Source organism: Meriones unguiculatus, chromosome X (genome assembly GCF_030254825.1).
Source record: "Meriones unguiculatus strain TT.TT164.6M chromosome X, Bangor_MerUng_6.1, whole genome shotgun sequence".
Taxonomy (NCBI): domain Eukaryota; kingdom Metazoa; phylum Chordata; class Mammalia; order Rodentia; family Muridae; genus Meriones; species Meriones unguiculatus.
The window spans coordinates 17,120,373-17,192,136 of NC_083369.1; the positions used below are offsets into that span (position 1 = coordinate 17,120,373).

Sequence of the window (71,764 nt, forward strand, 5' to 3'; positions counted from 1 at the left end):
ACTGATTTTATATATTAGCTCTTTAAGACCGTACTTACTCAGGCTTTGTTATTTACATGGAAAGAAAGTCAGGTTTGTTAGGAGTTTGCAGAGAAGTTACATGGCGGGTTCACAAATCACGGCAGGCGACTGTTTCCATGTGGGAGGTTTATTAAGAGAAGAGGAAAGGGGTCACGGAGACCTTCTCTGGGTAGGGCAAGAGAGGGGGTGGGTGGTGGGAGTTCTGTTATAAGGTGACCCAGAGCATGTGCAGGTGAGATCAGGTGGTCCGCAGGTGGTCCATACATGGAGTCACAGATGCCTCATGTCTGGTTTACCAGGTTCCCTTGGTGCTGGCTGTAGAGATGCCTGCTTATGGATGCCAACAAAGTTCCTCTTGAATTGTTCGTGATACATTTTATCATGAAAGCTTTATTTTAGGGGAACGGACAGAAAAAGTTTTCTTTTTAACTTATATATTTAAATATATTTTAAAAGACTATAGTACTGAAAAATTACTGCAGCCAGGCATGGTGCTACAAGCCTTTAATCACAGTACTCTGGAGGCAGAGGCAGGCAGATCTCTGAGTCTGAGGCCAGCCTGGTCTACAAAATGAGTCCAGGATATCCAGGACTAAACAGAGAAAACTTGTCTCCTAAAAGATAACAACGAAACAATAAAATGAATACAATCAATTTCATAGTCTGAATAAAATTATTAACAATCATTTCATCCTCAATTATTCTTTAAGTTTTCTTCTGTTCCTCCTTTTGCAGGTTAAAGCATAGTTTAGACAAAATAGTATTATCACAAAGACCAGTCATAAAAATGAAGAAGTTCAGAAAGACAAGGTTAAAATGTCTACAGTGTGGGCTGAAGAGATGGCTCAGTGATTAAGAGCACTGGCTGCTCTTCCTAGAGGTCCTGAGTTCAATTCCCAGTAACCACATCATAACCATTTTTAATGGAATCTGATTGCCTCTTTCGGTGTTCATGGAAACAGAACACTCATATACCTAAAACAAATAAATAATTTTTAAAATGTCTGTTCAGGAACCACTGAGATGTTCAGTGGGTAAAAGTGCCTGCCATGCAAGCCTGACCATCAGAGCTGTATCTGTGCATCCAAGAGCAATCAAGATGATATTCCGTGAGACTGATATTTTTATACCACCTCATAGCCCAGTATCCATTGCTCAGCCCATGCTTCTTTTTTTAATTTTTAAATTTTATTTATTGTTATTTTATGTGCATTGGTGTTTTCCTTGCATGTATGTCTATGTGAGGGTGTTAGATCCACTGAAACTGGAGTTACAGACGCTGTGAGCTGCCATGTGGGTGTTGGCAATTGAAATCTGGTCCTTTGGAAGAGCACACAGTGCTGTTAACCACTGAGCCATCTCTCCAGCTGTCCCAGCCCATGTTTGAAGGAAGGAGTAATTTTGACTGTCAGATTTAATTATGAATTATGCTTCTTTTTTCTTCTTTTGCAGCTACTGGGGATTGAAGGTAAGACCAGAGTCATGCTGGTGAAGCACTGTGCCAGTGAATTACAAACAACAACAGTATTTATTACATTTCCTTCCTGATTCATGGGAGAGGTGATTGAAATAGCAACATTGGGGCTTTAGGGAAGGAGTGTAATGATAGAGTTTTCATATACTGTGTTCCATGAACCTTTGTACACACACATAAACATACACTCTAAAAAAATAAATAGATATTTATTTATTCATATATATTATATATTTATATAACATATTATATAAATATAGAATAAATATATAAATATATTTATATAAATATAAATGTATAAAAACATTCTATATTTATATATTATATAATATATAATATACAATATATAAATATAACATATTCTTATAAATAAATATATTTATTTATATAAATATGTATAAATAAATATAAATAAATATTTATATATAAACAAATATATATATATAAATTATCAGGAGTTTGGAAGAAGTTGATTCCAACCCTGATGGGTGATCTTGGGAATGGTTCAAGATTTTAGCAGAGGCAGTAACCTAGGATATAGTGAGAATATCAGAAGTATAGTTAGGAACAGAACCTAAAGATGCCACTGAATTGTTGGCATCTGAGGAATGACTCAGGGGTGAGAGCACTGGTTACTCTAGAAGAGGACCCAGGTTAGCTTCCCAGCACCCATGAGGGAGCTAAAATTCTAGCTCTAGGTGATCTGACACCTTTTTCCAGCTTCTGCAACCATATGCACACACACACATACACACACACACTGAGAGAGAGAGACAGAGAGAGATCAAAAACTTTTCTAAAAAGATGTAACTGAATTTCTGCAGTCTTATGAACAAAACTTAATGCATGAGGAGTTTGCTTTCCTATAAGAAAAAGAAGTTATCTCAAGATGGCTTCTGTAACTTGTGAAGATGCTGTAAACGTTGTATATATCACAAAGAATTTAAGACATTATATTCAGTTGGTTGCTAGCACAGTAGAAGATCATAAAAGCACTAACTGCCGTTGAAATTCAATCATAACATACTAGAGAGGCATCAACTCATGAAGAGTCAATGGATACAGCAAACTATAGTGTTTTATCTCTGGAAATCTGCTCGACTACCCCATCACTGTGGGTCAAAGGTTGCACCAAGAAAAAACTCAAAACACACTTCAGGCAAAAGGTATATTCAAGCCAATGGTACAGTATGCATACCCAGAGGTGACACTTTAGGCCACACACAGAGACTGTTCTTTTAAGGTCCAGTCAGGAGGAAGTGGGGGAAGAGTGCAGCAAGAAAGCCCCAGGTTGGTTGACATTACCAAAGTGAATTAACAGGCACTGTAAAATCAGTAGTTTGGACTGGGGTAGGTGCTTAAAAAGTGCCAAACACGTCTTGGGATAAAGGAGTGACTGGAAAATGTTGCAAGATAATGAGCCTAGTGAGTATATGATTTATGTGTTGTGCCACTGCTCAGCAGCTTCTACTCCTGCGTGCCAGGGAAGCTGAGCATCTCCTTGCCAGCAGCTCTGTTTACGGCTTTGCTACCTGGAACGCCTGTTTCTGAGAAAGACACACTCCTCTATTATGTGACATAAGATTTTCAGCCTCTTTGTTTATGTAAAATGAACAAAGGGACAATTTTCTAGAAAAGGTGGTGGTAGTGGGAGAGGTGATAATGAGATCATTCTGACTCCTTCCTGCCGAATTGAGACATTCAGGCAGTCTCTGAATCAGGGGCTGGTATCTGAATTCACACATCAGGGGGAGAGTGCTTGTGTGCTAGCTGGTGGTTAGATTAAATTTGGATAGCAGATGGAGTAGAAATGGACCTACTGGCCCTGGAGAGATGGCTCAGTGATTAAGAAGACTGGCTGCTCTTCCAGAGGACCTGGGTTCAATTTTCAGCACTCATGGATCAACTTACGACCAACCGTCTTTAACTGACACCCTCACACATTTTGCCTCATGAAAATAAATAAATCAGAAAAAAAATTTACAAAAAAAAAAAAAAGAATAGAACCTACATATGTAAAAATCAAAATGGCTGTTAAAATGGTGACTGCTGCTATGTGCCTGTCAATTCAAGATGAGTTCTTCCAGAATTTTGATACTCTTTCCAGTTTTTGGAATATGGTGAGCTTTGTTGCAACCTGACCCAGCTAGAATGACTTACAAAAAGCAAAGTCCCCTTGCAACGAGATTTAGTCCTCTTCTATTTTGGAGAATGAGTCTTGTCAGGAAATCTACCTGATACTATACCCTTTTAAAAAGATTTTTACGTACACACACGCACACTGTATGTGTGTGTATGCGTTTGTGTTTCAAGACAGTGCTTCCCTGTGTAGCCTTGGCTGTCCTAGAACTCCCAGAGATTTGCCTGCCTCTGCCTTCCAAATGCTAGGATTAAAGGCTTAAACATTTATTTTATGTGCATGAGTGTTTTGTCTGCATGCATGTATGTGTACCACCTGAGTGTCTGGTGCCTGCAGAGGCCAGAAGACTGTGAGTCTGATCCCCTAGAATTTCTTGAGTTGAAGTTACAGGCAACTGCAGGTGCCAGAAACCAAGATTCTCTGCAAGAGCAGCGAGTGATCTTGTGCTCTGAGCTAATTCTCCAGACTCAATCCAAGATTCTTGTTAGAAAGTGAGAAATTTCATCAAGGATTTCTTGTGTCTTGGGATAAGGAATGCTAGCCCACAAAGGATAGAGTTAGACCTCCTATTCCTGTGCCAACTCCTGTCATTAACCCTAGGATTATAAGAAAAGGGTAAGAATGAGTTATGTGTCTTTTATTCCACATGCAACCAGTCAAAGGAGCTGGGAAGCTTTGGTTATTTGGGGCAACACGTATGTCAGGGGCATGGTACATCAGGGTGAAAGTTCCAGTCCAATTGATGAAGAGAGGCAGGTCAAGGTCTCACTGAAGAAGCAACCCTGTTCAAACATACATATGGCAAGGTGAAGGGAGAGGAAATGGAGTCATTGAGAGCATCCTAACGTTTTGCGTTTGAGATCATTCTCCCAGACTGAAAGGGAGGGAGGCCCCATCACGTGTTGAAGTGTGATGCCATGTCGTGTGTGAGGGAGTCAGACTACAACATTCAGGAATCAGTTCTGTCTGCCATTGTGTTGCTCTCTCTAGCTAGCTGGCTGATTCTTCCATCTGTTTTCTACCTCACTGCAGGAGAACTGGAGTTATACATGTGTACCACCAAATGCAGGTTTTTGGTTTTTTTTTTTGTTGTTGTTGTTGTTTCCAGGGACCAAACTCAGTCAGACTAGCACTGCCACTGTGAGTACTGCTACCCAGTGATCCACCTCTCTGGCCTGGCCCTGAGATCTTGAACTAGGAAGCATGAGCTCTGTGCTTTTCAACAAACCAGACTAGGTGTACTTTAGGAGGAGTCCACTGTCTGGAGGTCCTGCATCAGAATAAGATGAACGATGAAACAGAATCCTAAAAGCCTCTGTTCTCATCTGTGCTCACAGTTACACACACAACATGGAGAATCACACAAACTAAAACCAACCAACCAACCAAAACAGCACCCACAAATTCAACCCATGAAAATCTGTTTCCTCTCTCTCCCTCATCTCTCTTTCCTGACACAGGGCACCCTGTACTTCATGATGTCCTTGAACTCCAAGCTCCATAGTATGTGAGTATGAACTTGAACTTCTGATCCTCATGCCCCTACCTCCTTCTCGATTACAGGCAAGTGTCACAAAGCACAGCTTGAGAATTTATTTTCACAGCGATGCAATCATCATACAATCGGGGAAGGGTGATCTTTAACAAAAGATGGCGAAACTGACCAAATTTTATTTTTTAAATCTCACTCATTATACAAATGTTCATTGAAATGAATCTTAGAATTAAAAGTAAGAAAGAAAATGTATACAGCATCTACTAGGAAAGTAAGGAAAAACTTGTGCATTGTTTAGAAATGGCATTGAAGGATCAGTTCTAATGCTGGCTTGTAAATCTGGACTTCTCTGGTCCACCTGAAGCCTGCAAACCACTTATACACAGAGTCAAACACAATTAAAGGAAACTGGTTGTTTTTCTTTCACCTTTTCTTCTGATACCAAACTCAGAGAAAGCGGACTTTGACTTTTAAGTCAGATCTTCATTCTTCTGGGCTGAAATGCCTTTGAAAGATCCCAGCTGCCATCTCCTTCTTCAGTCAGGCTGTGTTTACCATTTATTTATTATTTTCTTTTTCTTTTGTTGAGACAGAGTTTCTTCATTTCGTAGCAGAGATTTTCCATCTCTATGTGAACCACTGATAATAGTCAGATTAGTGAATTGTGGATACTTGGATGGTCCCTTAGCTGGACAGTTTCATACAATTATTCAATTGATGCCTAAAGGTAAGTTAGGATAGGATGTGAGTCATTTTGTCTAATTTGGGGCTTGCAATCTCTTTCAGGTGGGTGTTCACAGTTTCTCAAGTAACAAAATTTGAGACTTTTCTAAGTAAAAGGTTTCTCTACTGCAAGTACAGTAAAGGTTTCTCTACTGTAAGTACAATAGCACTGAGCTCTCGCCTCAACCGTTGTTTATTTTCCATTATTGCTAGTGAGTAAACTTCTTTCCTCCATATTCGGTCCAAGGTTTGGAGTTATCAGTACAAAAATGGTAAAGACCCGTTAAGGTGGGGGCCAAGGAGAATTACGACTCTCTTTGCTCATTAATTTATTCGTAAGAACTTTTAGTCTCCAAGATGAGGCGCTATACCATGTGGACATCCCACATTTTCAATTTCGAGAATTTTCAACAAATCGCGAAGATGTGTTGAGAATTTGCATATACCTGGTGTACGACCTCCTGTGCATTATTTAACACTTATGTAACCTTTTCCAGAAGCTGTAAAATGGGAAGCTAGCCCTTTACTATCAACCACATAATGGGAATTTGCTCGTTCAGTCAATGACTGTTTCTACCGCCATTTTTATTGTTCATTTGAATTTTTACGAATATAGATGGTGGGGCTGGAGAGATGCCTGAGCCATAAATATAATAATACAGATTGCAAAGAGGCTCTAGCGTGGGACTTTCCAACCTTTGTAGCCCCTCCTCTTCTGGTGTCTCCTCCTTCCGCGCCCTTGATCATTTAAAGGCGCGAACTTCTTGGTGCAGCCATATTACCTCGCCTCCCATGGAGCTCAGATGCGTGAGGGGTCTCTCTCCATCCTAAGGGGGCTTGAAGGGACATTTTTTGTTCCCTGACCATCTTGCCTTCCAGTGCATTTGAGAAAATATGGCAAAATTCCATAAAATATTTTTGAAGTTTGGATAGGTTCTTGGAAGGTTTTCTTGACCCGACTTCCATTTTTTTTTTGATAAATGGAATATTTTTATGCAATTTTTCGTTTTTAAGGACTATTTCTTCGTCATGCGTTTTGGTTGACACCTCTGTTTGGTGGATTTACCTTTCTTTTATTCTATTTCTATATTTTTGCCCATCGGGGCCATGGATAACTTTTGTGTCCTCACAACTCCATGCCCAGCGGAGGCAGTGGATACTTACTTTCTTTTTCAAAATAATAATAATAATTTTTTCTCTTCTTCTTTTTCTTCTTCTTCATCTTCTTCTTCTAAAATTTGCCCATCTGGGCTGTGGATACCTGCTGTTCGAAAGAACAAAAACTAAAACGTATTTCTTGGTCCATCGGGACCTCGGATACCCGCGTTTAGTCTTTTTCCTTGCCCATCGGGGCCTCGGATACCTGCTTTAATTTTTTTTTTCTTTTACTTTTGCCCATCGGGGCTGTGGATACCTGCTTTAATTTTTTTTTTTTCCTCTTGCCCATCGGGGCTTTTGGTGGATGGAAATATGTTGGTTCTGTGAGTTACTGCACTCCGTGGAATATCTGTATCTGTTCTTTTCCCGCTTGCTGCTCAGGCTGATCGTTTGGTGCTGTGTGAATGAACCTATGGCTTAGGAGAAACCCAACTCTGCGCTTAAGCCGAGTGGGTGTAAAGGTGTGGAGCAACCGGTGGCCACCATCTTACCAGTTGCTGCGTGACATGGCCGTTTGCTAGCCAGTTGTGTCAAGAATTGGGGAGCCGAGGAAGGACGGGACTGGACAGATGCAACCGTGCGCCCCGCAGTAGCCACTAAAGACTTTGGTTTTCTGTGTGCGGGTTTGGGTTTGAGGTTGCGAGTTTTTGGGGGATCGCGGTGACCGGAAGTAGCATGGCCAAGAGCTCTCGTGTCTGTGTGTGGCGTTGGGTGAAAACAGCGGAGGGCCGAGGGACGGGGCTTGGCAGCACGGGCGGTTCGAGGCTGGCTACGGATGGATGTGCGTGGAGGGGTGGCTCTGCCCGGCTCTTACGGGTGTGTGTGTGTGTGTGGGGGGTCCGGTGGTGTCTGTAAGATGGCGGCTCGGTTAGCCAACGAAGCCCCACAGCCCAACCCCTGGTGGTTCCAGCACATAAGCGTGGAGCGAGCATCACTTTGAGCCTTCCAGAAAAGATGGCGGCCCTAAGCCCTCGCCGCGCCCTTAACGGAGCGAGCTTGGCCGGCACATGTCACTTGCCCGGTTGGGTGAGCCTGGGGACAACGTGCCACATGCCCTCGGGTGTCTAAGATGGCGCCCTGGCTAACCCCCGGCGGGCCCCCTCCCGAGGCGAACTGTGCAGCGTTTAAAGATGGCGTGTGCTCGCCTCCAACGCCTCGTGCCCCTCCGCGGAGAGCCAGAGGCTAGTTGGGAGGGTTAGTGGCCACTTTGACCTAACCAGAAGTAGGCGCTGTTTGGGAGACGTTCTTGCCGCCTTCTCTAACCGCTCAGAGATGGGCAAGGCTGCTTGGTGGAGAGGATGGAATTAGATTGTGATGGCTCCGCTGTCCTGTTAAGGACCTGAGTTGGCTTGATAACCTCACACCTGCCTTTGGTCGTGGGTAGGTCGAAGTGCCTACGCAGCTGTGAGCGCACATGCTTAATTACACCACTTTGAGATGTTGCTTGACCATCCCATCCGAGACACGGAGGCCGGAGTTGGCTGAGGTCGATGTGGGTTGTACATTGGAGACCTCACCTAGTGAAAGAGAGGAAAGAACATTTGATTTATTCCTTGCTCGTGTTTGTCGAAGATGCTCTCTTACAGTGCTATATAGCGGTGGTGCAAGCGAAATCTCACCCCTGTTCGTTTCTATTGGTTCAATGGCCTGAGACTAACTAGTCTACGCATTCTGGCCTCTGATTAGGGAGCACTATGATCTCAAGCAGTTGGCCATTTCTGCTGTGCGTATAGGGGCCAGAGTCCTAATGGATCACAAACTACTGGCCAAGAGGTAGAATCCTACCTTCCTCCAGAGGATCATCTACCCAACTGCTAAGGCTGGGTATGGATTTTTATTTACACAAATGTTTTGATGTCAATGATAAGTCTGATAGTAATATTTGCTAGTGCTTGAATTGAAGGCTGAAGTGATTATTATTCAAATAAATTTAGGAGCTTTGTTTACTTGTAGAATTCGTTTTAATTACCTTTAATGAGTTTTCACTTTGGAGTCTTTCAAGTTTTTCTTCTCTTTTACATTTGTTAACTTTCTTGGCAGATGATACTTAAATTATTTGGCACTTAGATTTACTTTCTTCCAAATTGATCTATTGAACTACACTTAAAATTCGAGTATTATGACACAGATACTGTTAATGTAAAGTTAACTTTGTGACTGGCTATCAAAAGGAGTATTTGAATATCTACACTAGTAAGGCTTTGCTTTTTGTTGCCCTCCTTGATGCTACAATGACTAATGACTTTACTCATTAGGCAGGAGCCTTGAATTGGAGTGGTCTGTGATCTCTTATCAGATTTACTATTGGAATGTTAATGCCCACGTTTCAGCTTTCTATATTTTCCTGCAAGTTGTAGCATCCAGTTTCTCCTCAGGGCCAGCAAACACTGCTACAACTGCCCCAGCCCCAGCCCCAGCCCCAGCCCCAGCCCCACCCAGCCCCAGCCCCAGCCCCTGCCCCAGCCCCTGCCCCTGCCCCAGCCCCTGCCCCAGCCCCAGCCCCTGCCCCAGCCCAACCAAACCTCAGCCCAGCCCTTGTCCCAGATTCTCTCAACCTTAGTGTCATTCCCAAAACTCCAGTCCCCTTCTCCTTAAAGATAGCCCAATCTTCACTGATTGAGTGCTAAAAATGCAGTACCCATTCCTTCTCTGGTAAAACTGAGGTATCCTCTCTGTAGCCCCTCCATGATGACTGCCTGAGTCAAAATTTTCACTTAATGCATAGAGTTCTACTTTATCTGTCCGTGCACTCTTGTCCTTCATGTTAACAAAGAAACACGGATGGAACAAGAGTTTTATATCAGAGAATTGCCATCAAGGCACCATGTCCTAAGTCTCCTTTCCTTGAGGAAGGAAAAACCATTCTGTCACTGTTGCAGTAGCCACAGTCCCAAGTGTAGTGCTCAGCTGTCTTTTCTTACATGTTATTTTGAGCACTCTTGCACCGAATAATTCAAACTGCCCAGAATTTATCCATTGGATCAGACGGTACCTCTTTGAGCACCATGTGCATTCAGCAAAGGACCAAACGAGTCTCCTATCAGACAATTAAGGTGCTCAGTCCCAATTCTCAAAGCCTTGGCCATTAAAGGGGGCCCTACATATTGCTTGCATGCTGGCCTGGGTGCTCTCACCTTAGGTCACAGCTTTTAAGTTGATAACAGACATAAATTTATTTGTCGATGATGCTGTATACTAGTCCCATCGGTTACCCTTACTTACTTCAGCTGAAAACTGCACTGGGACAGCTTATGTGGATAATTCTAAGAACTGAAACCTTTGCTAAAGGTTCACGCTTTACTTGTACTTTTAGTAAAGAGGGTGCTGATTACCTAAAGCCTCATACCGCTGTGCAAAGCTGAAATTGCTCAAGTTTCCTTCTGTTACTAACCAAGATCCCATACTCTCTCACCCTAATGGGTGACAACAAAGGGGATCGAGGTGCCAAACGATAAAGTTACTTCATTGTTCTGGCCTTTTGCCTATGCTGGAGTTCAAACCTAGAATCTGTGTACATTAGTAAAGCACTGTCACACAGGTACAGCCCCACCTTGTGGTGGTTTTGAGAATAAAGTCTATGCAGCCTGAGCTGTGCTGGCACTCAGTCCTGCTTCTCAGTCCCAGTGACTGGAATTACAAGCATTGCCACCCATGTCTGCCTGTTTTCATGTGCACAGCTGCATTTATCCCTCATACTAAGCACTGGATAAAGAAACCAAATTCAAGTCGTTTCTTTTGTATTCAGCAAGACCTTTGAACTCAGATTCAATCTGTTCTGTTTTTAATTTCCAGGCTGGCCTAGAACTTACTGTATAGCCCTGGCTGGCCTTGAGCTCAGGATCTAGCCGTTGCTTCACAAGTGCTGGCATAACTGGTGTCTAACTCTGTGATCGCTGATGTGCATACTTCATTTCACTGTGGAAGTATGCATCTGGCCACACCCTTACCCACTCGTTTATATTGCAGCAGGAGGTGCCTAGTCCTTAACATAAAAGTGCACAGTGTTAACTGTCTCGTCCATATTCGCATGATGTCCACAGTTGTGCCTTTCAGATCAGGACCCCTGTATACATCAAAGCGAAGGGGCTCATTGACATAAAGTATCTTTCTTGACTACAGATTGAAATACCAATACTGTCAGTGGTCCTTCAGGTGAGACTCCTGTCTCTGATAGTTCATATCCACTTAAAGCCCCTTTCTCAAACTAATGTACGTAATGGCGACTTGAGGGTCAGAATGACCCTCACTTTGAAGTACAGCAATGGCGTCAACCTGTAAGGTCCCGTTTTGTGGCTTGCTAATAATGTCTGATTGTATTTGTCCTTTTCTGTTCACTACAAAAGGACGTCGCTGACCACTCTTATTTATGCCCTTCCCTTTCAGCAGGGAATGCACATTGCCACACTTTAACTGTATGAACAGTAAAACTGTAATGGCCACCACCACATACCTTGAGTATTAGTGGTCATTAACTGCACGGGTCTCATTCCATTTGAATAAGATCCTACTCTCAGACCCTTTTCAGTACAGCAAGGGTCACTCATCTCTTGGTTTCTCCATCTTCCTGAACAATGGATAAGGATATTCCCTCCTTTTCACTATATTTAATTTCTAGGAGCGGCAATACTTTAATGTTTTAATATTTGCATAAAGAGTGGTTTTCATTGACTATACTATGTCTCTTTAACATTAATGTAAATAATAGGGACACAATTGATTAATTTTTTAATAAAAATATTTGGGTGGTTATCCATAACCTTATTACTTTTAGGACCATTGTATCTCTTTCGCTACTGCAAAGGATACTGTTTATTAATATATACAGTGAAAATTTTCCTTTGTCAAAGGTCATACCCCTTCACCTTTCATTTGCAGTACATCAGGGAATTCTGATCAACCAAGGCTGTCTTCTTTGGACTGTTACTATGTAGTATGTATTTCCTCCTGCTCTGTGCACTAGAAAAGGATCCCACTCACTTCCTTATCTTCATCAGGAAGTGTCACTACTGAAGACTTTGATTTGGAAAGTTCACAGGAACATAATGTCTAAGCAAGCACTTCTCCCAGAACCCCTGTACCTTTTCCTCAGCTTTAAAGCAGAAAGGTTTTTATTAAGTGTCCTTCATTTGGACCTAAGTGTGCATTTATGTATGCAGTTGGCCATCATTACCTTTGGAGTAGGATTTTACATCCTTGTACTCCTTAGACATCAGAGGCGCGTTAACAATTTTTGAGCACTTCTCTTGTGAATATTAATATATACGCTTATATGTGGACCTGTATAGCAGAAAAGGTTATGAAGTTTTACCTTTTTACTGGGGCTGCTGAGGAAGAGTAGCTATTCATAATCTCAGCATCTGGATAACTACTATGCAAACATGTCAAGGATCTCTGTACTGTCTTGGTCAGTAAGCCCCAGAATTGTTAGTGTGAATATTTATAATTATGAATGCCTACAGTACTATGTCTTCATACCCCCTTTGCATTACTGCAGAGACTGCCGAGCAACTTTAAATATCCAGGACTGTTTAATGAGCACAGTGACTATGACCAATGGCTTGGTTTTTTCCTGAAACTTATTTTTGGGATTATTAATAGGCACAATGGCAATTCTCCATAGTTTATTTTCTACTCTTGACGTATTGAACAAATCCCCTCCTGGTTTCCCTTTGGCATGATAAAGTAAAATACTGCAGTATGTCTATGCCTTGTACACCCAACAGTAACCCAATTTCCATCCTTTTGCATTGCTCTAGTATATAAAAAATCCTAAAGAGCCACAGTCTCATTCTTTATATAGTCTTCCTTTTTGCCCAGCCCCTAGAGTGTCCAAGGTCCACTCCTCTTTCTGGACTACTAATTCTCACAGTCCAGTCGTTAAAGAAGACTGTGTACCCTTTCCCCATCCCATCACTGTCCCTTTTGCTTCTTGGTTGGATATGATTGACTGGGCAAGGCCCTTCTCTTGACTTAAAGTCAACGATCACAGAAGCCATCAGTTTACCCCCTTCATATTGCTGTAACGCATCAGTTGCACTTTCTTTGGTCCTAACCCATTGAAGAGGCACAGACCTCCACTTCCTTCATTATTCTGAGTAATGTCAATTACCCAAATCTCCCTGTGTGTCATTAATGAGCACAGTAATGTTTGATTATCCAACTTTTCAGTACATCTGTCCAAGAGTTCCCTACTACTTTGATGTATTTATACACACTAAACATCAAAAGTAGGCCAAAACTTAAGTGGATGAGCCTTCACCATTTAACTTGCATTTCTTAATTACTCCAATTCAAACTGCTGGCACAGTCTTAAGTCCAGGAACCATTCCTGCCTACATTTATTAATGCTTTACTGTGCAAAATTTTCCAGGCAAGTCGCTCAGGGAGCTGGATTGCCACCTTTTATATGGGGCTTTCCTTATACAGTATCGACTGAAAATTGTCTCCCTGAGAAGGAAGCTTAGCACATTTCTCTACATATCCTCCAGGAGCCAACTGCCGGCTGAAGAGACTTAAACCCAGTTCTGTGTATTGCTACTGTACAGTACCACCTGCCAGAAAGGTTATTGATGCTTCTGCTCCTTAAGAAAGGTATCTGGATTGTCAGGTAGACTTGCTTATGCTGTCACTAACTTTTCTAAAATAAAAATAGCCGTTTGTGTTATGTAGCTGATGACCAAGCACTCTCGTTTTACTGAGGGTGGTGTGTTTGTGGCTAGATCACTTCAACTGTTGTTATTCCAATACCATCAAAGCAGTTGGAGAGCGGAATGCTTAAGAGCAGTATCTTTGGTCTGCACTCAAGTTTGAAGAACAAAAATCAATCTTTGTGTGGCCTTTAAAATCATTAACTTCTAGGAAGGCTATGTAGCCTTTCTAATCATTACATCTTGTGTGCAGACTGAGCACCAGCCCCTAACTTATTTTTAAAAGGTGACTGCGAAACGATTAAACAAGAGAACATATCAAGTTGTCTTTGAAAATTATTGGCCATCGCATTTAATTAATTCACTCTATTTGCCATTAAAATCTGGCCCAGATTTGAAGTACCTTGAAAAGAACCACTCTAAAGTGGGAACTTAGCATTGAGATGATGGAACCTGTTTTCCCGCATTATGTTTTAAAACAAGATCTAATCATTCATTCATTTGAGCATACACTTCAAAGAGAGATCTGTCTAGAAAGAAATGATTTTTCTCTATCGTAAGGGTATTTTGAGGCCGCCGAGTATTTTTTTTAAGCTAGTGTGTGTGTGTGTGTGTGTGTGTGTGTGTGTGTGTATGTGTATGTATGTATATGTGTGTGCGTGCAAGTACGCTCCTTGAGTATCTACATACACACAGCGATCAGACAACAGTTGAAGCTGGTTCTTCTATCTTGTGGCTCCTGGAGATCAAACTCAGATCATCAGGCTTGGCAGCAAGTGCCTTTTACCCTCTGAGCCATCTTGCCAGACTGCTGCTGAGTATTTAATGTGATGTTGCTGATGAAAATAGTCAACACAACAGCAGTTCTTCAAAGGTATTGAAAAATGATGCCATTTTTCTGAGAAGGATATCAAGAAACTCACCCAGCTCAAGATCCAGGTTGAACTACATACAGCTCTTCAGACAGTTACAGAAGAATCTCCGGCTGTTAAGAATATAGTAAGTGCTACTTGGTAACACTAAGCAATCTCTTTCCCGTTTGATTCTTTCTCTTATGTGCCACCAACTGAAAAGTCAAAGTGACTGAGAAGTTGCTAGCTTATGCACGATGTGTATGTATGCCAATGAAACTGAAGAATTAATATTGCACCCAGACTGATGCCAGGGTACGTTGAAATGAGAAGCAGTGATATCTAATTTATTCCCTGAGATGACTGTAATATAATCACACTTGTTAATGTAATTCAACACACTTGAAATCATTTTAGGAAATGATCGATCGTGAAGTACTGTCTTGTGAATTGCGTTTTAGGAACTCTTATTGAGGTTGGAAGTTCATGACTTCTTAAAGAAGTGTGCTTACTTTGCCCCCTTGTTCCAGACTATTTATTACTAGTGCCATCTGGGTAGTCCAGTTGGTTTATTTGAATGCCATCTGTTTTTACCTCTTGGAGGCATAGAAAGATACTAAGAGTAAAGGACCCAGCCATTATACTTGGCTATATGCCAAGGGGTGGTAAGGTAAGCTTGGGAATCAAGTTTAGAAAATGGGCGACATAAATTTGATAATTTGGTTCTTTGAACCATTTTTACTGCATTTGCGCCCAAAAATGATGATCATGGGTCATAGCTCAGAGATAGCTTTGGTTTACAATCATTTTACAGAAGGGCAATGAAGAAGTCTAAGTTTTTATGAGCAAACTTTCCTATGCTCTCTATGCTGTAGTTTATGTATCCTCTTGCCCTACTTTTTTTTTCCTTTTTTTGGTGCAACAAGGTTTCTCCATGTAGCCTTGCCTGTCTTGGAACCCACTCTGTAGACCAGATTGGTTTCAAACTCAAGAGATCTGCAATGCATGTCTTTGTTTTCGCCCATGGAGTGCTGGAATTACAGCCACGCACCACCCCACTGGGCCCCTTTCCGCTTTTTTTCAACAGGTACTCTAAGTTAAAACAACAAACAATGACTCCTGAAGTAGGACAAGCTCTAGCTGAAGAAAAAAAGAAAAACATTCCATAACACTTACACTTTTTGCATTTGTTTGCTTTTGCCACTGTGCTTGCAAATGATCCCTAGTACTTTAACCACCCATTTTAATTCCTGTGTAAATTCCCTCACAGTTTGCCTCCCACAGTCCAAACGCTTAACTGGTCTGGTTCTGGTTCGCTTGGGGACAATGCCTATAGAAGTACTGGGATTTTTTTGGAAAACAAAGACCGTCCCATTTCCCACAGTCCAAACGCTTAACGTCGCCTGGCTGACTTGGGGACAAAGACGTGCCATTGTTTGGCTAACTCGAGTACTCGAGTACAAGTAATGCTTCAGAATGAAAGTTCCGAGATTCTAAAGAATGTGTTTGGAAGCTGGGTGGTGACGGCACACACCTTTAATCCCATTGCTTGGGAGGTAAAGGTAGGTGGATCTCCATGAGTTCAAGGCCAGCCTGGTCTACGGAATGAGCTCCAGGACAGCCAAGGCTACACGGAGACCCTGTCTTGAAAAATCAAAAGCCAACCAAGCAAACAAAAAACCCAGTATGTTTGGAGCACTGACTCAAAGCTGGAGCTTCTGTCTCAACCTTAGCACCCTTGGCCACCCCAGGACGAGCAGACCGAACCCGTCATCTACACTCAGGTTTGCCTAGGCACCCAGAGCTTTCAGCCTGCCTCTTATAGACCTATGTGGAGGTTAGGACTCAAGAGTTCACACACTGGTCCAGTGCTGCTGGCATTCACAATCAAACTGACTATCACCGATGGCCAGTCCCCTATTCAGATGAGAGATCAGGTTGTGTAGCAGGCAGCTCATTGATCAGGACCAATTAATTCCATCATGGCAACCTGGTCCTACATGACCCCAAGGGCACCATAAGCTACCCCTGTAGTAGAACATCTGGAGCATGAGCTTGTCCATGCTAGAGATGTCCATTAGGAGGTGCCCCCCCCAAAAAAAACCTAAGGATCTGGAGTCTATTTTTTGTTCCAATGATGAGTCCCACAAAATTGTGCCCTGACCCAGCCCTCACTGTCAGCAGTCATGGAATGGAAAGCCAGCACTACCTGGACTACGTAAAAAATGAGCTTCTGGGGCTGGGGAGATGGCTTAGAGGTTAAGAGAACTGGCTGTTCTCCCAAAGTTTCAATTCCCAGCTATTACATGGTGGCTCATAACCATCTATAATGAGATCTGGTACCCTCTTCTGGTGTGCAGGTATAAATGTAGGCAGAACACCATTTAAATAAGTGAAAGCAGTGATTTTCGCCAGCTGACTGTGCAAAACCCTGTGGCAGAACCAGACCAGCTCTCTGCATGTGCACTGCCGTTTAACCTAGCCACTGCTCGGCCTGTGTCCTGCCCTCCCAGTCTAGTAAAAACCCTTCTGCCTGTCCCTTACTGTTTGTCCACTGGCTTACCCCAGGAGAAGATGGCTATATTTGTATAGTCGTCAAGGGACTTTGTTACTTAAGGTTAAACAAAGCTTGGAAAGAAAAAAATTCATTAACCAAAAAAATAAGGGAGTTTGAGAGATGGCTCAGTGGTTAAGAGCTCTGGGGTGAGTTCTATTCCCGGCAACCATGTGGTGGCTCATAACCGTCTATAGTGAAGTCTAGTGCCCTCTTTTGGCCTGTAGGTCTATATACGGACAGAATACTGTATAAATAGTCAGAGAGAGAGAAATGAAAGGTCTTTGGAAGGTAGACATGTTTTTCAATTTCAAAGTCTTTTCACGATTCTTAACAACTCGGATCCATAAGAACATACCCACGCCTCGAGTTCTTACCACCAGTTAAGAGATATAATTTTGTGCATGTGAATATTGTGCTGTTAACAATGAAATCATCACTCGATATCACGGTATGTCTAATTTGAAATTTGTTTTCCAGGGCTGAATTTGGACGGACTTGGTTTTGTGCCCCTGAATCGAGAAGAAGGATTGCCCAATTTTAGAAGAGTGATGGCTGTGAGACGGCATCTAAAGGTACTCCTCAGGGTTGATTGCTTGGCTCACGAGCATAAGCTCTGCTCTTAAGGGACTAATGTGTCAGGTTATTCTTCCTAGATACTTTGTTGTGTTCTTTTACCATCTAGGTTTTTGTAATCTAAGGAGAGCCTTATCTTTCTTTACAGGATCGGTCTGTGCATGAAACTCAAGGACGGCCAGCCGCTGAAACAGGCTTCATTCAAATTCAACAGATCTTTCCTTTGGAGACTCTGGACAAGCTCCAGTCAATCTGAACAAATAACTTGGAGGCCATATGGAGAAAGGGTACTTAGGAGAACCTCCTATTCTTGGGGTTTGGTCTGGTTTTAAGGGCTTAAATTTTCGGCAGCTTTTTTTTTGGCGGGGGAGAGTAAAAGCAGAACCAGCATTCCCACACCATTTTCTTCTTGGCATGTAAACATGCATTTTAATCCACTAAATATTTGGACTATTTCCTTTACCATCAGGAAGGGTTTCGCTGAGGTGGGAAGGATAATAAGTATATTTGATTTCCAGTTCTCAGAGAAACACAAGAGAGGCAAATCAGTAAAGCATCCCCCCTTCTCACTGCATCGTCAGTTAGCCAATGAGACACTTGCCTTCTGATTAGGCCTTGAAATCATTCCCACTATTTATGACTAACTTGATTCTGTAACAGTTCTGCTTTGAGATGCCTAAAATGTAGAGTACCAGAGCAATGAAAACCTGTGAAGGCTAGTTTCTGGCACCCTAGCATTTCATACTTGATAGAGTAGATAATAGCTGTCGTCATAAATGCCATTTTGCAGGCCTGTCATAATTCTGGTTTCTCTGAATATCCTCGAATTCTGGGGGTTCAGGGCCGCACCAATTGTGAGATGCAGCATAAGGATTGACCAAACACAGTTCTGTTGACTCTGGCAGTGTTCTAGCATGGTATTACTTAAAGCATAAATTAAAAGAGGGCAATGTTCCACAACTAGTTTTTAAAATAACACTTCTCAGAGAAGGCAGGGGCAACATGAACTCATAAGATCTGGAGGGTTTTTTCTAAGTGGCTTCATAGCCCTCTTGGTTTAGAAAGGTGGGCTTCTTCCATGATTTCAATTTTAATTTGCCTAACCCCTTTATCACCAGGGTATTTGATGAAGAATGTACAAGGGCTTTAACAACCTATAAGCTTAAAAGACTTCCTTAGAGTATAGAGAATAAAAGCAGGAAAGAGCTTGGATGGGGAAATTCTCATGTCACTAAATTAACATAAAGATATTTAAATTTTGAGGTTGCAGAGATGGCTCAGAGGTTAAGAGCGAGCACTGGCTGCTCTTCCAAAGGTCCTTAGTTTAATTTCCAGCAACCATATGATGGTACACAGCCGTCTTTAGTGAGATCTGGTGCCCTCTTCTGGACTGCAAGTGTACATGCTGATAGAGCACTCATACATAAAATAAATGAATACAATCTTTTAAAAGAGACCTCGTCAAGTCTGTAATGGTTCACCCTCCACTCTATCTCCTTCCTCTCCTCTTCCCCCTCCCCGTGATTTAACACAACTGCTACTTAACTACATAATGAAGCAACCTTCCCGGTGTACTTGATTTCAAAAATTTGTTTTTCTTTTGCCTCTTTTCCAGATTTTCCCTTGGAAGTGTGGGCTTGTGGCTTTGCAGTGCTGGTGATCCCTAGGTGGAGATGGAGCATGAAGATCCTCCAGGGGAATGGCTCACCACCCCTGGGCAACAGGCCTAGCCCAGGAGATTTTAAGGAGACACTTCCTGAACCCAGCGTGGAAGATAAAGATAAAGACAATCACTCTACATAAAGACAGGTAAGTGTCCTACAACAGTATAATTAAACATTTTAGTTTCAAATCTCGATTTCCTTTTTCTTGAGTTATGTTTCTCATTTTTCCGTGTCTGCTTTGAGAAAAACAGCTTCCTGACTAACAAGGAAGTGCGTCACTGTGAGCCTGTGAAAATGGAGGATAGGGTAGACGTGTGCAGTGTGGTGGAGAACTGCACCTAAACCGCAGACGGTTCTTTCTTGTAGGAGAAAAGCTGCTGCAGCAATGGCAGTGATCACACGACCAAGTCATTCTACTCTGTCTGGTTCTCCAAGTCTCCCAGGAAGCTCTGGAGGAGAACATCGCCAGCTGTTCACATTTTTCAGGATGCACTGTGCTCCTAGTGAGTAACTTTTTTGCTAACATATTGATGATGAATGCCTTTAACTACAAATAGAAACGTAGCTGGAAAGGGTTCAGAAGTGTCCGTTATCAGGCAGAATTGAAAGAACCAGGGCCCTCTAGGACTTCGTTCCTGGCATTTACACAGCTTCCTTTGTTCTTTGTAGCTCCACCTACCAAATCGTTACCCCGCCCCAAAGCTGGGTCAACGGCAGAGTGAAACACCGTGAGGCCAGCTTTACAACCCAAGGACTAACATGCGTGGATGCAGCATCTTAAAACAGAATGAAGTAAGTTGCCAGCATTGCAGTTCTCTGAGGATTGGCAATTGTTGGAAGGTGGTGCTGGGTGGATCGTGGCGGTCTAATGTGATAATGCGGCTAAGTAAGGCCATATACACTACGGAAGATGCTTTCACATTATCACCTGGGCTCACAAGAGCAACCCAAACTATCTTCTGCCTACCAGTTGCACAATAAGAGGAATTTAGTCTCTAGTTCTTTTTCCCTGGCTTGATGCTCTGGCATTCTTAGAGGCTTCAATATTGAAAGGCTTAAAAGTGTTTGTTTTCTGCTGAAAGGATTGACGATTCTTATCTCCATCTGTGAGATTGTAACAATTAAGATTTAGTATAGAAAGAATCCGAAACCCTCAAGCAGCCATTATAATTTCCAGTTTGGGGAAATAGAAAAATCAAACCTGAAAATTAATTAAAATATGAAGCCACCTATGGCGGTTTTAGAAATTGATGATGTTTACAGAAACTGGTATATCCATGTAACGTAATGTTGAGGTGTTCATTCTGTGTTTACATTTTCTACTCCTTAATTGTCCGACCTTTTGCCAGTTTGGTATCTGTTAAGACTTGTCCATTGGTGAAGGTCAAAGGAAACTGTGAATAGAAAGTGCACAGTATAGTGCCTGGCGAGTAAATTTCGGCCCTGCAGCTGCATGATTAGACCATTTGGTAGAGGCTAACTGTGTTGAAACATTCCGTAGTGAGCACAGTTGGCGTATTCATTTGTTTCTATGTTAAAGAAACCTGAAGCCAAGTGTGCATATACATAGAAGAGCCTTATTAGGAGACTGAGAAGTACAATTATAGGGGAGTAATCAGTATATGGTAGTACTGGTACATGGATCACTTACTCTACTAATGGCAATGATTATTTTGCCCCTACCCTGTGTGATGTTTCTATTCTTACCCTCTTTCTCTTAGACTTTGCTTACTTCTTTCCTTAGTAAAGTGTGTATTGTGCTGCATTTCTGTTTCTGGATTTATACATCTGTTTCTTCCTTGCTTTGTGTGTCTTGTTTTATGCATCTCTTTCTGCCTTGATTTCTGTCTAATTCTTTGAAATGTGCCTTTCTTCCTTGCTTTGTATACCTTTTTTGCCTTGGTGTGTCTTTCTTCTTTGCCTTGTGTGTCTTTCGTCTTCTTTGCTTTGTGTCCCTCTTCCTTGCTTTGCGTGTCTTCCTTGCTTTGTGTATGTTCCCTGTTTTGATGTCTGCGTCTTCCTTAAGTGTCTCCTTCTTCTCCATCTACAGTGTGTCTTACCAATTCCCATGTTGCTCGTTAATTTCTCTCTTGTAGAGCTTTGTGCTTTGTTTACCGTTTGCTTACCTGTGTGATCTGTGTCTCATCTCAGTCTTTTCTAGCTGGTTGCTTTTTCTCTTAGCTCTCTCTCCATTCACTTTTTCTGACTTTCATGACTCCCTTTGGGTCACATGTGTGTATCCCTTTCTTCCTTGTGCTCACCTCACTTGTTTTTCTCTGAAGTGTTTGTCAGTCCTTTGATTCAACATTTCACACCTTTCTTTATGCTGTTTCTATCAGCACATACCTCTGTTTACTACATTTCCTTTCTGCCTTTATTGGGCTGTTTTCTCTTTTGTGCTCCTATATGTCTGTGTTATTTGTGGTTTCTCTTTGCTATTTGTGGTTTCTCCTCTCAGCAATCCTGCTGTGTGCATGCTTGATTTCCTTTCTTTCTCTTCTACTTCCCCCTTTCTACTTCAAGCAATCCAGTCTCTTTACAAGTCTGTGTCTCCCTCTCCTATCTGATGTAGTCCTCTCCTGGATATGTCTTTGTGTGTGTGTGTGTCTGTCTGTCTGTCTTGTGTGACAGGGCTCTTCCTAGCCCCTTTCCCAATAGGTACAGAATGTCACCTGTGGAGCTGTTCTCCAGATCAGACCACCCTGTGAAATAATCTACGACGAAACCCAGCACCCCGGTCAGGACAGAAGAAGATCTGAAATGAACCATGTAAAAGGCCCAAAGACAGATGTTTTGTGAGTTGAGACTTACAAGGACCAAGATACATAGAACACCTCTCTGAGTTGGGTGGAGGCTCAAGTCTTAAGCTGGATGGACAGAAGGCTGACACCATAGGACAAGAGGTGTTTCTACAGGACACATGTCAAGTCTAGGCCCTGAGATCTATGTCACAAGACACAAAACCCGAGATAATCCCAAGCCTAAGACCTAATGACCCAAGCCTATATGGCTCAGAAGGTCTGAGAGATAAAGGCTAGAAACTGGAGGCCTATGGCCCAAGACCAAGGGAAATCTGGAGATGAAGCCCCCACATCCACAAACTCCAGCTCTTTCATACTGTTAACCCCCTTTGTATTTCTTAGATTTCCCTTTAAGTCGCCTTAATGGTATGAAGTTTCTCCTGATAACAGTGATTAGGTGTGAGACAGAATGAGGTTCTGCACTCCCTGCTCACAGTAGTGGCAAAGTAGTTTGCATTTCGCCAAATGTACTGCTGGCTTTAACACCAGCCTTTAAGATGAAAGATGAGAGGATTTGGGGACTATTTAACAAGCTTCATCTTTCTCATGCCTTCCTCTTCCCCTTCAAGAGGGAAGCTACTTAAGTGACACAAGAGGAGAAAGCACACTGGCAATCACACATAGTTAGCATTTGATATCGTAATTTGAGCTTTTCCTGTAAGGACTCACACTGGAGGTATCTGAGGCTTTGTGGGCTGCTGGTCTCACTTGCATAAACTTGGGAAGAAAAAAACCTTTTCAAGAGGTAAGAATCACCCACTGGCCCATGGCCTGTGCTTCACCAAGTGCTGATATAAACGCTGGGGAGTTTGAGCAGCATTAATGATTTCCTTCCCTGTTCCTGTCCTTGGGTGAAGTGATATGGAGGAAATGCTTCAGTGAGGTCACATTCAGATAACAGAAGGATGTTACCAGGTAGCATAAAAATGTATAAATAGGCTCTGTAAGCCAGAAAGCACACTGAAACTTCTAAGTCAGTGTTGAGGAGTGAATGCTATCATTTAGTACACGCATTCTACTCTTCTGTGTGCTACGGATACGAAGATTGCTGTTAGGAATAATGAATTAAAAAAAAAAAACATGCTTCCTAAAGAACATAGGAGCACGTAAGTCTTGAGGGAAGAATAATCCGTATACTTGAGGCCAATGTGTTTCTACTACTTTGGTGATTCTCAGTAAACTATAAGCAGAAAAGAAAACACATGGAAAGTGATTTTAAACTGTAAAACATGCCACAAGTGATTATCCTATTGTGATCACCTTATACTTTTGCCCATTACCATGCTCAGCACCAGAGATAACATTGTACCGTGACACTAAAATAACTCATTAAAGCACTCTGTGAACTAAAGCACTGCACAGCTCTCCATCGCTCCGCGTGCACAGGGGTAAATACTAACTCCTCCCTCTTAGGTACCAGCTGCTGGGAGCATGTGAAGTACGAGCTAAATTGTCTTGAGTAGCTCTGCCATGAAATAAGAGTGCTTACATTCTGTACTATTTTATTGGCCAGGAGTGACACAATACTCCATTGAACCCGTCAGGACTGCCCTGGTGAGGGCGAGTTAATGTGATAACATTTGCCCAGGGCCCAGAGGAAAGCTTTACAACTGTGTGGTACTTTCTTAACTATAAGGCAGTTTGGAGTGTAAGATGTTACACATGTTCTATAGAAACAGAACTGCCTATAAGACAGGCATGGTCTCTACAAAATTCTCCCTGTCTTTTTGGCCCACAATGAGAAGGTAACAAGCTGGGTGTGTTAGGTAGCATATGCTCCGGGTTAAGGCAGCTGAAGCAGCCGGTCCAGTGGAGCACAGGAACTCGAGGCCAGCCTGGGAACACAGGGAGACAAATCTCAAACCAATTGGACCTATGCCTGCTGGATAAATAGAGAACGCCACATACATTCTTGTCTAGCATATACATTCTCCCGTGGGCGCTGGAGATACACACAAACTTCCATTCTACTGTGCCCACAGCTGAGAGTAAGGTGGAATGTTGGCAGTTTATGAACTTTGAGGTACCACATAAATATAATGTTCATTTTCTTATTTGGTGCCGATTTCCAGACCTTTACAATTCTGTCACATTTACCATCCTGTGCAAATAAAGTAGATAAGTAAGTGTTAAACACTGAATATAGGGGGCATTCAGCATCTGATGAATGCCACGCTGAATGGCAGTCATTTCTTACAAAACAGTGCCCTTGCTAGGCACTGGGATGCAGAGACAAAGCATTTTTAGTGTCCTGTGTAGCTAAAGAAATGATGTGCAAGATTAGATTATATTTTGTAAGCTGCCATACATACATACATGTACATATGTGTGCAATATTTGCCTAGTGAGCAACGATTATTTGCTTTTACCCCCAGACAAGGCAACTGGGAATACAAAAATCTATTACCATTATTATTAACCCCCCACAAAGATCTGGGTGGAGGTTTATGAAGTGTAGTTCTATAAAGCCAGGACCTCAGTGTTGGCTTCATCGATGAACAGTGATTATTTTCTGAGTTTCATCGCGTAAGTTTCAAGCAAACTTACTCAGAATGCTTATCACCTAATACATGCATCTTACTGTGCTATATGCTGTGCAAACATTGTTCAGTATTGTTAATGAAGTACTCAAACAATGTGAGATGAAGACCAAAACCTGATTTCAGTGTTGAAATGGAGTTATATAAAGCATTGTGCTAAATGCTGAGCTAAGTGGACTCTACTGCCTAAAAGAATAGCTATTTCCCAGATGGCTTCATTGAAGAGTTGGGGGAAAAAAAAAAAAGCTGTCTTTTTCTCAATAAGACGTGCTTCTCCCATCCCGTTTCTTAAATGTTGAATACTGTTGATGGAGATGAATTACCAACACCTTGCCAATAAATAAAGGTTTTATAATAAAGAGCCGGAATCAGGTAGTGCCATCGCATGGATATCAGGAGCCAGAGTATCAGATGCTATATACTGGATGTGGTCCAGAGCTTCCTAAAATAGAAGTACTTCCTGGGGACCAAGCATCTAGAGCATGAGCCCGAGGAGGACATTCCACATTCAAAGCACAACATCTAATAAAACAGTGTTTATACAAAATATCCTGATCTAGGTCCTAAACTTAAAAGGTGAGGTGGACCTAGTATACAAGTCAGAGATCATAGTTGAAGAGGAGCCACCAAGACATGGTCTTCTAAAGCCCTGGCTGGTTCTAATTGGTGAATCTCCTGCCACAAGCTCTCCTGTGCAGAAATTGCAGATGTGTGCACCTGTGCCCAGCCTAGAGAATAAATACATCTGATTACTGGGTAAATAATATTTTAGTTGCTGGGTATTTAAAGGTGCTATGCTTGACGAATTAGTCAAATAGCTCTGGTCTAAAAGGCCCACTGGCTTGACCCAGAGATTTTGAAAACCTGACAAAGGCCAAGAGTGGAGACATTCCTATCTGAAGCTCCAGAAGTCATTTGCTCATTGGCCTGGCTTGAAGGCAGGATAAGGGGGACTTAAGGTCTGCCTTATAATTCATTAGTTACACATTCTCCTTTTCTTACAAGTGAAGTGTTTCAAAGGAGAATCAAGATGAATAAATGATTCATCGCCTGGCTCATGTATCATTCTTAATAAAAACTTAAGTCTAAATAAAAAGCAGTTCTAAGTACTGAATGGAAGGATGACGCTCAATGGACATAACCCAAAGTGTACTTTATGTACCTCAGGGTATAAAGTGAGAAGGAGAGTTAAATAAATCGCCTTCTCATGGACGTGCTTGGTAAAGTGGGACTAAAAGAGGCTCTGTATTCAGTATAAACACCTTGCAGAAGATGCTACCGGATGCTAAATAAAACACATCTGGTCCAAAACGCACTTAGTGTGACTTACAGATGTCTCAAAAAGCAGAGTGGTGCTCTTTATTAAAGAACCATATTAGCTCAAACATTTTCTAGACTGAAAGATACTTGCTTTTATTTATTTATTTATTTATTTTTTAGATACTTGCTTTTAATTGCCCCATGTTAGAATATAGGATAAAGGTTACTATTCATTCATCCATTTTCTTCATTTATTCATATATTCTACAAGTATTTGTGCATAAGTTCCTTCATTGGCCTTCATTTGGCTCCCAGGGAACTGCTGAACTCCGGGGTCTGCTTCCTGGGTAGTGGCATGACTCAGTCCCCAAGTAACATGTAGTGCAAGCCCACATCCTCCCCTCTTCTCTCACCACTGCAATGAGCAGAGAACTGGATTTTGTAGCAAGCCTGCTCTTAAAGTTGCAGGAGCCCTCCTTGCAAAGAAACTCAGTTTTCGAGAGCATGCCTTACGGTACCTATGAGTGTGACCACAAGTGGCCAGGAGGGATGACCGCCATCTAGTTCCACAACCCCAGTCTCCTTAGTACTCTCCTGGGGGTGGCAACCGCTTTTGGGGGTGCAGCATGCTTTGAAATACATTGGCACATTTTGTCTGTCTTCAGCTTTCCACCTTAAATACATGCTAAAGCTTCTAAAATGCCCAAATAGGTCTCTTTCATAGAGTCAGACAGCACATAGTCCTTTTAGAAACGTTTTCCTTACTTAAAAAAAAAAATGAATTCAAGGCGGCTTGCTGTGGTAAAATAATGCCAGTGGATGAATATAACATAGAAGTTTAACATGCTCGCATCAAATTTAAGACTGATTAAATTGAAAACTATCAGAAAATTGAAGGAAAGAAAGACCAAACACAAAGAACTTGGTGGAAAAAGAAAGCCTTCTTCAAGAAGGGCCAACAGCTTTGACCTTTCTGGTTCTTAACTCACAGAGGTTGGGACTAGAGGACAAGTGAAGGAAACCGTCAAAGCTATGTCTAAAGGGCAGCTTGCCCTTGTTCTTAATTAGTCTTAAGAACATTGTTTCTATCTGTACCCTATGTTGGGACTGCTTTTTCTTCACTTTAATGCAGTTCTGAATAAACACTGTTGAGAAGGGGTGTTAATTTGTGAATCGTTTCTGGAAATAATGCTTTTATCTAATGGCTGTCAGGTAAGCCTTGAGTCAGATAGGAATGAAATATAGGAATTCAATCAATGTGACCTCTTTATCCAAGTTGCCTTAAGCCTGAGGTCACAATTTGCTGTAAGGGGCAGCTGTAAGGGGCAGCTCATGCGTACTTTCAAAAGGCCTAGGCTTTGCTTAGCAAGCTAATCCACAAACACAGAAGCAAAGAAAAAGGACAGGGTAGATGGAGCCAGACTGAAGAGGTCTGGGAGTCCAAAACAACTTTTCTTTTTCATTAAAACTAAATTGGGCATCAGACACAGATGAAGTGTTACTAATTTTGTGGAATCAGCTGAATTTGTGGGCTGAGTACTACCTCTTCATGTGGGTAGGGATGGGGCTACTTTTCTGGAAAGTGCAAAGGAAAAATAACTAAAAGTCTTCCTTTCACAGCTTCTGCCACCAACATGACTACCACCGATTAAGCAAAAATATGAACATCCTATGGTCATCTGCTTTGGTCACATCAATGAACTTGGAGACAAATTTGCTGTTGCTAAAGACAATTTCATCATCTTCCCACCAACTTTGAAAGACACTTGGACTTGTGAACTGATGTGGACTGCAGAACTCATTGACTCTTCGGGTGTTTTGAAGACTAAAAAAATGTTGCTTAGAAGGGATGACCACCAACATGTCACAATGAGTCAGTGGGTGGCTGGCTGGCGGATCTAGTTTGTTGTCAAATAAAACACTTTGTTTTGAACCCATCCTGTCCTGTACATGATAATTTCCTTAAGTTTTAAAGAATTTTATGTGTATGAGTGTTTTGTCTGCACGTTTGTCTATGCTTTAAATGTGGGCGTTGTACCCTTGGAGGCCAGAAGAGGGCGTTGGAGCCCATGGACCTGGAGCCACAGGCGCCACCTTGTGAATTGCAGGAAAATAACGCAGGTCCTCTGGAAAATAATTAGTGCTCTTAACTGCTAAGCCATCTTTTCCACTACCACCACTGTGCCCCATCTTTTTTAAAGACAGGGGTTCACATAGCCGGAGTTAGTTATCCTCTAAGTCCCTGTGGAGCTGGAATGACTCTGATCCCCCTGTGTCACGATTACAGGTTTACCACCCACCCACCCAGCTTGGCTGGCTTCAGTAAGATACTTTCTAATTCAGTGGCCCTCCCTTCATAATTGATACCTTGGTTTGAATCCCCTACAGAATGGGTTGGCCTGGAATCGATGTAAACTAGGCTAGCCCCAAATTCATGGAGATCCACCTGCCCACGAATCAATAGTGACAGGAGTAAAGCCCTGCACCACTTAGCCACTTCTTTTCCATTTAAAAACACAAATACTTGAATCGCCCTGTTGGGGTGGTTTGAGGTTCCATTTCTTATAGCTTAAGTTGGCAGAAGGACACTGAGAATATGGATCCAATAAAATCATGAGAAGCAAAATATTCAGGAGAGAGTGGGTAGGAGTAATGGTATGATTGCAAAAATGAAAAGGCACGCTCTCAAATAGGGCCTTGAGTGGGGAAAGAGCCCCTGATATCTTTAGAATTCTATGATGAAATTGCCTCTTAGGAGAAAAGTTCTCATAGGAAAGTTTGTTTTATAAGTAGTTTATCATTAAACATGGTTCTCCCTAGCCATAAGTAACCTGTGGATGTGCTCCAATAAAATAGGGTCTCCATTTCCATCCAACGGGCCAGAGAGGCAACAATATTTTACCTGAAATCAATTTACCTGTTAGTAACATAAGGAGCCAGTGAAACCCAAGAACCTCATTTACAACTCTAATTGGTACCAGAAAAAGAGATAGGGGAGTCCGAGTGAGTGAGGTAGATGTGTAAGTCTGTCAATGTTAAATCTTAACATCTTTGGGAGAATGGGTATTGGCCCAACTCCCAAGAAGCCCATGAGGCCCTACCACTATATTGGCAACTAGTCAACTGGGGGTAGGGACCCAAATGCATACACTGATGAGCCCACTGGTGTCTGACAACTTCAAACTCAAGGTCACACAGATGCCCTAGGTAAACTCTGAAGCACTAAAGAAAATGACACTTGTAAACATGAGAGGGATTTCGTAAGGAATAATGGGGCGCTGGGCCCAGTGGCGCATGTCTTCCTTGCTTTGCAGGTCATTCTTCCTTGTTTTGTGTGTGTTCCCTGCCTACATCCTCTCTATCTACAGTGTGTCTTACCAATTTCCATGTTGCTCTTGCTAATTTCTCTCTTGTAGAGCTTGGTGCTTTGTTCACCGTTTGCTTACCTGTGTGATCTGTGTCTCATCTCGGGCTTTTCTAGCTGGTTGCTTTTTCTCTTAGCTCTCTCTCCATTCACTTTTTCTGACTTTCATGACTCCCTTTGGGTCACATGTGTGTATCCCTTTCTTCCTTGTGCTCACCTCACTTGTTTTTCTCTGAAGTGTTTGTCAGTCCTTTGATTCAACATTTCACACCTTTCTTTATGCTGTTTCTATCAGCACATACCTCTGTTTACTACATTTCCTTTCTGCCTTTATTGGGCTGTTTTCTCTTTTGTGCTCCTATATGTCTGTGTTATTTGTGGTTTCTCTTTGCTATTTGTGGTTTCTCCTCTCAGCAATCCTGCTGTGTGCATGCTTGATTTCCTTTCTTTCTCTTCTACTTCCCCCTTTCTACTTCAAGCAATCCAGTCTCTTTACAAGTCTGTGTCTCCCTCTCCTATCTGATGTAGTCCTCTCCTGGATATGTCTTTGTGTGTGTGTGTGTCTGTCTGTCTGTCTTGTGTGACAGGGCTCTTCCTAACCCCTTTCCCAATAGGTACAGAATGTCACCTGTGGAGCTGTTCTCCAGATCAGACCACCCTGTGAAATAATCTACGACGAAACCCAGCACCCCGGTCAGGACAGAAGAAGATCTGAAATGAACCATGTAAAAGGCCCAAAGACAGATGTTTTGTGAGTTGAGACTTACAAGGACCAAGATACATAGAACACCTCTCTGAGTTGGGTGGAGGCTCAAGTCTTAAGCTGGATGGACAGAAGGCTGACACCATAGGACAAGAGGTGTTTCTACAGGACACATGTCAAGTCTAGGCCCTGAGATCTATGTCACAAGACACAAAACCCGAGATAAGCCGAAGCCTAAGACCTAATGACCCAAGCCTATATGGCTCAGGTCTGAGAGATAAAGGCTAGAAACTGGAGGCCTATGGCCCAAGACCAAGGGAAATCTGGAGATGAAGCCCCCACATCCACAAACTCCAGCTCTTTCATACTGTTGACCCCCTTCTCTAGGACAGTTTTAACACTCCCTTCTATTTCTTCGATTTCCCTTTAAGTCAGCTTCACTGGAGCTGTACTCTTCAGTATTGTCATTTACATTTAAAGGAACAAGTTTTCAGATTGCCAGGATTGTGGGGGTGGGGAGGCTGTCAGTTTTAAACCTGATTTTAGCCATTTGTTAAATTTCTGGTGTTGTACAACTTCCATTTCTCTTCACATCTGTTCCACTTAAGAGAGAACAAATCCAGCCAGTGTATACAGCCTAACTTGTGATATTCCCCTAGGAGCAAGCAAGATAACTGCACTTCATCCTCAGATGCCCTAGGCTGATGAGAAAAAGAAAGCTTCAGGCTGTTAGGGGGAAAATGATGTCAGTCTATCTAGAGAAAATAACAAGAGATGCTCCAGACCAGTGAGAAGAATTAGGCAAGCAATATGCAGAATTGCCAACCTTCTGAGAAGCACTATCCTTTTTTTGGGTGAGGAGGGTAAGAAGTTTCTCCTGATGATAACAGTGATTAGGACAGAATGAGGTTCTGCACTCCCTGCTCACAGTAGTGGCAAAGTAGTTTGCATTTCGCCAAATGTACTGCTGGCTTTAACACCAGCCTTTAAGATGAAAGATGAGAGGATTTGGGGACTATTTAACAAGCTTCATCTTTCTCATGCCTTCCTCTTCCCCTTCAAGAGGGAAGCTACTTAAGTGACACAAGAGGAGAAAGCACACTGGCAATCACACATAGTTAGCATTTGAAATCGTAATTTGAGCTTTTCCTGTAAGGACTCACACTGGAAGTACCTGAGGCTTTGTGGGCTGCTGGTCTCACTTGCATAAACGGGAAGAAAAAAACCTTTTCAAGAGGTAAGAATCACCCACTGGCCCAAGGCCTGTGCTTCACCAACCGCTGATATAAATGCTGGGGAGTTTGTCTGAGCAACATTAATTTCCTTCCCTGTTCCTGTCCTTGGGCGAAGTGATATGGAGGTAATGCTTCAGTGTGGTCACGTTCAGATAACTGAAGGATGTTACCAGGTAGCATAAAAACGTATAAATAGGCTCTGTAAGCCAGAAAGCACACTGAAACTTCTAAGTCAGTGTTGAGGAGTGAATGCTATCATTTAGTACACGCATTCTACTCTTCTGTGTGCTACGGATACGAAGATTGCTGTTAGGAATAATGAATTAAAAAAAAAAAAAAAAAACATGCTTCCTAAAGAACATAGGAGCACGTAAGTCTTGAGGGAAGAATAATCCGTATACTTGAGGCCAATGTGTTTCTACTACTTTGGTGATTCTCAGTAAACTATAAGCAGAAAAGAAAACACATGGAAAGTGATTTTAAACTGTAAAACATGCCACAAGTGATTATCCTATTGTGATCACCTTATACTTTTGCCCATTACCATGCTCAGCACCAGAGATAACATTGTACCATGACACTAAAATAACTCATTAAAGCACTCTGTGAACTAAAGCACTGCACAGCTCTCCATCGCTCCGCGTGCACAGGGGTAAATACTAACTCCTCCCTCTTAGGTACCAGCTGCTGGGAGCATGTGAAGTATGAGCTAAATTGTCTTGAGTAGCTCTGCCATGAAATAAGAGTGCTTACATTCTGTACTATTTTATTGGCCAGGAGTGACACAATACTCCATTGAACCCGTCAGGACTGCCCTGGTGAGGGCGAGTTAATGTGATAACATTTGCCCAGGGCCCAGAGGAAAGCTTTACAACTGTGTGGTACTTTCTTAACTATAAGGCAGTTTGGAGTGTAAGATGTTACACATGTTCTATAGAAACAGAACTGCCTATAAGACAGGCATGGTCTCTACAAAATTCTCCCTGTCTTTTTGGCCCACAATGAGAAGGTAACAAGCTGGGTGTGTTAGGTAGCATATGCTCCGGGTTAAGGCAGCTGAAGCAGCTGGTCCAGTGGAGCACAGGAACTTGAGGCCAGCCTGGGAACACAGGGAGACAAATCTCAAACCAATTGGACCTATGCCTGCTGGATAAATAGAGAACGCCACATACATTCTTGTCTAGCATATACATTCTCCCGTGGGCGCTGGAGATACACACAAACTTCCATTCTACTGTGCCCACAGCTGAGAGTAAGGTGGAATGTTGGCAGTTTATGAACTTTGAGGTACCACATAAATATAACGTTCATTTTCTTATTTGGTGCCGATTTCCAGACCTTTACAATTCTGTCACATTTACCATCCTGTGCAAATAAAGTAGATAAGTAAGTGTTAAACACTGAATATAGGGGGCATTCAGCATCTGATGAATGCCACGCTGAATGGCAGTCATTTCTTACAAAACAGTGCCCTTGCTAGGCACTGGGATGCAGAGACAAAGCATTTTTAGTGTCCTGTGTAGCTAAAGAAATGATGTGCAAGATTAGATTATATTTTATAAGCTGCCATACATACATACATATACATATGTGTGCAATATTTGCCTAGTGAGCAACGATTATTTGCTTTTACCCCCAGACAAGGCAACTGGGAATACAAAAATTCATTACTGTTATTATCAACCCCAACAAAGATCTTTACTGCTAGCTTTAACACCCACCTTTAAGATTAAAATGAGAGAGTTTGGCGACCATTTAACAAGCTTCATCTGGCTTCTTCCATCACGTGCTCGCTGCAGCCATCTCCAGGGAGTGGGTCCGGCTTGGACTACTTCAGGACTCCAGAAGTATTCATAGCATGGAGAACGGGAGGGGACAGGAGCCAAGTGTGTGGAGCTCCTGGGTCTCACTGAGGTCGCAGGGAGGGCACCCCACGGCGTCTCCGCGGGTCTTTGGGAGATTGCCGGGGACACTGAAGAGAGGGCCAGCGCCAGCGTGGTTTGAGGGAGCGGAAGGAAGGACCTACAGCTTTTGTGGCAATAGTCCTGTGGAGAGGGCGTGGTCGGCGGGGCAGAAGGGAGAGCGCAGGGAAGGCGGGCAGTCCGGCAGAGCCGAGAGTGGGCGGCGCTAAAAGTCTAGGTGCATACAGTTACCTTTGAGAGCCAGGAAGGTCAGCAGCTCATATTGCTGTTATAGTTTACTTGGAGTACTGTGAAAACTATGGACCTAACCCTCAAATAATTGTGGTGATGTGTTTGATTGTCTGGTGGCTCGAGGCATTACAATTGGTTCACTTACATGACAATACAGTCTAAGCTGAGGATGGCTTGCGGTGAGGGTGGGGAAGAGAGCTTTGAAAATTTTTAGCTACACAGTCTAGGGGGAAACTACAAAGCCCTCTCTGTGCCCATTACTCAGGTCCTACTTGGGGGGGAAGACTATCCTAGGGGAAAATCCAAGTGTTTCTTTGGAATGTGCTAAGCATGGGGCAGGTCCAGTATCCCTCTGCAACGATACTAGCTCTAGGAATTCCAGCTGGTACGCTCCTCTCTGCAACCAGCTTCTATTTAGCTATTCTACCCCCCGGCCCCCAGACTCCAGGAAAACAAGCTCAGTGTTTGGCGTTCTGCTATTTGGCCACTAGGTGGCTCTAGAAGCCCAAGTTTGTGCTACAGACTTACAGTTGGTGGCTGCTTGGGTGGCGGCTTATATGTAGTATTTTAGATGGATACAGCCTCCCCTCCCCCCCGTAGCGTTCCATGGCTTTTAGGAAACTCCTATTAAATGAATTTCAAATCAGACTGGATACATTTTTGGGCTGTTGGTACCATCCTATTTTGGAGGCATGTGTTTCTTTTTCCAGTCCTAGGGAAAATCATAGTTTCTTATCAGAGGTCCTCAATAAACATGAAAAGGTTGAACTGAAACATTAAATGAACTCAGCAGGATGAAACATATAAGAAATTAAAGAATAAGAGGTCATGACTTTAAGAAAGCGTGGAGAGAACATGGGAGAAGTTGATGAGAAGAGAAGGAAGGGGAAATGTGAAGACAAAGCCCTTATAAATTCTCAAAAAAAGGAATTTAAAAATTAAAAAGGACTTAACCACATAGAATTATTAGAAATAAAACCAAAAAGACAGGAAAATTCACAAATATATTAAAATAAAAAACTTGTCCAAAGTCCAAAAAAGTCAAAGAAGAAAAATTATGAAAAACTTTGACAGTTATCAGCACAAAGTAACAACACACCAGAAGTTGCAGAATGGAGTAATGATGCTAGTGGGAATTTTATGCTTGTAAATACCGACATAAAAGAAATATCAAAAGCCAATCAGGTACACTCAGAGGAAACACTGCTACTATAAATCTGACCAAGAACCCATGACTTGGGAGCTCAAAAAACACGGGGTGTGACCATAGCATTATAATTTTGCTAAATGGAGACAGCATCAAACTGCTCCCTAAACACATACCTTGGGGCTGGAGAGATGGCTCAGGTTAAGAGCACTGACTGCTCTTCCAGAGGACCTGAGTTCAATTCCCAGCAACCACATGGCAGCTCTCACAACACGGTGGCTCAAAGCTATCTGTAATGGGATCTGATCCCTTCTTCAGGTATGCTTGAAAACTCATATACATAAAACACACACATAAATAAATCTTTAAACACATACCTCTATATGCATAGATCAGTGCTGCTCTTAGACCTCACCAGAGAGGCTTCTTTGTGCAGTGATGGCTTAACATGGATACTCACAACCAGTTAAAGTGAATGGAACAAGTGTCTGTAGAGTGCTCAGCCTTAACCAGGACATCTATACCATACATTTACTGGCAAAGCTCAGAGAAAATCACAGAGTAGAGCAGAGGTAGTGTGGCAGAAAGATTTCCAGACAGCCTGGGGTGGGTCAGCAAGTTTTGTCGGTAAACAGAACTGATGTGCTCAGGAACCCACAACAGCTGTGGCTGCCGGGCCCGAGTTCAAACCAGTCAGCATTCCAATAGGGATAGGGGCCTTTCTCTGAGGAGCTATTGGTAGTTGATGGCTTCAGAAGAGACAGTTTTCTTTAGTGGTGTGGTGCTCTAATAAGTCCACCAACCTGGAGTGGATGACACCATACCCATGCATATATGGTTGGCACAAATTGGACTCAGTGTTAGTATTTAGGCAGCCTGCTTCTGGGTTGTATAGCAACCTATGATGTCATCATGTGTTGCCCACCAAATCTCACACCTGGGAGGTGTGGTTCAGTTGCTCCATCAAAGGACCAACCTGCCATTTTGTCTGTCTCTTGCCTTTTTGTTCTTATACTCTCTTCCTCTCTCCTGCTCTTCCCCTCTCTTAGTCAGGGATCCCCCTTCCCCCCATGTCTTTTTCTCCCTCTCCTTCTTTCTCTCTCTCCTACTCTGCCCAGAGATAGTTTCTGTGATCCCCCCCGTCCCTTGATAAAACCTACCATGTGGAACCAGTCACATGGCGTGGTTTATGAACCAGACGTATAACTCTGCTGCACAATCCTAACACTCAGTGGGTTCCTAACACTCAGTGGGTTATTTAAAAAACAAAACAAAAAACCCAGGTGTGGTGATGCATGCAACCACACCAGGCCAGAACCATCATTTTTGGCATCACAAGAAGCTGAACAAAATGAGTAGTTACTTTGGCTCTGTTATGCCCAGTTCATGAGACCCCCAAAGACCACCAGGAATCGACTCTGCTGCAAATACATGAGGGTTTATTGGATATGTGCTCAAGCCTGGGTCTCAAAACTTCCTGTGGAAGCAGGAGAGGAATGTGGTGGGGTACTCTAGGGGAAAAAGGTTTTTCAAGGGAAAAAAAAAGCAAGCAGGGGGTTACATGTCTTAGTGTTACATGTTTGGGTAAGGGAAATTGACTTTTGAAATGATTGGTTTACATTAGGCTCCAAGACCATAAAGAGTTCGGCCTGGCCATTTGGGCCAGTTTCCCAGCAACTGTATCTCTAGTGGGCAGGAAAAGAAGAATGCAGTAACAATAGTTCCTCTCCCTATGTGGTTGGACATGTCTCCACCTGACTGGCTTGTGCTTTAAACTTTAAACCAATACCTAAAAAAATCCCCTAATTTTTAACTCTTTGGTCTCTCACCTGCAGGTGATGAATCTAAGAGGTGGCTTCTTTACTTAGTCATGTGAGTCTATAAACAGGCCCTTTGTGCTGCTTTTTTGCTTCATCCCTCATATGTATGTGTGTGTGTGTGTGTGTGTTAATAGAGATCTGTAATTCCAGAACTCAGGAGGTTGAGATCAAAGGATTAGGAGTTCGAAGCCAGCCTAGGACAAATAGCCAGACTGTTTTTCTAAATAAGAAAAGAATATGAGAATAAAGTGGAGCATAGTGATAAATTTGTGATATCATCTTTTATGTATATGATTTGTAGCACTAATTTAAAAGCCATGAAGCAATAACCTCTTACAATACAAGTAGTAGCTTTATTTGGAAAGAATAAATTAAAAGAAATTTTATTTTTAGACAGTGAAAAAGATAATTAAGAAGTATCTTACTCGTGCAAAGCAGACAACATAAAATGAGGGAAGAAAGAACAAATATCTTTAAATTTTTTGTGTGTGTTTCTACGACAGGGTTTCTCTGGCTGTCCTGAAACTCACTCTGTAGACTAGGGTGGCCTTGAATTCACAGAAATATGCTTGCCTCTGTCTCTGCCTTTGCCTCTGCCTCCTGAGTGCTGGGATTGAACGTATGTGCCACCATAACCTGTCTCTCTGTCTCTCTGTCTCTGTCTCTTTTCCCTTCTTCCTTTCTCTTACTTTTGCTTTTTTATCATGTTCATGTTCTTTATCTGCTAGCTATTTATTTATTTTTGAGGCAGACTCTCACAATGTAGCCTTAGCTGGTCTGGAACTCAACCTTCTTCACCAAAAGATCCACCTTCTTCACCCCATCATACCTGGCATTGTAAAAATGTTATTTCTCCATTCAAATAATGCTAAAATTAAATAAGCTGTTTATCACTTAAACAGTGTTGGTTAGTTAGAAACTTCTAAACGATTATAATATTTAGCCTGGGATTTGCTGTTTTTCCATTTGAAAAGTGTCAGAAAATGGAAGGCAAATGTTTGAAAATAGTGTTTGCCATTATACAATGTAGCTATAATGAAATGGTGGGTAAGATCCCCTACCCTGACCTGCAGATGCAACAATTAGAAAAGAATTAAACTATCAGTTGAAAGACAATAGTGTGTGGTTTTGGTATAATTATTTAAAAAAAAAAAAAACAAACAAGGAAAAAAAAGCTCATCAAAGAAAGCAGGAAGAGTTGCCCCTTCCTAACTCCAAGCATCTTGGAAACAGAGATGGTGGCTTCCAGCTTGGGGGAAAGAGAAAAAATCAAGTTCCAGGCAAGTGTTACCTTAGAGATCATTCAGTTACAAGCAGCATCTCAGTGAGAGCCAGCGCAGAGCTTGTAATCTCCAGACCTTCATCAGTAACACAGACTAGAATTTTGGTTGGCATTATCACAAGCCTCAGAATGGGCTTTGGTTACTTTTCCTCTAACTCAGGTTGCACTTTCCTATGCTATGAGACTGATGCAGTTCAACTTGGCATCCTACACAAACACTAGTAATAACAAGCAAAAAATATTTTTCAAAAACTGTGAGATAGACACTGAGAGACCAAAGAATTAAAAATTAGTTTTTTGGGTTACTGGATTAATGTTTAAAACACAAGCTTGAATAAAGGCTGAACACATTAAGACATGTCTGGCCACCTACCTGGAGGAACCATCCTTACTGCATTTTTTCCAGCCCACTAGAGATTACCTCTCTCCCTTAGAGACAGCCAAACAAAAGAAGCCAGAACCATTAGTGGTTTTGGTGCCTTCCCACAGCCAATCACTTTAAAATGCAACATCTCCTTTTGTGTTTTAACCAATAGATGCTTGCCAGGCTGGAATTCTCCTGCTTTGGGTGCACTGGGAGGGACTGGGACCTATAAATCATGCCCAATCCTGAGCTCCGGGCTCTCAGTTAGATACCAGTGCCTTGATGTCTGTGACAGTCCTAGCTCGAGCTGTGAATAAAGATCCTGCTGTGTTTTGCAATGGACTCGACTCCTGGTGGTCTTTTGGGGTCTCAAGAATCAAGCACAACAACATTAGAAGATATACTTACTCCAAAAGTCAGAAATCAGAAAGAAGAAAGGGATAACTCTTCCAAATAAGTCCCAAACACTACAGGGCAATATTTCTTTTTTTCTTCATGTGTGTCACCTACACATCTGCTTGTCTGTGTGTCACATGCACATGTACCCATGTGTGAGCACTCAAGGACATGTGCACTATGTGCTCTATAGAGTTTCATTAAGGGTTGCTATCAGGGTCCTGGGTAAGGAGATTGTTTGTAGAATGGACTCCCTACAAGTAGTTAAATACTGAAGAGAATTTTTTTCTTCCACCAACTGCTTATAGACCGTCAGAGAGGGGTAGAGTACCATTAGCCCCTCCCAACAAGGGAACGTTTTTTGTTGTTTTGTTTGTTTGAGACAGTGTCTCACTATGTAGTTCTGATTGGCCTGGAATTCATTATGCAGACCAGGCTGGCCTCTAAATCAAAGGTTTACCTCCCTCTGCCTTCTGAGTGCTGGGATTAAAGATACGTACCACCACACTCAAAATATTCCTCTAGAAGCCATATGTTACGGTACTTCTTCCCTTTAATCCCAGCACTGAGAGTTAGAGAGGCAGGTGGATCTCTGAGTTCAAGGCCAGCCTGGTCTACAAAACAAGTTCAGGACGGCCATGGCTATACAGAGCAACCCTGTCTCAAAAACAAAACAAATCCTCTAGGAGGGGATCCCAGGGGCTAGATGTCATTGGTGCCCCCTCCCATGATATATTTTAAGATTTTTATTTTTAGCTGGTGTGGTGGTGTCTTTAATCCTCAGCACCTGGGAGGTGGGCGGATCTCTGTGAGTTTGAGGCCAGTCCTCTACAAAGCTAGTCCAGGACAGTCAAGGCTACACAGAGAAACCCTGTCTCGAAAAACAACAACAACAAAAAAAGATTTTTGTTTTTATTTATGTGTATAGGGGACAGGTTGCTGGAAGATTCCGGAAGAGGGTGTTAGATTCCCTGGAGCTAAAGTTACAGGCAATTGTGAGACACCTGGAGATTGAACATGAGTACTCTGAAAAACAGCAAACATACATCTCCCTAGCCCCACACCTACAGGGGAAATATTCTATTTTAAGGCTAAAGAGAGCAAAGTTGGGCTCCAAGTTGGAGTGCAGTTCTGGTCTACAGGGCTCTAGGCATGGCTCACTGGGCACAGCTCACACAGCATTTTTAGTCAGTTGGAAGTAGTTGCCTGCACCTCTCCCAGGCTGTTGTTGCATACTGGTGGCTGTAGTTCTGGGGTCATAAGTGAGAGAGCTACTTTCATAATTCCTTTGGGCATTGCTCCAGTGTGGGCTCTATTCTCTGGGCAAATGGCCACTTGCTCTGGCCATAAGGCCATGGCTTTTCTAAGCATTGTGCTGGTAGGAACATTACAGCAGCCTCACTGCAGTTCTCTGCTTGGATCTCAAGGCTCATAGAGGCATACTTTGAAATCAAGGTGGAGTTAGCCATGACTCCACAGCTCATACACTCAGGCCCAGATTATGTCAGCTATTCTCCAAAGGCCATACTCTGAATACTTAGGTTACTAAATCAGATAAGGCCTCTTGGGATGGAGATTAAAGGCTGATTTGCAAACTTAAATTTTCTCTTTTGTTATGAGAATGGAACCTAAAGGCTACACTCTTGGTAAACAAACTTTTTCCATCTTAGGGATCCTAAGTTCCACTTACTAACAAACCTGGTTAGTACACCACTTACCTTCAAGGCATTTTGGAGGCAGCACTCCCATGCTAACTCTCTTTGTGTGAGTTAATGTCTCCTTAGAAAAGTTAGTAGTAAGTCCTTCATAATATCAATTCTATTACTTCAAGTTTCTTCAAATACCACAGTTGCTGAGAGCAGCAGTCCTCAGATAGATATAACAATAGATATAACAATAGGAATAAAGATTGCAAAGTAGGGGACGGAAGGAGGCAGAAAACTGGTTGTTACTTGCTGAAGGCTCTGTTCTCTGATTTAGGAAGAATGGGCCCAAGGGCATACTCTACCTGTTTATAATAAGATTATTATATGTTAACTGTAACATATATGCAAGAGTTCCTTGAGTCAGAGTTTTAAAAGTCTATGTACGGAACAATCACTTGGTTTGGAACAGTTTAAGCGTACACAACCACCCCAAATCAACGGTCGACTGTTAAATTGCCAACAAAGTAATAAAAGCCTAGGTGCTTGAATAGTCATTGTAAAATACAATGACTATTTATAATTAGAGACATGATCTGGAAAAATACTTCTAATTCGTAAGGCAAACGTGATTGCAATGTATTCTTAAATTTTTTTATCTAAATTCTTAAATAGCTTCCCCCTTTTAAAAATTAAAACTTAGAGGAAAAAAAAACTTTGTTATAAAGAACTTGCAAATAGCTGGCACGGTGGCACATACCTATAATTTCATTACTCTGGGAGGCAGAGGAAGGCAGAGCTTTCTCTGAGTTCTAGGCCAGCTTGGTCTACTTAGTGAATTCCAGGACAGCCAAGGCTACACAAAAACAAACAAAAAGAGCCTGGGTGGTAGTGGTGCATGCCTTTAATTCCAGCACTTGGGAGGCAAAGGCAGGTGGACCTTTATGAGTTAGAGGTCAGCCTGGTCTACAAAGTGAGTCCAGGACAGCCCAGGCTACACAGAAACCTTGTAAACCAAACCAAAAGAAAAAAATGAAAGAAAGAGACAGAAGAAAGAAAGAAAGAAAGAAAGAAAGAAAGAAAGAAAGAAAGAAAGAAAAAGAAAGAGAAACAGGAAGGAAGAAAGAAAAAAAAGGAAAGGGAAAGGAAAGAAAAAGGAAAGGAAAGAAAAAGGGAAAGGAAAGGAAAGGAAAGGAAAGAAAAAGGAAAGGAAAGGAAAGAAAAAGGAAAGGAAAGAAAAAGAAAAAGGAAAGGAAAGGAAAGGAAAGAAAAAGAAAAAGGAAAGGAAAGAAAAAGAAAAGGAAAGGAAAGGAAAGGAAAGGAAAGGAAAGAAAAAGGGAAAGGAAAGGAAAGGAAAGGAAAGGAAAGGAAAGGAAAGGAAAGGAAAGGAAAGGAAAGGAAAGGAAAGGAAAGGAAAGGAAAGGAAAAAGGAAAAGGAAAGGAAGGAAAGAAATAAAGGAAAAAACATTGAGGCAAATAACATGACAAGGAAGTGGCAGTGACTTAGAAATTATCACATAGAAACTCAAAGATTTCAATGAAGAAGATTTTATTCGACAATGGGCAACAAACTCCCCTAGTTGGTTCACTGTGGCATGTTGATGGTTTTGGATTGTTTTGTGGTGATTTTTCACGTTGAACAAGGACTTCCAATTTCCAAACGACTGAAGACTCAATGTCTTCCCTACTTTGCACCACGTCTCAAATTAAGTACTTTCCACTTGTTTTGGCAGTTGGTAAAGATTTGGTTTCAGGTGGCTAGGTAGAGATGATGCCATTGTCTTTAAGAACATTTTTTTTCCATTGCAACTTCATTTATGCATGAAGGTGATGGTAACATGCTTTTGATCCTTGTTTAATCAGCTGGGTTCAAGGTGTTATCTGTGGAAGAAAGGTTTTCAGTTGTTTTCTTTTTTCCAGTCATTCCTTCCTAGTGCACACCTTTAGAAAAGCGGCCTACCAACTCTTGCTGATTCATTCTCTCTGTCTCTCTTTCTCTGCCTCTCTCTGTCTGACTGTCTCTCTCAACAGGATTTCTCTTATAGTTTTGGCTATTCTGTAGACCAGGCTTGCCTCAAACTCAGAGATCTGCCTGCTTCAGCATCCAGACTGCTAGAATAAAAGGCGTGTACACACACCACCACACTCTGCTTTTTTCCTTCTCTTAAAATATAAATTAGCCAACCTGGAACAAGTGGCAGCACTTGTGGAGACAGAGGCAGGCAGATTGCTGTCAGTTCAAGGCCAGCCTAATCTACAGAGTTGAATCCAGGACAGCCAACGCAACACAGAGAAACCCTGTCCCCCCCCAAAAAAATATATATATTATATATAATTTATATATATTAATATATATATATATATATATATATAGCCTGGGAATGCCTTTAATACCTACACTCCAGAGACAGAAGCCTGTGGGTCTGTAAATTAAAAGCCAGCCTGCTCTACATAGTGAGTTCCAATCCTGGGCTCCATAATGAGATCTTGTCTCAAAATAAACTTTAATCACTGCCCAGCTGATTCTTTAGATTAAAGGCCAAACATCAATATTTCAGCAATAGTAGATGCCTAAGTAAAAATGCAGCGTGGGGCTTGCTGTCAAATCTGTGTATGTACATGCTTGCAAATGCACAGGCCAATTCATGAAATGTTAAACCTGTAAATGTCTATTGCCGTCTTTACCTATGGATGTTGTCATTGATTTGCCTTGTAAACTATAGTTCTAATGCTGTGAAAGCATGAAGTCACCACAAGAACTATAATTTTTTTCCTTTGTGTGAAATGTGATTTTAGCTTTTAAGACAAACTACGATAGAGAAGTCACATTGACTTATTTAACAAAGTTCAGTTGTACCTAATGCCAGGTTTAGCCAGGGTAACCATTCTCCTTCTTCTAGAAAAATGTTCATAGTGTTTTGTTATTATTATTTTTAAAAATTCTATGTCTCTGTGTGGGTATATGCTCATGTGTACTAGTGCCTATAGAGATTGACGGTCCCCTGGAGCTGGAATTATAGGTGATTATGAGCAGCTTGACACAGAGGCTGGGGACCAAACTTGGGTCCTTTGTAAAAGCAAAGAAACATCTTAACTACAGAAACATCTCTCCGGCCTCATGAGTTTAGTTCTTTATAGGAGATACATTTCCCTTTTTCCTCCATTCTTCCCAGTCAGAACTTGGAGAGTGTGTGGGTCAGAGGGTCTAGTCTGTATTCTCAGAGCTCAATTGCTCTGGAAAGTCAGAGCCTAAGAGATGGGATTCCAGGAACAGCATTGGGGACCAAGTTTCTGCTCAAGTCTTCCTAGCTGCTAGTCCCTTACTGTGTATTACCTTTACAGTGGAAGCCTCAGGGATTCTGGCTCTAGGGTAGGGTTAGCAGTACACTGTAGTGGGGTCTGAACATAGCTATCAAGACCCTACAAACCTGACTGCCTTAAATCCTCCCAGTTGCTTCCAGTTCTCACTTCCTCTTTCTCTTGGAAACTATTACTCTCAACCCAGTCCCTACAGGTTGAACTGACTTGCCGGGGCTCTTCCTTGTCCAGATTGCAGAGCACTGGACTTGGTTTGTTAGTACAGGGGTGCTTATCTGGAGATATCTGCGTGGGAAGGGAGTTACACCACCAAGGACTGCCCCTGAGCTGGAGTCCTCCCTTGTGGCCAAGTCACAGTGTGATTCCTGGGAACAATGAATTGTTTGATTACCCTTAATGTTCCTTGACTGTCTAAAGCCATGCTTGGAACCAGGTAGGGTGCCTTCTGTGTTCAGTGCTGAAATGACATCATGTTCTGCTTCTATGGTGCTGACGGCTCAACCAAGGGCTTCAGGCATACAAGGCAAGTACCTTACCAAGTGAGCTACATCCTGATTATCCCCTTGATTGTCTTTCCCATTATTTATTTAGTTGTTCATCTACTTATTTATTTATTTATTTTAGTTTTCTGGGACAGGGTTTCTCTGCATCGGCCTGGCTGTTTTGGCTTTGCAGGCCAGGCTGACCTTGAACTCAGAGATCCTCCTGCCTCTGCTTCCCTTTGTGCTGAGATTACAGGTGTATGCAACCAAGAGCTTTATGTGTTTATCTGTTTGTTTGGTAGGGTCTCACTATGTAGCCCTAGCTCTTCTAGGACTCACAGATACCTGCCTGCTTATCTGAGTGCTAGAGTGCTGGGCTTACAGGTGTGCACCACTACACCTGGCTTATAATGCCTTTAATTTCTTTACTCGTTATTAATTTTATTTTTACGAATATGAATGTTTTCCCTGTATGTATGCCAGGCTGCAATGTATGACTTCAATAACAATTTAAAGGGCAGGAAAGATACCTGATGAAGACGCTTCCAGGTTACGGTCAGCTTTCAAGTTGAGATTAGTGAGCATCTCCCTAGAATACAGAGATTAGTGTAATCAATTGTCAGTTGGCTGACTCGAACAATTTAGACAGAAAAGTCATTTATGTACACATGTGAAAATACGACCCATTCATATTTGAACTAAAAAATGTTGTCTTCTTACTAAAAAGAATGGGGATGTGAATTTTACATTTTTCACTTCAGTGATAAGGTATCTTCTTATCAGTGATAAACAGAAAAGATCAAAGAAAAAACTAGCAGTTTTGAGAAGAGTTTTATTAGAATAGGAAACAGGACAGGAGCCTACCACAGAGGGCCTCTGAAAGACTCTACCCAGCAGTATATCAAAGCAGATGCTGAGGTTTATAACCTCAGGGAATCCTATGAAAGAAGGAGGAGATAAAAAGATCTGGAGAGGACAAGAGCTCCATAAGGAGAGCAACAGAACCAAAATATCTGGGCACGGGGGTCTTTTCTGAGACTGATACGCCAACCAAGGACCATGCATGGAGATAACCTAGAACCCCTGTAGCCCATGGCAGCTCAGTCTGCAAGTGTCTTCCCTAGTAATGGGAACAGGGACTGTCTCTGACGAACTGATTGGCTTGCTCTTTGATCACCTGTTCCTGAGGGGGGAACAACCCTTACCAGGCCACAGAGGAAGACAGTGCAGCCAGTCTTGATGAGACCTGACAGGCTAGGGTCAGATGGAAGGGGAGGAGGATCTCCCCTATCAGTGGACTTGGAGAGGGGCACCAGAAGAGATGAGGGAGGAAACGTAGAATTGGGAGGGAATGAAGGAGGGAGCTACAGCTGGGATACAAAATGAATAAACTGTAATTAATATAAAAAATAAAAATTAAAATAGAAAAGAATTTTATTAGAGCTACTTCTATCTTATCAAATAGTGAAAGAAAGAAAGAAAGAAAGAAAGAAAGAAAGAAAGAAAGAAAGAAAGAAAGAAAGAAAAGGGATGGAAGTGGGGAATTGCACAAAATTAGGACATGTAGCCATGCAAAAAGCAGGCTATATCTACCCCTACCATCTTTGAGACAGGCTCTCATATGTAGGTCTAATTGGCTTGGAAGCCACTATGTAGATCAGGCTCTACATAGCTCTCAAAAAGAAAGCTGAGTGTGGCGGTGCACATCCGCAATCCCAGAGCTGGTGAGGCAGAGGCAGGACTGATTTTGACCTCAAGGCCAGCCTTTATTCCACCAGCACTCTGGCAGGCAGAGGCAAGCAGAAGCCACTATGTTGAACACGTTGGCCTAGAACTCACAAGAGATTCTCCTGCTTCTGCCTCCCAGGTGATGGGATTAAAGGTGTGCACGATCTTAACTGACTAGTTCTCTATTTTAATAGAAAAAAAGGCAAGCATCAAATTGTGCTTCCGCTAGCACTTGGCAAAATAGCTGTACTAAAAGAACAGAGCATGAAACTTCTCAAGAACACTGCTTGCACTCAAGAGAAGCTGCATTAGTAGAAATAGACTCAATCTCTCTCTTTTTTAACTTCTTTTTAAATTATTATTTTTTATTTTTTAACAATTTCTCATTTTATATCTCGATTGTAGCCTCCTCCTTTAACTCCTCTGGGTCCCATCCTCCCTCCCTCTTTTCCCCATCCCCTTCCTGTAGTGTACCAAGAAGGGGAGTTCTTCTCCACTGCCATCTGCCCCTAGCTCATTCTATTTTACCCTTTGAACTCTGATCTCCTACAAAAAAATGAGAGCCATGCTCACAAAAGCAAAATCCTAAATAATTTCATACCAAAACCATCTGTGAGAAAAGTACACATAAAACAGAGGAAGTGAAAACAAAGTACTCTATAAGGCAGTGACAGCATATTATAAACTGGTGTGTGGGACAGTTATCACTAAAGATGTCATCATCTTCCTACATTTCTTTTCAGCTGACACCAAGGATAAGATTAAGCATAGTTAATAGAGAGATAACTCCTATTGTACTACTTCTCTCTGGATGCCCCACGACCCAAGGACACTTAAGGTTACATACATATACTTGGAGGGGTTGGTGTTAATCTTCCCAATGATCACATTCACATTATCGTCAACATCACTGTCACTGTGGTTGGTCTCATTATCATCTTCAACATATCCCTATAGAGTGATAAAGACACAGGGGAAAGTCAAAATGAAATAGACAGAACTTTTGGCTGCCAAAAGAAGACTTCTGTCCTAATGTTAGTCCTAGAGTTGAAACGCTTAACTTATGAAAATGTAGTTAAGACAAAGCTTACTAAGCAGTTGTACCTTATAACTAGACTGCTGTCTCTCTCCCACATCAAGGTAAATATCTTGATAACTTTTGAGAAAATAAGCTTTGGTAGATTGTTCAAGTAATGGTAGATTGGTCACCTTAATGAAAGTACCAGATACTCAGAAGAAACTTGAGTTGGTTCTAGAATATTATAGTGGCGTTGATTGCTGACTATAATCCTCAATTGACTTTTATTACTACTGACATTTATTTTCTTTCCTTCAAAACCCCCAAAGGAAATCGGAATGTGCTGATGCACACCTGCAGTCCCAGCACTGGTGAGGTGGAGACAGGACTGGGAACTCAAAGCCAGCTTTTAATCCCAGCCCTCAGGAGGCAGAGGCAAGCAGATTTCTGTGAGTTCAAAGTCAGTCTGGTCTACCATAGTGAGTTCTGGTACAACCAGGGCTGCACAGTGAGACCTTGTGTCAAAAAATTAAAGAGAGAGAGAGGCACATGTGTGGAGGGTCAGAAGGCAAGTTTCAATAGTTGGCTTTCAGCTTCTATCTTGTTTGGGACAGCTCTTGCTTCTTCCATGCTGCGTACTGCAGGCTAGCTGGCCTACAAGCTTCCAGACAACTGTCTCTGCATCCTATCTCACCATAGGAATGCTGGGATCACAGATTCAGGACTCCACACCCGGCTTCTTAAAAAGCTTTTTATGGGCTGAAAAACCGTTTCACAGACCCACATTTTTAGAAACTGGTAATAAAAATATACAGCGTTGTAGAAGCTGGATGAAACACAACAAGGCGGGACTTTTCCTGCTTCTTCTGAGTACCATGCTTCTTTAATTCAGCTAAGAAGAAACCTGTTGCATGTGCAATCATGCTTTACAGTTTATTCAGGTTGTGTATCACCAAGGAAAATCCTTAGGGTATTTAAGAAAAAGAATGTAGAGCCATTCATGTATATAACTATTTTTATACTAAACATGTATATTTCTATGAAATTTCATATTTTAAAATCGGGCCCATTCAAAACTGACAAGATTTTTTTTTTGGTCTTACTATATTAGATTTACCCTCTTACACGGAACATATAAAAATGATATTTACTTAAGATACATAACATGTTTAAGGCCAAGGAGATGCCTTAGTGGCTAAAGGTGCTAGCCATGTAAGCCTGGCAACCTATGTTTGATCCTCAAAAACCATGGAAAAAAGAGCAAGATATACGGAGCCAGCAATATGACTCAGGAACATTCCACCATGACGAAGCCTGAGTTTGAGCCCTGAGGAGTACATGATGCAAGGACTTACATCTTTAAGTTGTCCTCTGACTTCCAAGCAAAATACCCAAATATACACAAACACAGAGAAAATAAATAAATACATATAATTATATATAATTAAAGATTTATTTGTAACTGTATGAGTGTACACATAAGTAATAGTGCCTTCAGGGGCCAATGATGAGATTCTCTGAGTTACAAGTTACAAGTGCTTGTAAGCGTTACAATGGGAGTGCTGGGACTTGAACTCAAGGCCTCTGGAATAGCAGTGAGAACTCTTTAAGTGCTGCACTACCTCTCCAGCCCATATTGCATTCATTTTAGAAAGCCCCACTTTAAAATTTTCCAAATAAACCTGTGGGGAGAACTGGGAGGAGTGAAGGGAAGGAAAAACGGAGATCCAGATGTAGTGTATGAGAAGAATTAAAAAAAAAATCCAAAAAATCTGATATGTATTTAGAGAACTGGAATGGTGAAGGAGCTCTAAATCAAATCCTATAAAGGACTTGTGATGGTGAGACCAATCCCAGAAGATTTAGGGCTAATATAATAGTGAGGCTTGGGGCTAGAGAGATGGCCCCAGTGGTTAAGAATGCTGTTCCTTTTCCAGAGGACCAAAGTCTGATATCAGCACCTACATTAGCTGGCTCATGACCACTTGCAACTCCAGCTATAGGAAGAGCCAATGCCCTATGCCTTTGGCCTCTGTGGACACCTGAGCTCAGGTGCACCTATCACAAATACATGCATACACATCATTAAAAATAAAATTGATTATACATAATGAAATTGTAAAAAAAAATTTAAAAATGGATCTTTAAAAGTTTGAAGGCCTATTTCATGGAAGCAATATTAGATTTGTTGTACTAATTAACGGTTCAGAGGAGCTAAATTCAAATGAATGGTTTAAAAGTATAGCAAGATAGCTTCCTACTAAGCATAAGTAAAACATTCTGCAATTGTTGAGCTACTCAAGGATCTAACAGCTTTCCTTGGGAAGCACCATGTAATCTCACTACAATTCTCCAAGTAATTCAAGCATAGTATGGTTTACTAGACCACACGATCATCCTTGTGATCGATTTCTAAACAGTTTGGAGACATGTGAACATATTTAGGACCTGGTTTTCAAAAGGGTAAATTACATGGGTATATATGTTTTCTTCTACTCTTGCTTCTAAAAGTATTTCTATCAACAGGTAGGGAAAGAACAAAAAAAAAAAAAAAAAAAAAAAAAAGAAAAGGAAAGAAAGAAAGAAGACACTCTTTAATTAATTATCTGTCCGTGCGCCCACGCCCATCTATCCCCTTTATAAAGCTCTAACAGAAGAATTTACGGGAGAAAAAAATTATCATCAGTTAAATATATTCTTAGTGTGTTAGCTTTCAGCAGACATCATTATCCTAAGACCATATCTATTCTATCATGTTTAGAGTCCATCCACCCGTGACATTTGATGTGTTTTTCAGGTTCCCACATCTTGTTTATTTCTGTCTCCCTTGTCTTACTTACAGGTTGGTAAGTGTTGTTCTCAGCAGTGATGCTGACTTTGTTCTCTTGGAGAATATCTTGCAGGCGAAGAAATTCAGCATGACTAGAGAAAAGTGTCATGATAATTAACACACTGGAAAGTTATTTCCTCGACATCATATTGCATGCAATTCAGAAACCCACGTACTAGTCAGTGACTCGAAGTACAACCAGAGGCTAAAACTAAATGCTTGAATAACTATGATTGAATTCAGAAAGTGCATTGAACAGAATATAAAAGCTGAAGGGAACGAACGATGGGGCTGGAGAGATGGCTCAATGGTTAAGAGCATTGGCTGTTTTTCTAGAGATCCTGAGTTCAATTCCCAGCAACCACATGGCGGTTCACAAGTATCTACAATGAGATCTGGTGCTTTCTTCTGGTGGGCAGTTGTACATGCAGACACAATATTTTATACCGAATAAATAAAAGAAATAAATCTTTTTTAAAAAGAGCTGAAGGGTGTCACCTAGACCAACTGAAATACTGAGTTGAATTTGTTTTGACTGTACTTTATTTTTCTAGTTTAATAAAACTGACTCACTTGATATATGTAATTTGCTTCCCAAACACTTTACTTTAAAAAGCTTCAGTTTTGGAATTTTATCCAGTTAATTCTTGTTTTTGGTGCAGGTCACAATTACTGGCCTAATTTTGACCCCCCCCCTTCCTAATAGAAACAGATTTGTCAGTGGTCACTGTTTTAACTATGTTGAGATTTTGACCCTAGACCATCCAAAACAGAGAAGGTGGGCTTTTTTAGGCAATCTAGACCATGATTCTGCAAGCAGGTGTGGCTGTGCTTATGTTCCCACCGTCTGCTCGAATCATCTACTGTTTTCTCCTTGAGTTTCTAGGAATTCAGTTATTGGTTCTCTGAGCCATTGTGCCTTATTCACTGGCCCTAGCAGCTAGAATGTGCTCGGCCTTGGAAAGAGTCCCACTGAAAACTGAGTACAGAAGAGAAATTGCTATCCACTGGGCTCTTAACAAGGGCTTCAGAACACCATATCCAAAGAAAACATTTCTGTCTTACTACAGTTGCACATTAAAAAAAAAAAAAAAAAAAAAAAAGACATATCCAGTTAGCAGTATCAATCAGTGAAAATACCAAAGGCCTTGGGGAAAAAAAAAATGTATGACAGATTCCTGGCTACTGCTTTAAAATGTCTCATGGAAATGTTCATTTATGTTCTGTTTATAAAATCAGGTAGCAAGATAGTCTGGGATGTACTCCTTGTTCATTTGGGTTGAAATCAGCTGCCAGCACAAAGGTGACCATTGTTAATGTGAATAAAATGTTAGATGACTTACCCTAGTGATTCCTCTTCTTTCTTATCGGTGTTAGTGCCTGTAATCATGAAAAAGAAAAATGTGAAAATAAATCAAAGGGAGGTAGGAAGGAAAAGAAGTGGGGTTGGAAGGCCTCTTGGGCTTGACCTGCTGGGGCCAGGAGACCTTAACATGCAGAATGATATTGCTAAAGCTAAATACAACTGAGATTTTGTTAACAGCCTATGGAATAGTTGAAGGAAAAGCAGCAATAATAACCAATTTTGGAATTGGGATTTGTGGTAATACTATTGGACCTGTTAAAACTAACAAGGACATAAGAGAAAAAATATTTGAAAAAGTTGTCCTTTACTACTTTTTTTAGTGATTTAAATTTTCTATTCTATATTCTAAGAAAATTGTTTTCGTTTATTCTTTTGGCTGTATATAAGCAAACTTGCAAAAATTCCTTTGCCCCTAAATTAATGTGGGTATTGAGCATATTTAACACTTTGGGAACCAAGTGATTTTCTTGACACAAATGAAGTGAAATTGAGCTGAAAAAGGAAGATGCAGAAAGGTAACTGAGTTCATCTGAAGGTCTTGCCCACTCCACCCAGAGAAGTACTTTTGTGAGAGCTAATGGAAAAGACCTGCTAGAGTTTGTGCCTACGAACGCCTAGTTTTTTTTTAAAGGCCTAGACTAGTAAAACATAAAACAAAACAAAACCAAAAAAAAAAAAAAAAAAAACCCAACAACAGAACAACAAAACAACAACCAAAAATCCCAGGGTGGAGTTAGGAGTGGACTTCAAAATGGAATACTTGCCCACTGCTGAGGAAGGCCTGGGCTTGATTCCCAAAACTGAAAGAAACAAGAAAAATGGCAAAATGAGGTTTAAAACATATAACAGACTCAAATGCAAAAACCCCCACAAAACCCTCATATTTAATGCATCAGAAGTCAAAGCACTTGAAAGCCATCTTCACATTCATCATTGAATGTTCTAGGAGGTACAGGGGCAAGAATGTGCATACTTGTGGCAACTGAGGCTGTTATTTGGGAAGGTAAGCTACTTCGTTTTCCTTGAGGCAGGGTCTTACCGTATGGCTGTAGCGGGCATGGAGATCTCTATGTAGACCAAGCTAGCCTCAGACTCACAGAGATCTGCCTGCCTCTGCCTCCTGAGTGCTGAGATTCAAAGCCATGCTCTGCTATCACCGGGCTTCCTGCTCGCTTTCTTACAGTAAAAATGTAAATCAAAAGAATCTGTTAAATGTCTCAGTTTATAGGACTTTTGTTGTTGAGTGTGCCCTTCAGTTTGATCTGGGAGCAATACCAGATGACCCACATTAAAGGAGAAAGTAGAAACGGGACAGAAACTACAGGCTCATACCGGAACACGCTCATCTGTACCAACGACTCTTTCCACTAGTCACCACACAGTTCAGTATTCGATAAGTTAGTTCTTTCGTCAAAGTTTGTGTTATTCATCATTCTGATTGCTTCCAGTTAAAGAGAATCTTTGGTTTAGTTCGGCAGTTTTAGAGAAAATTGAGGATCCTAGGATGATAGTACTTAAAAACCAGGGGAGAGGTGGCATGAGAAATGAAAAACCTGGGAAGGTACGAAATGGTTTCCCCTTTGTTTCTGGGGAATTTGAAAGAAACAGTGTCCCTGAACTCATGCCAAGAGTCATGTTCCTCTTTTCAGTAACGATAAAAAAAAAAAAAGTAGGTCTTTACCTTTGAAAAGCCAGCGTTCTTCATCTTCAAACTCTTGAAATTCCACTGCACTGCACTCTGCGTCAGACTTCTGAGGCTCCTGTTTTTCAGACATATCTGTAGGATTAAGCTCCTGTATTTGGGAACAAGACAGGGAGGAGACCTGTTAGAGGAGCTGACCCTCCAGTCGCGGTGGGTGCTAGCTATGAGTGAAGGGCCTGATGGTCTCTGCCAGAGCTTCAAGCTTTCATCACAGAGCCACAGCGTTTCAAAGGTGTTTGTGATGAAGTAGAGGGTGGGGCTAGGGAGGGGTCATGTTAAGGGGGCGGGGTCCAGAGAGAGCCCAGAGTGTTGGGAATGGGTAGAACCAGAGGACACACCTCTGTAGTACCTTAAATGCTTATCTTCTGCCGCCGAGGTCTTAGAAAACACTGACATTTAAGTTTCCCTTCAGCTAAGGTGGAAGAATTAAGAAAACCTCCGTGATCTAGTTAGTGTTGGGGTGAGGTGGTAGGTCCTATACGGCTTCCTTTTACTGGATCAGGTACCAGACATCCCAATTTAACGCTGGTCCTTCCCAGTCTACCCTTACCTACATTTATGTTTGTTTGGTTTTTTTGACCAGCACTTCTTGTATAGAAGAGGAGGTTGAGTGGGATCCGTTGGCAGTGATGTTGGGACAATATGCCGGCTGCGAGTCAGTATGTGGGAGGTGAGGCCCGGAGGCGACGAAATAGGCTGGGAACAGGTAGGGAGTTATGGGGGGGGGTATAAGATGAGATAATGTTGCGTGTCTATGGTATCCTACACCCTACCCTCTGAGGGCGTAGGGAAAAAAAAATTGCTGGGTTCTTTCTCAGCTGGGGTGGAGACATCTGAGGGCTATGGTGTATGTAGGTGGCACTCTTACACCCCCTCCTTTCATCGTGTCAGACACCGGAACTCCCTACCTTACAAAGGCCACCGGAACTCCCTACCTTACAAAGGCCGCACGACCACCCACACCGTGGAGGTTGACCTTCCTTATCAACGAACCGGCACAGAATGTTAGTGTTCCCAACAGAACAGAACATACTGTGTGGGTGGTTCCTACGGGTAGAGGGCGCGAGGGTAGAATGAGCTCCTCAACGGTGGGGCTGGTGGCCGGGAGCTGCTGTGCTGTTGTGTGGCGTGAGGGAGTAAGATGTTAGGGGTGATGGGTGGAAAGGTAGGGCAGGAAGTATAGGATGCTGCCCTTGGGTGGTACCTACCCTAAACGTGCTTCCCCATTAGAGGGCTTAGAATCCTACCCATGCTTGCTAGGGAAACTGCCCCCTTGGAAGCAGCAAGAAAATGACTGATGTGACTAAGGCTTGGAGGCGGGCTGTCCTAGGTTCTTCCTTTGAGTGTGTTAAATATTGAACCCCCCCGCCCCCCCCGCCGCCGCCCTACCTTACAAAGCCAGCAAGACCTCACTGAAGAATTTGGCTGGATGTTTTCAGCCGAAACGCGTTGCTCATCAGATTTCCCAGCAGTTCTTGCGGAGCGCGGAAGGGGAGCGGACGGCAGGGTGCGGTGCGATGCTTGGTGGCGCCCAGGTCTGCGGGGGACCAGAAAGTGAGCCGGTGTGCTGGAGGGAGGCAGTGTGACGTCATAAAAGACCGTCAGCAGACGTGCACAGTGACGCATGACTGTAACCCCAGCACTCCCAGCACTCAGGAGGCAGAGACAGGCAGATCTCTGTGAGTTTGAGACCAGCCTGGTCTACAAAGTGAGTCCAGGACAGCCAAGGGTATACAAGGAAACCCTGTCTCAAAAAAACCAAAAACCAAACCAAACCAAACACAGAAACAAAAAAATAAAAACAAAAAACCCAACCAAACAAACAAAAACTCTAACAGGTAGATTTTCATTCAGCTACTCTAGAAGCACTAAAAAACGTCTGAGCTCTAGACAGCATTTTCTTGAGACGGTCTCAGGATGAGGCCCCACTTGACCTGAGTTCATTATATAGATTAGGTTAGCTCCAACTCGCAGATATTCGCCCACCTGCCTCTGGCCTCCCCGAGTATTGTCATTAAAGGACTGTACTACCATTCCACCTTGTAGTTACTATTTTGCAAGTGGCAGTTGTTTTCCTCGCTTTTCCTTGTATGGGTCAGGTAGTTAATGTTGTAAAGGTGGCAAGACCTTATTATGGAGGATGATTCTCCTTCCCAGAGACCTGTGCAGACCTTTAGATTACTCAGCTGTCTTTGGGAAGTCCTGAAAGTGGACCCTGGGCCATCTGGTTTCAGAGAGAGGAGTGCAGGGGAGGTTGGGAATTTAGGGAGAGAGAAAGTCACATCTGTTTCGTATCTTTCTGTTTGTTTGTTTTTTAACGAATGAAGTTGTTTAATTAGGTCGTTAGCAATTTAGAACACCAGTTTGTGAGGCTACATCCCACTTGTCAGGGAGAACTAAGATGGAAGGTAGCCCTGCAGCGGAGGAAGAGTTTTGATCTTTGGCAAAATCTACTAGTCCAGTTTTCTGATCAGCCTTGCGCTACTCTGTAATCTCATATTTTTTCTTCTCTGTGTTAAATATCTTGCCCTCCTGGTACCTGGGCTTTTGCTACTGCTTCTTCTTGAAGTAAGCATCAGTCAGGTGCTTGGGGATTTTAACCTTGCTGATACCAACTTCTGTAGAGGTGGCAAACTTCTGGTGTGTTCTGTGCAGAGGAACTCTGTTGAGAGCAAGAGGTCCAGTCCCAAGTAGTCCAAGGTTGGAAAGAAGAAGAAAAAGGAGAAGGCCCTTGCTACCGTCACAAAACCAGTTGGTGGTGACAAGACTGATGGTACCTTGGTGGTGACTCTTCGAAAAAAAAAAATGCCTAGGTATTATCCTACTGAAGACGTGTCTCGGGAGCTGCTGAGCCATAGCAAAAAGCCCTTTAGTCAGCATGTGCGAAAGCTGCGTGCCAGCATCCTTCCTGGGACCATCCTGATCATCCTCACCGGGCACCACAGGAACAAGAGAGTGGTTTTCCTGAAGCAGCTGGGCAGTGGCTTGCTACTTGTGACTAGACCTCTGTAGTATCTTAAAATATGATCCTCACTGGAACATCTAGAAACTGCTTGGCTATTAGATTCTCCCTCAACTCGGATGGATGCACCAAACAAATGTCTGTGATCTAGTTAGTATTAGGGAGGAGAGGGACTGGTCCTTCACTGGGTCAGGTTTTTCCCTGATAAAAATACTAAGACTTCACTGAGGACCTTGACTCTCCTCACCCTATGGCACAGACCATTATGTTGCCACGTGGTACTCGGAGAGCACAGAAGGTGGGGTGAGGGGGAAGTGGTGGGGAAGGGGGAACTCAAGTGTGTGTGATGGGGCCAGCTGGGGAGTATAGGCCTAGAGAATGTCAGGTCTCTAAAGTACTCCAAAGGCTCACATTCACTGGAGGACCCAGAAAACACTGGTACTTATTCTCCCTCAGCTAGACTGGAGGCACTAAGGAAATATGATATTGTTGTTGCTGTTAGGGTTGTGTGGAGGTTTGGGTCTATAGTCCTTCTTCCACTGGGTCAAGTACTGGACCTCTCTTCCTTATAAAGATCTAAAAACTGAGCCGGGTATGGTGGCACACGTCTGTAATCCCAGTACTCTGGGAAGCAGGGGCAGGCAGATCTCTGTGAGTTCGAGGCCACCCTGGTCTACAAAGTGAATCCAGGAGAGCCAGGGCTTCACAGAGCAACCCTGTCTTGTAAAAACAACAACAACAAAAATCTTAAAACTGTATTGGGGATGTCGACTGTCTTTCCAAACCAAACAGAACCAAAGCAAAACAAATAGAACGAAAGCCAACTAAATGAAATAAATGCACCTAACCTAACCTGAACTTATCTTAACATTTGATTTTGAAGTAGTACTTGAGGAACACAAAGAGAGAGTGGGATGGGGAGGAGAGAGATGGGAAGATGTGGCTAGGGGAAGGGGAGCATCGGGATTCTAGGATGGTAAGGAATCGAAAAAGATCATATCTCTGTTATGTCCTGAATGTTCATTGTGGTTGGAAGGCCTAGAAAATACTGGTACCTAAGTTCTCTCTTACCTGGGTTGGAACTGTGAAGAAAGATGTCTGGGACCTAGTTAATATCGGGAATGGGGTTGTCTCTATACTCTTCCACTCACTGGGTTTTATAACAGACCTCTACACCTTCTAAAGGTGCCAAGACATCACTCTGACTCTGTATTGCTTTCTCCAGGGACCTACACTGTCTGTTAGATTTCCTCGCACCACTCCTGGAGCATAGAGGGTAGGCTGCAGTAGATCGGAGAAGGTTGGAGGTAGGATGAAGATCAAGAGGGTACAGGTGAGGGATGTATGATGAGACAATGTACACGTCTATAGTATACTAAAGGCCCACAGGATACCCTAATGTTGCATCATTGCTGGAAAACCTTAAAAATGCTGGTGTGGGGCTGGAGAGATGGCTGACTGGTTAAGAGCACTGACTGCTCTTCCAGGGTGCTGGTTTGATTCCCAGCACCTACATGGCAGCTCACAACTGTCTCTAAGTGTTCGGTTCTGGGGTGTCTGACACAATTACACCAATGTACATAAAATAAGATTAAAGAAATTATTATTTTAAAATGTTGGTGTCTAGGCTCTACCATGGCTAGAATGAAAAGCTAAGAAAATGTCTGTGCTCTAATCCATGTATATCTGTATATGTACACACATACACACACACACACACATGGGTGGGGAAAGGCCTTTTCCCTTCTCTTCCTTTCACTGGGCTGTGTGGGAGGCAACCCATATTGCCTCTGGCTCAAGTTCTGGGCCTTCTCAAGTTGTAACAGTTACTGAGATCTTCCTTGAAGAGCGCAATTCTTCCTCCCAACAGACTTCACAGCTCATTGGATTCCTCGTAGTGTGCCAAGCCCAGAAGGCTTATCCTCTTGGCCTTCTGGCATACAGAAGGTGCTCTTAGTGACAGTTAAAATCAAGCAGGCATAGTGAACTCACCCACATTAACTGCTTGCTTTCCATAGGTATTTCTGCAGTCCTTCTGGGTTCTCTCTCTCTCTCTCTTTTTTTTTTTCTTATTGATACACAACACTTATGGAGTTTTTTAGGGTTTCTATTGTTGTAATAAAACACTGTGACTGAAAGCAACTTGAGGAGAAAAGTATTTCTTTCAACTTAAAATTCTCAGGTCACTCCTTCACTGAGAGAAGCTAGAATAAGATTTAAGGCAAAAATTTGGAGGCAGGAGCTGAAGCAGAAGCCTTGGAGGGATGCTGCTTGCTGGCTTGCTCCCCCTGGCTTGTTCAGCCTGCTTTCTTATTCAACTCAGGACTTCCTGGCCAGGGGAGGCACAGTCCACAACGGGCTGGTCCCTCCCAGAACAATTGTTAAGCGAGAAAACGCCCTACAGACTTGCCCCTATAAGCAACTGATGGAGGTATTGTCTCAGGTGAGGATGGCCTTAGCCTGTGTAAAGTTAAAAACTAGCTGCACCAGAGATTAGGGTTTATTTAGTCCATTTAAGGTACTTGCAAACTTCCCTCCGAAACCTCACAAGCCAGGCAGGTCTTCATCATCTGCATTACCCTTCCAAGGTCCTACAGAACAGCCCGTTAAGCAATGACCACTCAACAGCTTTCCTAGCCCAAAGCTCTGCACTCCACCACAATCCATCCCAAAACATGAGCAAGTCTGTCACAGCAATCACTGTGCCGGTACAAGTCTCTATTCAAGTTTGCTTTTCTGTCGATGCTGTGAAATGTTGACTAAAACCAACTTGGAAAGAAAAGGGTTTATTTTACCTTATAGAATATAGTCCATCATGAAGGGAAGTCAGGGCAGAAGCTCAAGGCAGGAGCCTGGAGGAGGAACTGAAGCAGAGACTACAGAGAAATGTTTCTTACTGTGTTGCTCCCTCCCCATGGCTTGCCCAACTTGCTCTTTTGCCCAGAGGTGCTATAGCCCAGTGGGCTGGGACATCCCACCTGTTCCAAGGGTAGCAGGCACCATCCACAGTGTTCTACCACATCAATCATTAATAAAGAAGATGCTCCAGAGATTTGCCTACAGGCCAATCTGATGGGGTCATCTTCTCAACCGAGGCTCCCTTCCCCCAGATGACCCTGGTCTGTGTCAGGTCAACAAGAAACTACCCAGTACATGCGTCCTCCTAAGTCTTTCTTGAGATCCTTATTTCTTGAGTACCGTATTCCAGGACAGCAGCAGGTGTGAAGTGGAGCCACACTCTGAGATAGGTTGTGTGTGTTGTGGATGGAACAGCTGGAGGAGTGGTATGGTTACTGTATTGAGGTCTTGATGATGTTCATTTTCTCCACCAATTAAAGAATTAAAAGGCAGATACAGCATGGAGCAACAGTAAACACACACACGCACACACACGCACACACACACACACACACACACACACACACACACATACATGAGAGGATGGGCAGGTTGGAGAGGCACACATGATGAATCCTTGCTTTGGTGCCTGAGAAGGGATCCTTGACCATAGCCTCAGATACATCCATTTATGGAAATATAGGGTAGGTCCCTCTCCCCTAACTTTGAGCTAGTCAACTTAAGACAAAGAAAGAGAGCTGATAGGTCCAGACCCTCAGGTAAACATATTAAAGACTGTTCTTGAACATATTTGACCAGTCTGGATGGGCTAGTGAGAAAGGAGCACCTGCTAGCAGGAGAAAAAGCCTACAAGGTCTTTGTCTTAGATCAGGAGAGTGTGAAAAAAGCTGGCAATTTGCCAGTTTTTGCAATTTGCCAAAAGTGGCCTCTTTCCCTGTTGGCCTGTCAGGGATTGTGTCCCGTTCCCAGTACCTTAGTCTTGACCAAGCCTTTTGGAGCCAGAAGACTACACAATGATTGAATCTCAGATGCTACACATTGAGCTACAGGGTTTGGATTTATACTGATAGGTTTTGGTTTAGTTTAAGTATGATGGTTTTTATGCCCCGTCTCTTCTCTTTCTAAATAAGAAAGTATATAACATTTATTTTAGAAGAGAGAGATATTGAATTTTGTTGTTGTTTTGAGACAGAGTTTCTCTGTGTAACCTTGGCTGTCTTGGAACTCAGCCAAGCTGTCCTTCAACTCAACCTGCTTCTGCCTCCCACGTGCTGTGATTGAAATTGTCCTCCATCACACATGACTAAGAGACTGAACTTTTAAAGTGTTAGAATATTGTTGGTAGTAGTGGATTTTTGTTTGTTTGTTTTTTGTTTTGTTTTTCAAGATAGGGTTTCTCTGTATATCTCTGGCTGTCCTATAACTCGCTCTGTAGACCAGGATGATCTGGAGCTCATACAGATCCTCCTGCCTCTGCTTCCCAAGTGCTGGGATTAAAGGCACTCACTGCCACCACCCAGCAAGTATTGAATTAAAAAAAAAAAAAAAGACTGTGGGAATTAAAAAAAAATGGACTGTTTTATATATTTATTTTGTTGAGGTCTGCTCCTTTTGGGTCTTCTTTCTTTCTTTTCCTTTTTTCTTTCTTTTCTTTTTCTTTCTTTCTTTCTTTCTTTCTTTCTTTCTTTCTTTCTTTCTTTTTCTTTCTTTCTTTCTTTCTTCTTTCTTTCTGAGGCACGTTTTTCTCTGTGTAGCCTTGCCTGTCCTGGACTTGCTTTGTGGACCAGACTGGCCTTGAACTCACAGAGATCTGCCTGCCTCTGCTTCCCTGAGGGCTGGGATTAAAAGCATGTGGCACCATGCCTGGCAACTATAGCCATTTTTATTTCAGGGCCACCAGCCACATCATCTCAGTTTGTTGACAACATAAAAGAATCTCTGTACAAGGTCAGAGATAAATTATGTTTATCTGAACATAAACTATGTTTATGTTCAATGAGAAACTCTGTGGCCTTGTTCTAGAAACTCTCCAACCATGAGTAAAGCTGGCCCCAGCTGCCGAGCACACTTTCAAGATTATCTAGAAGTACTTGTCTAGTCAGCAAAATAACTTGTCAGAACTAACAACTGCCTCACTTACCTAACTTGGGACCAATCAATTTAAAAGTTAGCTGATAATACTTCATCTAGTTGGGCAAAATGTATTACAATGCATTACTGCCCTCCCCTTGTATTCTGCACTTGTTTTTTCTATAAAAAGACTTCCCTAATAACAGGTTGATGTCACAGTTTGGCTACTGAGTCCACTGTGTCCCTGACTATGGTCAGTCTTGGAGTATTGCATTCAATAGGCCTCCTATATCTGACTGAGATCCATGTTTGAATGGTTTGCACAGCTTCCTCTGGACCATAAAAATTTATTTATTTATACATATGTGTACTCTATTTGCATGTATGCCTGTATGACAAGAGAGGCCATCAGATCCTATTATAATTGTTGTGAGCCACTATGTGGTTGCTGAGAATTGAACTCCAAACCTTTGAAAGAGCAGCCAGTGCTCTTAACCACTGAGCCATCCCCCAAGCCCATGGACTGTTTTTATTTTTTTTATTATTACGGTATTAATACAAATTCTTGGGAACAAAATAGTGGAATGTTAAAGTTTAAAAGGGATGTATTTAAGCTAGATATGGTGGTACACATCTTTAATAAAAGCAGTTGGGAGGCAAAGGCAGGGAGTTATCTGTGAGTCTGAGGCCAGCATGGTCTACACAGTAAGTTCCAGGCCACATCCAAAGCTATATAGAAAGAACCTGTTTCAGAAAAAGAGTTGTGTTCACATGTCAAATTGACAAGGAATGGAGTGTCCTAGTTATCTTTAACTGTCAACTTGTCACAGCCTAGAGTCAACTAAGAATAGATTCTTAATTGAGGGACTGCCCAGATCAGATTGGCATGTGGACATATATATTGGGGATTATCTCGATTGTTATTAACTGATACAGGAAAGCCCATCTCATTTTGGCCTGCTCCAACCATGGACAGGTGGTCCTAGGCTATATAAGAAAGCTATCTAAGCATGAGCCTGTGAGTGGGTCAGTTAGCATCATTCCTCCATGGCTTTTGCTTCAAGTTCCTGCATGAATTCCTGCTCTGATACCCCTTAGTGACAGACGATGACCCAAAAATGTAAGCTAAATAATCCTTTTCTTCCTCTAAGTTGCTTCTTTGGTCATGGTATTTGTCACAGCCACAGAATGAAACCTGAACACATTGCTTATCTTTTCCTGAACAAAGATCTGCCTAGGGTTAAGGCCACTGGCACCAATCACAAAATCCTTGAGACTCATCTATACTCTGATGCCAGGTTGAACAGAACTTACCTCCTAGGAAGGTACTCACCTAGGCAGACACTCATGAGGGTAGGTCATCCAGTGTCTTAAATTCTGTCATGTTTCCTGTACAATGTGCTGGATGAGCCCAAGACACAGTGGGAGAAGCACTTCTCCAAAGCAGCACATTCTGGAATCAAAACTCATTAGGAATGTACTCATCTATTTTCAAATGATATAGACATTTTTAAAAGTATATTGGTGATTACTGTTTCCATTAAAATGTACTTCAAGAAATACAGGGTAGGCCAGGCGATGGTGGCACGTGCCTGTAATTCCAGCACTCAGGAGGCAGAGGCAGGCTGATCTCTGTGACTCTGAGACCAGCCTGGTCTACAAAGCAAGTCCAGGGCAGCCAAGGCCACACAGAGAAACCCTGTCTCTTAAAACCAAAGAGAGAGAAAGAGAAATACAGGGAAACTGCACACATGTTGCACTTATATGTGGGCAAAACACTCATATACACTATATAAAAATAAATAATATCATTAAAAAGAGACAGAGTTTGAAGAAAGACTTAAGAGAGGATATTTAATCAAAGAGACCTCTCTGGGCTAGCAAATAGAGCTTTCTAATGGTCTCAGATCTTTCTTTGGGGGTATTTACATGAACCTTTGAATTTAAATTAAAAAAAAAGTTTTAAAAAGACTAGTTTAGAAAAAGATGAGGACTATTTCTGACATGAACTCAATGTCGAGTTCTTTGACTCCCCCCCCCGCCCCCCAGGGAGGAGCAGCCTTGCTAGGCCACAGAAGAGGACATTGCAGCCAGTCCTGAAGAGATCTGATAAACTAGGGTCAGATGGAAGGGGAGGAGGACCTCTCCTATCAGTGGACTTGGAAAGGGGCAGGGAGGAGATGAGGAAGGGAGGGTGGGATTGGGAGGGAATGAGGGAGGGGGCTACGGCTGGGATACAAAGTAAATAACCTGTGATTAATATAAAAAAATAAAAATTATTATAAAAAGGAAATACCAAAAAAAAAAAAAAAAAAAAAAAAAGATGAGGTCTGTATAAGTAGACAGGTCATGATATTACCTCCTTGATCCTTTTCTCCATTCTGGTTCCATGAGGTTGTAGAAAGGTCCCTATTGCTTGAAATATTAACAGCCTTTTGGGTGCTGATTGCTCCCGATGCCTGCAGGATTCACCTTTTCTCCCTAAAAGGTGATTGTTACCCTCTAGGCTCTGCTGTTAGAAGGAATGCAGGTACAAATGCCCAAACTGTATCTTTCTCTGGTTGCCTCAGAAGCCCAAAGAGAAACAAATACTTTATAAAAAGTGCTATTTCAAAGTGTCTGTTAAAATGACTCCCCCTCCATCCTTTTTTTTTTAGGAGGAGGCTTTGTGTTTTGTTTTTTTGAGACAGGGTTTCTCTGTCTAGCCTTGGCTGTCCTGGACTCACTTTGTAGACTAGGCTGGCCTCGAACTCAGAGATTTCAACTTGCCACTACCTCCTAAGTGCTGGCATTAAAGGTCTGCACCATTATTAACCAGTTTATTTTTTCAAGTAGTTTTTTTTTTTTTTTTAAGAAAGAATTTACATACCCTAAACCTTACTCACAGGTGGTGGTGGTACATGCCTTGTGAGGCAGAGACAGGTGGATCTCTATGTGTTCAAGTCCAGAACAGCCAGGGCTATTACACAGAGAAACCCTGTTTCAAAACGAAACAAAGCAAAACAAAACAAAACAAAAAAACCAAACCAAGCCAAACCAACAACAAACTATATCCAGTGCTAGTTACCCCTCCCCTCCCGCTCCTTGGCGCCACCCTCCTATCTCCCTCCTCACTTAAACATCCTCACATGCTCAAATGTTTACAAACGCAAATAAAATGAATATTTAAGGTGTCCCAGAGTACAATCAGGTGGGATCACAAAGATTTATTAAACGATGCGCACATTTTGCTGTAAAAAAGAAAGTGGGACCCCCTCCGTGTACGGCACACTGGGATGGCTCCGCGGGTGAAGGCGCTTGCAGGCAAGCTCGATGGTGTGAGTTGGATCCCTGGGCCTCATGTGAGGGAAGGGAGCAGACTCCCACAAGCAGTTGTCCTCTGACCGCAGCATTCATAAGTGTGAATAAGCAGGCAAATAAATGGACATTTAAAAAAAAAAAAAAAGAAAGTGCATGATGTTATAATCATCCCCTACTTGAGTCTCATTTCACCTTCTATCTATTAAGAAGGATAGGAGCTCCACAAGGACCAAATATATCTGGGCACAGGGTCTTTTCTGAGACTGACATTCAACCAAGGACCATGTATGGATATAACCTAGAACCTCCACTCAGATGTAGCCTGTGGTAGCTCAGTAACCAATTGGTTTCCCAAAGTGAGGGGAACAGGGACTATTTCTAACAGGAACTCGATGACTGGCTCTTTGGTCTCCCCACCCCCGAAGGGAGGAGCAGTCCTGTTAGGCCACAGAGGAGGGCTTTGCAGCCAGTCCTGAAGATACCTGATAAAACAGGATCAGATGAATGGGGAGGAGGTCCCCCCCATCAGTGGACTTGGAAAGGGGCACAGTGGAGATGAGGGAGGGAGGGAAGGAGGGACTGGGAGGGAATGAGGGATCGGGACACGGCTGGGATACAGAGTTAATAAAATGTAACTGATAAAAATAAAATAAAATAAATAAAAAAAAAAAAAGAAGATAAGATTTGGCTATGTCTGTAAGACCTATAAAATGGCGATTCCTAAAAGGTATTAAGCTTTTATTTATATCACCACTATTATTAAAATCTGAGAAAAGGCCATTTTGTTAAATTAAAACAATACTATATGCTTATTGAATTTATTCTGTAGTGTAGCTACACTATAATTAATCTCAATAAAACTCATCGGTCACCAAGGTGGATTCAGATGGTATTCATATTTTGCTCTGTGGTGGGTGCCCTATCTTGCATGAGTAGAAGTTTGTTCATATCTCTCCAGGAATAGTGCACACAGCACAATCTAGTTTTTAAAAGATATAAATCTTGGCTATTTAAAATACATTTATCACCAAGTGTGATGGCACATACCTTCAATCTCCATACTCAGGAGGCAGAGGAGGTGGCTTTCCATGAGTTGCAGGCCAGTTTTGTCTACATTGGGAGTTCCGGGCCACCCAGGGATACAGAGTGAGGCCCTGTCTCCTAAAAGAAAAGAAAATAATGAAACTTAATTAAATAAAAAATAAAATAGATGCCTATTTCCCTCATCTCTTGCCTTTATTTTGTAGGCAGTGTTGGGATCCATCAGCAGGCATCTCTATGGCCAGTCCTGAGGGACCTGACAAACAGAACATCAGGCATCTGTGAAGCCACCTGCAGACCACCTGAACTCACCTGTGCCTGCTCTGGGTCACCTTAAAACAGAACTTGCACCACCCACCCAGCCCCTCTCTTGCCCTACCCAGAGAAGGTCTCTGTGACCCCTTCCCTCTTCCCTTAATAAACCGTCCACGTGGAACCAGTTGTGTGGCGTGGTTTGTGAACCCGCCATGTAACTTTGCTGCACAGTCCTAACATTGGTGTGTTAGGCCGTGAACAGGCGCTTCTAGTGGCCAAGCCGCATGGTGGTTCGTTTGGGCCCCAGCAACCCACCAGAGCTTCAGGAAACCTATTTCATTTCAAATCCGCCCGTGACTGACTTTCCAGCAACCAGATCGTTAGCTCTTATATGCAACACCTGCTGGATTGGTGAGCTCACCTCACTGGTGAGCATAAACGCCTCTCTTGGTAGGAGAAGATTGACCATTGGAGGCTGGCAACTTCCTTCTACCTTTTGAGACAGAACGATGGTCTTCACTGGACACAGTTGACCCTTTTTGCTGACCTCCATTTAGGGCTTCCTCTTTCCTGTGGGTGAGATTTTTTTTCCCCTTCTACGTGCAGTTTCCCCCCTCTTGCTTGTCTACAAAAATCCTAGCACTAGTTAAACCGTTTCTCCTACGGGCAGCTGTGCCCTTAGTCTCTGGCCAACGCTGATGAGCTCTTGGATCAGCTAGTACCATACTACTCTACTGAGTCAAACCTTGCCTTTGGGGCGCCTCTGGGAAGTCACTGACTCCTACCCTCCCAATGGGAACTGCCCATTCACTGTTCCTCCAGCATCCCTACTGGGATGTCTTCTGGAGAATTTTTAAACCCTATGTATGGAGCCTGAGTTAAAGGTCTCTAGGCTCATATGCCTCTGTAATAAAACTTGGCCTACATATTCCTTAGATAATGGTTCAAATTGGCTGATTAACAGCACATTAAATCCCAATATTTTACAGGATCTTTTTAATTACTGTCAGTGATCTGGTAAATGGAAGGAGGTAACTTACATCAAGCTTTCTCTCTTTTCCGCTCTAAACCTTCTCTCTGTTCTTCCTGTTCTCCTACCCAATTTCTTCTAGCTATAAAGTCTCAACCTTAAGAGTTTTTTACTTTTGACCCTGTGGATGAACCTCCACCTCACCATTCTTAACCTCCGGCTTCTTCTCAACCTCTGGCTTCGTCTCAAACGTCAGCTTCTTCTCAACCTCTGCCTTCTCCCTCCTCCTCTGCTTTCTCTTCTTTGGCTTCTCCAGCATCCTCACCCACCTCTCCAGCCCCTCCCCAGCAACAGGCTGTTCTAGTCATCCTACTTTGGCACCTACTTTCACCCCACCAACAGCTATTAGCCCCCCCTGCTACCCACTCAAATTCTATAGTGAAGCCCCCTTCTTCTTCTACTCAGGGTAAATTAGCCTCAATTCTACCCTTGCGGGAGGTGGCCAGTGTAGATGGCTTAGTTAGGGTGCACGTTCCCTTCTCATTGACAGAACTTTCTCAAGTAGAAAAGAGACTAGGATCCTATGCCTCTAAATCCTCTACTTTCATTAAAGAATTTCAGTGTTTCATTCAATCTTATAGTCTTATCTTCCATGATAGATATATGATCCTTACCAATAACCTATTACCTGAGGAGAGCAGGAGAGTTTGGGAACAGGCTAGAATGCATGCATATGAGGTTCACCAAACAGATGCAGCACACCTGGTTGTGGTTGAGAGGGTGCTCAACCAGGATCCATAATGGGATTATAATATCCCTCAAGGCATTTTAGCTAGAGATCAGTTCACGATCTGCCTCCTGGCTGGTCTCCACAAGGCTGCCCTTAAGCCAGTTAATTATGAGAAGCTCCAGGAGGTCATTAAGGACAAGAATTAAAACCTGTTTCAATTCCTCGAGCACCTTACAAAGGCCCTCTTACAACATACTAATCTAGACCCCGAAAGTACAGAGGGTAGGCAACTCCTGGTCACCTATTTTTTCTTCCAGAGTTACCCCGACCTTAGGGCTAAGCTTGGAGAGAGGACCTCTTATTCCACAGGCAGAAGTTTTAGTGCTGGCCTTTAAGGTGTAGCATGGGAGAGATGAAAAAGCCTGCAAGCAAAAATACCAAATGCTGGCCAAGGCCATCCGATTGGCCTCAGCAACTACCCAGGCTCCCTTGCCTCCTAAGGCACGAGGACCATGGGGTTCCTGTTTCAAATGTGGTCAAGAAAGTCACTGGGCCCGGTTTTGTCCTAACCCTTGCAATCCGCCAGGGCCATGTCCAAAATGCCACCAAGAGGGACATTGGGGTGTTGACTGCCACCGTTTCTCCCATGATATGGGGCATCACTCCTAGATTGCTCTGCGGCCGATATCCTAGGCCTGGCTACGGATGACTGAAGGTGCCCGGATTCCTTTGACCCGACCACTGCCATCACTAGCAGGGAGCCACAGTTAATTATCATGGTATCTGAGCAGCCCATCTCCTTCCTTGTAGACATCAGAGCCACTTATTCACTCCTGACAGAGTAGTAGGGACCAACCTCTCCTTCTAGTTCCCCAACTGTGGGGGTAAGGGGACAGCTTTGCTAGCTGGACTCCACCAATTAATTGTATTTTCAGGGGTGTTCCCTTGACTCATTCCTTTTTAGTGATGCCTACCTGTCTGTCCAGTTCCCTTACTGGGAAGAAACTTTTTAGCCAAAGTGGGAGCCTCTATCTCCTTTACTCCACCCATTCGCCTGACCCCAAGCTGACCAGTGTCCTCTCTCCTCCTCCTAGCTACCCTACTTACCAGTTGTGACATGTCCTTTACCAGCCTTTCAAGTGGACCCCTAAGTCTGGGATGTCCAAAGCCCCTCTGTCCCTAGGCACCATTCCCCTGTGGTCATTTAGCTACAGGATCCCACCTGGTATATTACCCAATCCCTGGGGATGTGAGAAGTAGAGAAGGTAATTAAACACTCCTCTAAGGTCATCATCTCTCTGACATCCCCCCTCCTAAATAATACAAACCTGTCATTTCATCTCCTACTTCAGACTCTGACCTCGGCCTACAAGCTCCTTAATGTGACCCAAGTAGGCCATTTTAAAGCTTACTGGCTGTGTGTCCCACCTGGGACCAACTCAGAACCACTGCTGACAGCTTCTCTGGTGACTCTGTCAAGTAGCCTTACTTCACCATTCACTAACTGCCCTGACTCTGATGTTGCCACAACCCTCCACCTTTTTCATATCACTCTCTTTGGCATGCAAACTGTTTCAAGGGATCCAGGACACTCTGTAGGAATGCTAAGTTCCTTAGACTGTAATAAAACTGTAATCCTTGATACCTCATCTCAACCCCAATGCCCTACTGCTAATAATACCTCGACTCTTTGTGACACTCAGGTCTACCATTGTCTGCCTGCTGGTTGGTCAGGAGTTTGCACGGTCGTGCTCCTCTTCCATGAGCTGGGGGTGACAAATGAAAAGGAGCCTCTATCAATCCCGGTCGTGGACTCAGTAGCTGCCCCGCAGGATAAGAGGGCAATTCAAATCCTGCCCCTTCTGGCTGTTGCAGGAATCACGGCAGCTGTCGGGACCTGGACAGTAGGACAAACTACCTCAATAACTTTGTATTATCAGCTTTCTTCCCAGTTCATCCAGGACCTCCAGCAAGTGGCTCAGACAATACTAACTCTCCAAGGACAGATCGACTCGCTGGTAGCAGTAGTATTTCAAAACCGATGCCCACAGCTAAAGAAGGTGGACTTTGTATCTTCCTCCAGGAGGAATGCTGTTTTTATGTCAACCAGTTGGGTGTAGTAAAAGACAAAATCCAACAACTCCAGACAAATCCACAAAAACAAAGGGAACAGCTCATGACCTCTAGCTCTTGGGCCTTTGAGAACCCCATATGGAAATGGATTCTGCCCTTCCTCACACATCTTCAGTTCATCTTTCTGCTTTTGCTTTTTGCGTCCTGCTTTATTAACTTCCACTCTACATTCTTCCAACAGCAAATGCAAAAATTCTCTAACCAAACCATTAATCAGTTACTCTTACAGGATTATCAACCTCTGCCCACAGAACCAGATGACTATGCCCTTCCAATCGGCTCTGATGGGTGGGAGGGGGACCAGCTGTACCTTGAGAATAACAAGGCCCCTAACCAACAGGAAGTAGCTTGAATAGCAGAGGTCACCCCTATGCCCTCCTCCCATTGCCCCCTTCCTAGCTCCTCACTTTTTAATAAAACAAAAAGGGAGGAATGTTGGGATCTGTAAGCAGGCACCTCTACAGCCAGCCCCAAGGGACCTGACAAACTGGCTATCAGGCATCTGTGAGGCCACCTATGGACCACCCGCAGACCACCTGAAACCACCCGCACATGCTCTGGATCATCTTATAAGAGAACTCGCTCCACCTTTTCTCTTTCTCTCTCCTGTCCTGCCTAGGGATGGTCTCTGTGACCCCTTTCCCCTTCCCTTAATAAACCTCTCACATGGATCCAGTTGTGTGGCGTGATTTTCGAACCCGCCCTGTAACTTTGGTGCCCAATCCTAACACAGTATTCTTTATTATTTTGATTTTAGGTATATTATTCTCATTACATGTCTCATGTTATGTCAAGTACAGAGGATTAAAAAATCAGAGTGGAGTGCTCCCCCCCCATGTCTCCCCAAGACAGGGTTTCTCTGTGTAATAAGCTCTGGCTGTTCTGGACTCACTTTGTAGACCAGGCTGGCCTTGAACACACAGAGATCTGCCTGCCTCTGCCTCCAAAGTGCTGGTTATAAAGGTGTGCACCGCTGTGCCGCATCAGACTGGGATCTTAATGGCTACCAGGGTTTGATAACCTGATCCAGGAGCGCCTTCCTTGATGGCTTTTCCGACTATTCCTCTCTCCCAAAGACTACTTTCCTAACTGCAGCTCAGCCTCATACATGCATCTTCATCACAACACTGGAATATTAATATTTGAGCCCCTCCCATGTGCACAAAATCTGATGCTAGGCCAACAAGAGAAACTGTGTATGGAAGTTACTGGAAAGAAACGGCACCTTCCATTGAACCTTCTTCAAGGCTGATTAACTCATTAGAATATCAACAACTGTGGAGCCGTTGGAATGTTGCTGGCCTCTTGGCTTAATCCCGTTTATCTTGGGCTATATTTATCCTCCTTAGAAAGGTTTTTAAAATCGTGTTTATTTATTTTCTGTGAGCGTTTAGCCTTTATGGATGCCTGTGCACCATGTGATTGCTTGGTGCTTGAGGACATCATAAGAAAATATCCGGCCCAGCGTGGTGGCACCTGTAATCCCAGCACCTGGGAGGCAGAGGCAGGCAGATCTCTCTGAGTTTGAGGCCAGTCTGGTAAACCCTGTCTCGAAAAACAAAACAAAACAAACAAACAAAAAAAGAGCATGGCCCCTGGTAGCTGCCCACACCCAGGAGTATTTGGGCAGCACAAATTGGACATGTGTTTTTTTAATATATTTATTAAAAAGAGGACTCAAAGCTGGGAATGGATGAGGAGGTTGGCATGGGCCTGGGAGGAGTTGTAAGAGGAGTAGGGGTTCCTATGATCAAAACACTATAAAATGTTCCAGTAATTGATGAAAACATTATATTAAAAACATTAGCAGTTCAGTAGTTATTCAGTTTGCTTTTACCCTTGGACAAGATGATTTACCTAAGCTTCGGCCAGGCTGGAGAAATGCTTAGCAGTTATGTGATGCAGCCCGCTCAGTCAGGTTACATGCACCTAAGGGAGGAAGGGAGGATTGAGAAAAGAAAGACAAGAGAAAAGAAAAACAAGAGACAGAGATCGGAGGTTCTCAGCTAATGCTGAGACTGGTTTGTTTGTTTTTTTCCCCAGTCATCTCTTTATATCCAACATCCCTTACATAAGCTTCTTGTAGGCATATAATTAATACAATAAGTGAAGTCTAAGCCAAGGTGAAAAAATGCGTTAAGTGTTTACAGAGAACTAATCAACTTTCTTTTCGCACTTCCTTTTGACGCATGTTAGAGTTCATGGCACATTCACTTTATACTTGTTCAGGCACCATGAATAAATAGGCCAAGAATGAATCTTCTCATGTGTAAACGCTTGCGAGTACGCTAGCTATTAATCAAACCATATATGACTAACATTTTGTTTAAACAGCTCCCAACAGTTAAGAGCACTTGCTCTTCCAGAGGACTTCATTGTGTTCCCAGCACTCATTGTACTGTAACTTGTAACTCCAGTTCTAGAGGGTCTGTATGCCTACTCTGACATCTGTGGGCACTGATCTCATACACACATGTTCATAGTACACACACACACACGTACTCATAAATAAACATAAAATTAAAAAAAAGATTGGTCCTCCCTTCCCCCAGCTATACCAAGTTGCACAGCCGTGGAGGCTTGGGTGAGTTCAAGATTTGGTCTTAACCAGTAATCCACCACCATGACTGAGGAAGGTATTGCTGCTGGGGGTGTAATGGATGTTAATACTGCCCTCATCCACAATGGCCTAGTGTGTGGCATACACCAAGTTGCCAAAGCCTTAGACAAGCTCCAGGCTCATCTTTGTGTACTTGCATCCAACTGTGATGAGCCAGTGTATATGAAGCTAGTGGAGATGCTCTGTGCTGAGCACCAGATCAACCTGATTAAGGTTTATGACAACAAGAAACTAGGGAGATGGGTAGATCTCAAAAAGTCAGTTGAGAGGGGAAGCCATGGAAAGTGGTTGTTTGCAGTTGTACAGTGGTTCAGGACTATGGCAAAGGATCTCGGGCCAAGGATGTCATTGAGGAGTTCTTCAAATGCA

General features: G+C 42.6%; 1 protein-coding gene, 2 long non-coding RNA genes and 1 pseudogene across 3 annotated transcripts; 2 read left to right on the forward strand and 2 right to left on the reverse strand.

The window, feature by feature from the left end:
• Positions 1-5,213: 5,213 nt before the first annotated feature.
• LOC132649835 (uncharacterized) lies at positions 5,214-33,314 on the reverse strand. The gene is made up of 2 exons (XR_009588340.1): positions 32,928-33,314; positions 5,214-8,528 (listed from the first exon to the last, which is right to left on the reverse strand). It is a non-coding gene; the product is annotated as an uncharacterized LOC132649835 (long non-coding RNA).
• On the forward strand, positions 8,524-27,841 carry LOC132649834 (uncharacterized). The gene is made up of 8 exons (XR_009588339.1): positions 8,524-14,657; positions 17,544-17,638; positions 17,788-17,926; positions 19,255-19,448; positions 19,670-19,806; positions 19,973-20,095; positions 21,025-22,098; positions 27,525-27,841. It is a non-coding gene; the product is annotated as an uncharacterized LOC132649834 (long non-coding RNA).
• Positions 33,315-41,606: 8,292 nt separating the features above from the next.
• On the reverse strand, positions 41,607-52,621 carry LOC132650125 (testis-specific protein TSX-like). Its single transcript, XM_060375485.1, has 7 exons — positions 52,435-52,621; positions 51,518-51,553; positions 50,731-50,767; positions 49,398-49,479; positions 46,387-46,490; positions 44,342-44,400; positions 41,607-41,892 (listed from the first exon to the last, which is right to left on the reverse strand). Exons 1-7 carry the CDS (start codon positions 52,526-52,528, stop codon positions 41,867-41,869), a joined length of 438 nt encoding a protein of 145 aa, XP_060231468.1. The 5' UTR covers positions 52,529-52,621; the 3' UTR covers positions 41,607-41,866.
• An 18,777-nt stretch (positions 52,622-71,398) lies between these two features.
• LOC110541517 (small ribosomal subunit protein eS12-like) overlaps positions 71,399-71,764 on the forward strand; it is a 374-nt pseudogene continuing 8 nt past the window's right edge.

What these genes read in the sequence shown, in the direction of transcription:
- LOC132650125 (XM_060375485.1), bottom strand. Translation starts at nt 52,528, where the DNA reads ATGTCTGAAAAACAGGAGCCTCAGAAGTCTGACGCAGAGTGCAGTGCA. An exon ending in CAGGCCTTCCTCAGCAGTGG is followed by an intron (nt 50,768 to 51,517) that starts GCAAGTATTCCA and finishes TCATGATTACAG; the next exon opens with GCACTAACACCGATAAGAAA. An exon ending in ACCAACCCCTCCAAGTATAT is followed by an intron (nt 44,401 to 46,386) that starts GTATGTAACCTT and finishes TCTGTATTCTAG; the next exon opens with GGAGATGCTCACTAATCTCA.